The sequence below is a fragment of the Lipotes vexillifer genome, unplaced genomic scaffold (assembly GCF_000442215.2).
Source record: "Lipotes vexillifer unplaced genomic scaffold, Lipotes_vexillifer_v1.1 scaffold1207, whole genome shotgun sequence".
Lineage (NCBI taxonomy): Eukaryota > Metazoa > Chordata > Mammalia > Artiodactyla > Lipotidae > Lipotes > Lipotes vexillifer.
Window position 1 is genome coordinate 249,765 of NW_006772733.1, and position 72,089 is coordinate 321,853.

General features: G+C 39.5%; 1 protein-coding gene across 2 annotated transcripts; it reads right to left on the bottom strand.

The window, feature by feature from the left end:
* Positions 1–7,649: 7,649 nt before the first annotated feature.
* CCNL1 (cyclin L1) lies at positions 7,650–21,169 on the bottom strand. Of its 2 annotated transcripts, XM_007447837.1 has the most exons (11): positions 19,910–21,169; positions 19,543–19,617; positions 18,927–19,036; positions 13,226–13,346; positions 11,918–11,982; positions 10,106–10,205; positions 9,880–9,984; positions 9,642–9,783; positions 9,293–9,404; positions 9,084–9,182; positions 7,650–8,442 (listed from the first exon to the last, which is right to left on the bottom strand). In XM_007447837.1, exons 1-11 carry the CDS (start codon positions 20,213–20,215, stop codon positions 8,094–8,096), a joined length of 1,584 nt encoding a protein of 527 aa, XP_007447899.1. In that variant the 5' UTR covers positions 20,216–21,169; the 3' UTR covers positions 7,650–8,093. The 2 variants fall into 2 exon arrangements, with proteins under 2 accessions (XP_007447899.1, XP_007447900.1); XM_007447838.1 differs by lacking the exons at positions 7,650–8,442; positions 9,084–9,182; positions 9,293–9,404; ... (1 more) ...; positions 9,880–9,984; positions 10,106–10,205 and adding an exon at positions 11,655–11,679 and having other exon boundaries at positions 19,910–20,215.
* Positions 21,170–72,089: the final 50,920 nt, after the last annotated feature.

Here is a 72,089-nt window from a genome sequence, read left to right on the forward strand (position 1 = left end):
CAGCAAAGACCCAACACAGAGGAAAAAAAAAAATTGAAGAGGTGAAGGGAAAGCTCTTCTTTTCAGAAGAATAAATGTTTAAACAAACTAGAATTGGAAAAAAACATTTTCCAGCCAAGGCCATGAATGGATGTTAAAGCCACTGGTAAAAACTCTGAAGGAACAGGAAATTCACTCAGTCTTCATGTATAACCCCAGAGTACAGATAAAAGATACCTTTACAGTGAAGAAATCTGGTAGACACCACCTCGGTCAAGTGATCAAACTTAACATCACCGATAGTGGGCCGAATTGACATGTGCCCTCTGAGTGATACACTGAGAATATGCAATCATCTATGTAGTATGCTTCCCAAAACTGTTTAACATGAATCTAATCACGGGGAATTTTCTAGATTAATGTGGCCTAAGAGATACTCAACTAAATACAATAGATAATCTTTGATTGGATCCTGGATCAAACAACCAACCCACAGTTATACAGGACATTACTACAGTTGTCTGGAGAATTCAAACATAAACTGTGTATTACATAACTATATCAGTGTTTAAATTTCCTAAGCATGAGGACAGTTGTATTGTGGCTATGTAGGCAAATGTCCTTGATCTTGGGTGTTACATGCTAAGGTAGTTAGGGGTGAAGTAACTCAAATCGTTCAGAAAAGAAAAAGAAAAATATGTGTCTACACATAGATACGTAGAGATACGAAGCAAGTGTAGCAAAACATCAACTATTAATGAATCTTAGGTAATAAATATAAGGGTAGTGCTCGTACTACTCTTAGAATTTTCCTTAAAGACTTGAAATTTGTCAAACTATCATATTGGGAAAAATAAAACAAATCTCCCCCAAACAAAAATGTCAAAGTGATGAAAGACAGACTGAGGAACTGCTGCAGATGAAAGGACTAAAGGCATCATGTGATTCTAGATTGGATCCTGGACCAGGAAAAGGACATTGGTAGGAAAATTGGCAATATTTGAAAAATGTCAGTGGTTATAGTTTGGGATCAATTAAGTTAATTTCCTGACTTTGATAATTATATTGTGACTATGTAAGAGAAATGTCCTTGTTTTTAAGGGAGTATGCACTGAGATACTTACAGGTAAAGGGACATCATGACTGTAACAACTTCCTCTCAAAAATATCAGATCCGTTACATACACATACATACACATGTGTGTATGAGGGAGAGGGTGATAAAGCAAGTGTGGTAACATGTTAATATTTGGGAAACCTGGGTGAAGGATATACAGGAATTCTTTGTAGTATTTTTTGCCAACTTTTTTGTCTAAAATTATTTCAAAATGAAAATATTTTTTTAAATGTTTCCAATTTCTTTCAACATTTTTTTTCTTATGTGCCTGTAGTGAGTTGAATAGTGTTCCCCCAAAATTCACATCCACGTAGAACCTTAGAATGTGACCTTATTTGGACATAGTGTCTTTGCAGATATAATTAGTTACGATGAGGTCATGCTGGATTAGGGTGGGCCCTAAATCTAATGACTGGTGTCCTTATAAGAAGAGAAGAGGACACATACAGAGAAAAAGGCCATGTGAAGACGGAGGCAGAGAATGCAGTGACACAGCTACAAGCCAAGGATTGCCAGAAGAATCAAGGAAGGATCTAGAATCTTCAGAGGGAGCATGGTCCTGCCGACACCTTGATTCCAGTCTTCTAGCCTCCAGAACTGTGAGGGGAAAGACACTTGTTTTAAGTCATCAAGTTTGTGGTAATTTGTTAGGGCAATCTTAGAAAAATAATAGCTACCCATCTGCTTAAAACGGCTCTCCGGTCTACAAGGCACCTTATTCTGGTATCCCCAAGCCTCCGATGATGTTAATAATGATAACACCATTATTTATTTAACACTTACAAGCCTAACACTGCACTAAGTGTATTATATGCACAATTCCTTTAATGCTTATCTGAATATAGCAGGTTCAATGACTACTTCACAGCTGGGAAATGGAAGCTTAGAGGGGTTAAGTAGTATGTGCAAAATTAGACAGCAGACCCCAGGCAGTCTGACTCCATAAGCCTCACCATTTCTGCTCCAACGTTAGTTCACTATGCCCTGAATGAGGCCCTCCTGTCAGAGCAAACAAGCCTAGTGTGCCCTCTCGGGGCACACTCCAAGCTGCCCTGAGTCTATAACTCGAATCTTGCCTCAAGGTTACACTGCCTCTTCTTTCTTATGCTTTTAAATCCTTCCCATCCTAGGCCCAGCCCATGCTCCCTATTCTCTATGAACTTTCCAAGGCGCCTAGGCCACAGCGGTCCCTCTTCCTTCTTGAACTCAGCCCTCAGCGTACTGCTTGCTTGGACCTAAAATATACTCAGGATTACTCTGGATGTTACTTGGCTTTTAAAAAACTTATTTGTCTCCACCCATATAGCAAGTATCCTGCAAGCAGGTGTTAATTATATGCAGGTTATCTGCCACATACCTGAACATCAAGACTTTCGCTACCCTTATTTCTCTAGGTAGAAACCTATCATGAAAGCTATCATCAGGTGTATATGCAATTACAGTAGAAACTTGACGTTTGCAATTTGACTGTTTTCAAGTTCGCTGACTCTCACTTTCAATCGTGTATAAAATGTCGTCTGCTACAACAAAAAGACCACAAATAAATGCTGAGGAGGGTGTGGAGAAAAGGGAACCCTTGTACAGTATTGGTAGGAATGGAAATTGGTGCAGCCACTGTAGAAAACATTATAGAGGTTCCTCAAAACCTGAAAATAGGACTACCACATGATCCAGCAATTCCACTCCTGGGCATGTATCTGAAGAAAATGAAAACATTAATTCGAAAAGATATATGCACCCCAGTGTTCACAGCAGCATTATTTACAATAGCCAAGACATGGAAGCAACATGTGCCCATCAACAGATGAATGGCTAAAGAAGATGTGATACACACACAAACACACACACACACACACACACAGGAATACTCCTCAGCCATAAAAAGAGTGAAATCTTGCCATTTACAACAACATGGATGGATTTGGAGGGTATTATGCTAAGTGAAATAAGTCAGACAGAGGAAGACAAATACTGTATATCACTTACATGTGGAATCTAAAAAATAAAACTAGTGAGTATAACAAAAAAGCCTCACAGATGTAGAGAATAAACTAGTGGTTACCAGTGGGGAGAGGGAAGGGGGAAGAGGCAAGATGGGTAGGGGATTAAGAAGTACCAACTATTATGTATAAAATAAATAAGCTACAAGGATATATTGTACAACACAGGGAATACAACCAATATTTTATAACTACAAATGGAACGTAACCTTTAAAAATTGTTAATCACTATGTTGTACACCTGAAATTAATATACATCAACTATACCACCCCCCATATATATGTGTATATACATACGTGTGTGTGTGATATTGTCCAATGAATGAAACTTGGTTTATTTGAAAAAGCCCAAGAAAAGAATATATTTTGAGCGGAAAATTAGTTTTGTAATTTAGGGTGGAATACTAAACCTCAGGGTGGCTTAGTGTTATGATGTGCCTTGTGCTCTGTTCAAAGATCTGATGTGTCATATGCTCCATGTAAAACCAGGAACAATCCACTTGTGGAATTTTTCTCTAAGTGCTCCAGCAATGAAACAGCTGCTCGAGTGAGGAATTCCAGTTTGAAAAGGTAAACCACATTATACTGCAGGTAACTAGTGGAGAGATGTTGGGCAAAGTAAACAATCTGATTTTCAACTGACCCAGGAGCCTATACAAACAATGCCACATTCACAGATGTGGGGATTCATATAGGTCTTGGATATCTTTCAAGATGTCAGGGGTCTACTGCAACGTTCAGGCATGTAACATCAGTGAGCAAAAGGCGTAGGATCCAAGAAAGATACCACCGTCCACACAGTGATAAATGCAAACTAACACCTGCTTCGCTGTTGCAATTAAGAGGGAGTAGACAGAACTATAACACACTGTAGTGTGCACACCCCAACCGGAGGGCTGCTTGGTGCTAGTCAATTGTTGCCTTGAGGGATTGTAGATCTCATGTATTCTAATTTTTATAAAAAAGTTGGAGGTCTAGGTTTTTATGTATTTCCAATTAAAGAATGTTAGCAGCTAGTTCACTAAAACAAACATTGCACAAACCAAATACCTGTGGCAAGCTAAGATTCGGCCCATGGCCCACCAATTGGCTACCCCTGGGCTGTAGTTTATCTGCCCCCTTTTGCCTGTGAGCTCCAGGACCCTAGAACCTGGTAAAAGGAATATACACATTCACTGAAGGGCAGCTGGAATAAGAACATGCACTCAAACTTGAAAGATGAGGGCTTAAAAGCCTCATTCAGCAAATTAGTGTATGTGAAATTCATTCATTCCTCATTATTTATTGCATATCCTAGTACAGGCCAGGCACTGTTGTAGGATTAGGTAAGGGCCGTACAGTAATGAATAAATCACATTTCTGCTGCTCTCTTAAAGCTTATATTCTAATAAGAGAGTCAATGATAAAGTAAAATAAGGTAATTTCAGATAGTGGCAAGCATTATGAAGAAGTTAATGTTAGCAAGGAATAGAACGTTGATGGGGGTTGTCAAGAGGGGCTTATTTCTGGAGAGGGGACCTGAATGATGAAGCCTATCACACAAGATATGGAAGAAAAGCATCCCGAGCAGGGAGGACAGCAAGTGGGAAGGACCAGGAATAGATGTGCACATTTGAGGATGAGGAGGAGAGGTTGGTTGATGGAAGAGGCTGGCAGGGGTCAGATCACATACAGCTGGAGTCAGGGGTTTGTAGAGTGAAATGAGAAACCACTGCAAGTTTTATGTATTAGAACAACATGGGATTAACGTTTCCAATACATCATTCACTACTGTTTGAAGGACTGTGGCAGAGACGTACAGATAGAAATGCTACTACACCTACTATTGAGATGATAGTTGATATAGGAGAGGAATTTGATGACACAGAACCAGGCAGCATAGGAATTTCCTGAGTTAGAATTATCCTGAGCAGAGGTGGCAAAAGCAGAAGGGTCAAGAGGACAGCTGGAATCAAGGAGGATGGTGTTTATTTCATGCTTTAATTATTAAAATCTTGTGCTGTTCAGATTCAGGGCTAATCTCAGTGAGGCAGCATTCTGAAACAGCTGTATTTTGAACTGTGTTTATAGGAAACATAGAATTCAAACTTCTCTAAGTAGTTGGGTGCTTTCTAACATGAATTGTTTGGATTGCAGGGGTAAAAATAGAACCCCCTTATGTCTAACACACATACTGTGCACAATGCTGGGAGGTAAGGGCCAGTTTGCAGACAAGAGGTTAAATAACTTGCCACATCACCTTAGTAGAGGAATGACTTGAATGCAGAGCTGACATGGAAGCCCATGTTCCTTTTATTCCAGAAATGGACAAAATTCAAACGGTTACAAAGTCAAGCTGTGTCTTCCAGCCACAGGAGTGGCTACTCTAAGGGACACGAGGGGATCAAGGCTGGACCTAGAATTGATCATTACTTTTGGAGCCAAGAGGTGGGTACTCGACTTTCCCCAAGAAAGGGCTTGTATTAAGAATCATTAGGATGAATACTAAACATCTTATTTGTAGATTTACAGCTGCAGTGGAAAACAAAGGTGAGCGGACAGACACAAATGGGGCGCATACATACAAGGCTGTTGAGGTACAAGCAGTAATGTATTAACATCAGGAACTTGGTGAGATACCTGGTGGATGAGGCCGCAATTTAGTACGTTTAGCCTGGGTTCCCAGACTTCTGAACTTCAGTAAAAAAAATTAAAGTTACCAAGCCTTGAGATCTACAAGGAACAGAAAAATGTGTTCAGGGACACCATAGGGTTACAATCAGCCAACCCAGAATATGGAAAATTCCAAGACAAATGACCCAATTTCTTTAAATTTCAAGGAAAAAAAAAGATGGACAATCTGTGATTTAAACCAAATATAGACCTTATTTGAACAAACCAATTATAAAAAATTAGAGACAGGGAAATCTGAATACTAAGTTAGACATACTGTTACTTTAAGTATAATAAAAATATTATGGACATTTAAAAAGCCCTTACCTTTTGGACTGAAATACGTGATGAAATCATTTGTCTGGGATTTTCTTCCAAGTAACGGTGGGAGGTGGAATGGTGAGTTGGTGAGGTATAAACAACGTTGCCTGACCTAGAATTGATCGTTACTTTTGGAGCCAAGAGGTGGGTACCCGACTTTCCCCTAATAAAAGTCTGAAAATTAAGTTTTTCAATTTGGGTACAGCAGCATAAGGTTGTCAAGCTCTTGACAACCTAGAAAACTGATTCACTAACAGCACAGGACAAAAATTAGGACACAAGGAAAAGTTATCATCCCAAAGCAACGTCTAACATGCAACCCTCACCTCACATGCAGATGTATCCTCCATACCTTCCATCTTCACAAAACCCCTTCACCCGCGTACTATTTCCAAACAAGGATAGGGTAGGTAAAAATTTCTACACTGTTAAGAATTCAGGATTAATTTGTTAAACAGGGCCTTGACATTTGCCTGTGCTTTTCTTCATGCCAGTCTTGTAAAGAAACTTTGCTATTTAGAGGCAGTTTAAGCTCTGCACAAATACTGTTACGGTTCAGCAATTTTATCATAAAAGCACATGTAGAAAGAACACTCTAAATGAACCGTTTATCCTTCCAGAAGTTGCTCATTCATACTAGGCCATGTTAGTTAGTTTTTATAGTCAGAAATGTAACTGATTAAGTATCATACCCGACATTTCTATATCCAAGTGAATCTTGTCTCCCTGTGAGGCTTTCTACTTTTTCCAGCCCCAATGCCCGCCACTGCTGAAATGTGTTCGGATATCTTTGGAATCCTCTTCAGAAGCTGTAACTATTCTTTTTAAACATCCTTAGTGGCAGTAAATCTTCATCTCTTTGTGGGTGTATTTGATTTTTTGAAACGGCAACAAGTCATTTGGAGCTAAGTCTAGTGGACAAGGTAAGCAATCAAGATGGGTGAAAATTTTAATGGAAAATTTTAACTATAAAGCAATATTTTATTTATTATGGCCTTTACAATCTCTAAATTGACTTCCAAAATATTGGGGAAATAACTCTCCATGTGAATAATTCTAAAAATATTCTTTGGCTATGACTTCTGGCTCTTCTTCTTTGTGGTCAGACTTGACTTTAACAGCCAGCCCAGGGGGGTGGGCGGCTCACCTTATCACTTAGCTCTCCTAGCTTAGATAAAAAGCGTCATTAAATACCTCAAGAAAAATGTTAATGCTCAGTAGTTGTCTCTAATTTGCTGTCATGTTGAAAGTTCTGGTTTGCTCACCCTTGCAATAGTACTTAAACCCCACTTAAAATAACCTTATGGTGCCATTTATGTGCAAATCAAGTTTTGACTTAGTTTCATGCTACAACTAAACATTTAATGTAACATTGTTGGGCCACATCCATTTGCTTTTTCCATATATACAGAGATTTCTATGATAGCTCCCAATGCAGGTAAGAATTACATTTTAATAATCTCCAACTTTATGTAATGGAAGAAAGAACAGGTCTGTCAGAAAATCAGTACAGCCATTTTACTATTAAAATTTTTCTCTTTTTAATAATTTATTTAAATAAGATGTATGAAGCAGTTTAGAAAAACAAGATTTGTATTTTATTTCCTTGTAAAAATCTTTACACATGCAGACGAACCAGTGTTAAGAAAGTATTCACCATCATTTAAACAAATAACCACTTAAATAGAACAGTGTCTGCAGTTTCATCTGTATAAAAATAAGATACATTTTTACAGAATTCACGCTCCAGTTCTTATAGCAATAAACAATACACAAGTATAATAATTACAATTGAACCTGACCATGGTTTTCAATTAAGATACTGCTAGGGCATTTTATGTGCAAAAAAAAAACACAAACAAAAAAAGTTCTTTTCAAAAGAAAATGTCCTCAGTGTTTCTAGAGACCTAGAGAATTTTAAGAAATCAAATCCTAATCAGTTTGCTTTTGTTTCAATTATGAGTCCATACATCACACTGCAGATAGCCAAAATCAGAAGTTGATGAAGGCTCAAAGGAAGAAATTCAGCGCCTGTGCCTGCCATGTCCTGAGCGACTGCCACCATGGTGCTTGCCTTTATGAGACCTCTCAAAGGAGCGAGATCTTTCACGCCTGTCCCTATGGTGTCCCCTTTCATGCCTGTGTTTCTTGACAGCGTCTGAGTGATCCCGAGACTTGCTCTGAGATCGAGAACGAGACTTTTTCCTTTTATGACCATGTCTATTTGAACTTTTTAAATCATCTCTGGTATGCTTGGCTTTAAGGTGAGGAGAACCATGATTATGATGTCTTCTTGGGCTTTCACTGTGACTGCGGGACCTGCTTCTTGATCTCGAGCTGTATGTTCCAGATCGACTCCGCCTATTATTATAACTTAGAATAATAAAAATTTGAGGTTTAGATTCAGTTTCTACTGGGAACAGATTAGTTTTGGTGGTGCTTAGCATAGCAGGTTCAAAACAAAACTAACGAATGGTGTCAGTAACAGGCCAGACTGAAGACTTTTATTGTATTTCCCCACCCCTCGCTACCTCTCTAGCCTGTTCACGTATTAGACAAATCTTGAACAAATTTACTGGATGTCTATATTCCAAGGAGGAGAGTAATTAATTTTTAGGCCCCTAGATAGCTATTTATTGAATTATCTCCCACACGCTCAAAAGAATCACTGAAGAGCCACAAGTAGCTAGCCATCTAATTATAAAGCTAATTAGTGAAGATTCTTTGGCTATGATTGTCCTGATTATTGGTTATTAATTATTAAGTGGTCAGCCAGGCCCTACACTTCAGAAACGTGGACAAAAACAGAATAGGATGCCATACATACACCACCACAAAACAAAAAAGCCACATGCCTACAGAGCGTATTTCCAAACTCATTTCTCACAATTTACCATATTAAAAGACTAAAAAATCTAGCCTAATTTTGAAAACAGTCTATGTGCAATTTTTTTAAAAAAGCCAGAACCTTTACTCCAACTAAGACTGCTTTCCCTAAGAGAGTATTTACTTACTGTCTTCTTGGAGTATGTGATCTAGAACGTGATCGTGTTCTTGACCTTGACCGACTTGCACTTCTGCTATTTCTACTTCTCTTGCTGTCTTTTCTTACACTTTAAAAAAAAAAAAAAACCCACACAATATTTTAGTTGCATACTAAGTATGTTAGAAATCAAACATAAAAAGATTCCTCAGGCCATTTTTCTAACTCAAGTATACTCACCCATTATAAGGGCTTTTGGAAGCCTGTTGTCTATCCTCAGGTTCTTTTTTGACTGTCTTCACATTAACGGAGATCGGTGACTTCTCTTCAGCTTTTACTTCTCTTGGTGATGCTGTTAAAAAAAAAACATAATAAGGCATGTTAACTACTAGATTTTACAGAGGGCCAATTTTGTTTCTAAATGTGACTCCAAATACCATCCAAGTATCAGTCCTCAGTTGGCTGTCACGAGAGAAAACAGTAATAGCTTCTTAACATCTTTGTTTCTATGCAACTGTTAAGTACTAAGGCTTTCTAATAACCATATATCTTCAGTACTCAAGTCATTTCAATCCTGAATTAATCTTACATGGTTTAGAGGCTGGAGAGAATCCACCAAGGGTTGAAAGGGCTGGAGTTCCATCAGGATTCAATCCCTTTGCTTTTAATTTGGCTTCTTGTAAGGCCACTTTTCTTTTCTCTACTTCTTTTTCCAGCAATTCATAGTTTGGCTGTTGAAGAAAGTGCAGTTAGTATTTCTCTTTTACAGAAGTTTAGATTCTTAGCACCGACAAAATATTAACACAAACATAAGTAAACAGAATTACCTTTTTTCTGGTATAAAGCCTGAGCGTTTCTATGCAGATTTCCTGGATCTCCTCTTCGGTAGTACCAAAAAGGAGAAACCAATGGGGACGAGTTGGCAATGGAATCTAAACCATAAAAATAGAATAGTTTACATGAAATTTTCACTGTTTTTATTAGGAGAACTGATACTTCTTGTGATTTACTCTACAGGACTATAGAATATATCAGGCTATATATATAACCTACCTGAAGAGCTCTAGCTGCAAGGTAGATGCAAGCACATGCTATAGTCTCTGGTTGAAATCGAACAAATACATTGGTTCGAAGACTGTCATTCATATAATTCCTGAAAAATATTTCAACCATAAGCTTTGTATGTAAATAAACCAGTTCTTCTGAAGCTTACATAAAATTGGAGACTCAATCTACTTTATTCTTTTTTCTTCTCATTTTTATCTTCAATATTCTAGCATATAACAATTCTTAACTCAAAAATCAGTAAGAGATAAGAATTTAACACTAGAATCATTCTTCATGTCTCCTATATATAAGCAAAGTCCTTTAAAATAATTCCTTATTATTCCAAATAGAACGTAAAGATTTTTAAAAACATTTCTATGAAAAGCAATGAAAGTCAGTTCTGACATGACTAGTTTCAGAAATAAACCACTCCAACAATACTTCAAGCCATTAATTACTGACCATCTCTCTCCTTTATCCACAATGAAAAGCAGTGTCAATCAAGTTCTTTCAAAAACTCAATACTGTGAGAGGGGTAAAAAAGGCATTTTCAGTAAGCACTCACCAAATTATATTAAGAAAGCTAAGTACGCTACTTCAGAAAACCTGGGTTGGGAAGTGAAGAGCAAAAAACACATACAACAGCCTTGTTTACATACCTTTTTGTGACTAAGTATAAATAAAAGCAGTAACTACTTCAGTTAATAAATTACTGGACTTTTATATTAATGAACCCTCCCCACAAAATTCCTAAAGTATTGAAGAAATTTTACAAATAGTTCAAAAGGTTAACTAAAAGACTATTTCTTAAAATTCCTTACCCATGAAAACTGCTAAAAATCTGTTTTATAAAACATATATTAAAAAATGTCATGCATTTTATAAAAGTAATGAGACTTTTCTAGTATTACTAATATTTATTGAGCCCAAAAAGCATGGCAGTCGTAAGTCCAGAACATAAGAATTACATCACTTAAGTACTGCACATCATCAACAGTCTTAAGACAGTAGTTGTGGCTGAACCACGAACTCCTTGTTTTAACTTTAAATAAGTCAGCACTGCAAATCACACAAAGTTCTAAAGTGCTATGTTAATATTAACATCTCTTAAAAATAAGTACTTCTTCCTTCTATTACTATTGCCTCCAATAGCCCAGCAGCTATGAATTCAAGTATGGTAATGGTGCCCACTTTAAGCTGCCGTCTCCTTTGGTAGAATTCATGCTATACATACCAAAAAAAAAAATAGAAATCTAGTCAAACTCCTAACAAAAATCATTTAATTCATAATGGCTGGACAACAAATCTATCAAAAATGAACTATTCATTTTGATAGTTACAGGTATACATTAAATACATAGGCATGTTGAAGAGTTACTTCTAGAAGCAAATATACAAATCCTTTTGACACCCCGACAGAACTAGAAGATGCTGCCAGATGGATATGGACCACTTCAGTGAATCTCGGATGAGAGCTTGCACTGGATTGGCTGGAGAGCAGGGCAGCCAATCAGGCCATCCTGAGGTCATGGGCTGAAGTGCAGAGGGCAGAGTTCTATGACTTACCATCATGGACTACCCTTTAATTAAAGAGTAGAAAAAAGAACAAAGTTAAATTGAGTTCTCCATTAAAAGTAATTAGTCAAGCCAAGAAAACAGGAAGCAGAAATAAGCATTATTTACCTTTTCATTAAAAAACAAAAAAACAAAAAGCACCAAAACAAACTCATCTCATTATTTTGGAAAGGGAAAATGAAACTTACTTTATTTCTGCTTCTGTTTTCCTGGCTAGGAAAGAAATGTAAAAAAGCAACTTACCAGGCAGTTTGAACCAGGGTTTGATTACGTTCACATTCTAAGACTTGTAAATACATAACAATGATCTGAAGGACAAGGGAAAAAAACTCAGTTTAGCATACTGGTGGTTCTTTCAGAGTACAGAGTTCAATGAACATAAGTAACTGAAAATGTTAGGTGCAAGTTTTAATTCTTCTATAAACTGTATAAATAATACAGACCAACTAAAATGTACCCGAGAGTCAATGTAGGTTATTATGCTACTAGAGTTCATACAGAGACGTAATGTTCCAAAATTGTGCAGGAAAAAAAAAGGAAGTTAAATCAGTTAAGAACAGTATCTAAGTTTCATGTGACAGGAACTGATTATTTCATTTAATTTCCCAAGGTACAAAAACCCTAGAAGGGCTTCCCTGGTGGTGCAGTGGTTGAGAGTCCGCCTTCCGATGCAGGGGACACGGGTTCATGCCCCGGTCCGGGAAGATCCCACATGCCGTGGAGCGGCTGGGCCTGTGAGCCATGGCCACTGAGCCTGTGCTCCGCAACAGGAGAGGCCACAACAGTGAGAAGCCCACGTACCGCAAAAAAACAAAACAAAACAAAACCTAGAGACTACTATGTTTTTAAAGTTACACAATGGGTATGATACATATTATGTATGCACAACTCAGAGTGGATAAGTAATCAAACACTAATATTTCTACAGTGAAGCTTATCACACTAAAGTGTGATAAATTAAAAAACTCATATAAATGAGTTTACCTCAGTTCTGATCTTTCTGGACCTGTATTATCATCACTCGCATTTTACAATTTTAGAGATGTGGAATCTGAGAAACATATCTGCCTAGGTCACACAGCTAATGGCAGAAACAAGTTTCTATGTGCAGATGGTCCTGCCCCCAGAGCACCTGTTCTCTTAACCATTGTGCTACAGCTTATGTTGAGCATATGGAAGCCAAGAGACACTGGAGAAACCTAAGAACATTCAATAATGCTAAAAGTGAGCAGCCACACTCAGCATTTCACCATGCCACAGGGTAGCATACTGTCAGATACTTCTGCAGATACACGTATTATTTATTCCTTGGCTAATATCTAAAAGTCTCCGTTTTCTAGGTATGGAAACTGGGTTACCTCAGAAGCAAAAAGAACAAAATAAAGAGTAAAGATTTGAACCCAAGTCTTTTCAACTCCCATTTTACTGAGAAATATCAATATCCAAAAAGTTGCCTTTTACAACCAACTCTCAAATATAAATTCATGTAAAATAGAATTTTAAGAAAATCCCTAATACTTACGAATGTTATTTCTGTGTTCTACAACTCACCTTATGGGGATGCTTGACATGAACACAAAATCCCAACTCCTTTAGCACCCTCCTCTCTGCCTTGATAACTTGATTTTTGGTGTTAATGTAGTTCTGATCAAGGATCAGGGGGCTTGGAGTCCTATAGTTTGTAAGAAATAAAATCAAAACTGTTTTGCACATCCAAAAAATTTTATTTGTGGCATCTCCATTTTCCCTTCCAACCAACTATTGGCAACAGAAACCAGCTTTTTAAACTCCTGCAAACAAGTTAAAAGCATTAATCTTGTGCTGTCCAAGTTATACTAATTAAATATATACTTTCTAGACTCAGTTCCTAGTTTACTAACAAAACCCTGCAATGAAAAAAATTCACTCTAATGCTCTTAGATACATCCTTGTTGATTTTTTTCATCCAGATACTTTAGGTATATATATTAGGTGATAGACAGCCTGATTTATTTCCACAAACCTCGTTAGTCTCCATAGACTCCAGGACCAAAACTAATGTGCTCTTGAAAATACGTACTATAAAGACCTCATAAGATTATAGTGATTTCACTCATTTTATAAAATATCAAATCTTGGCTAGTTTAACGCCAAAATTAAAATTAGGGGATAAAACGGTGGGTAGCTAATTCAGATTCCTCTAAATGGGCAATTTGTTTAAATAAACTGATCTAAGAATCTCTGTTAAAGAAAATAATCTGGAAACTATAGATTCAGCTCAACTACCAAAGAAATGTTTTAAAAGTCAGATTTAAAATTCGAAGTGATCAATAAAAACCAGGCCAAAATTTGGTCAGAGTTGTCATTATTAGGTACTAACTTTAGTATGCAATGGCAAAAGAGATGGGAAGACCAACCATAATGAAGAAACTAGAAGAGTACTCAAGGTCTCTGTGCCAGACTAAATTATGATAGCTTCAAAAGTTACGATGCAAAAGGCGATATATATCAGTGGTTCAATGCTTTGGGAAAAAATGCTTTCAGTTAAAACATCTTTAAGCCTTAAAATTGAAAACTAGTTTCTTAATGAGAAGTCAGTCAGGACTTAGACTTTCACTTTAAAGCCTATAAAATGTCCCAATGTCCTTCATTTGAGACATTCTTAGATCCAACCAACAAAAAATACGTTTTTATTAAGACCCTGATAAGGTATGTACCTGGGTAGAACAATTAAATACTTTTCCCCATACTCAATTCATTTTCAGCCAAAAGATTCATGAGTTTTTGCTCTGGGCAGAACACAACATTTTAAAAAGACAGTCATTCTGAACACTGCCCCCACTTTATAACTCATTTTACCATGCACACCAAATCCAGAAAAATTTAAGCCCATGTTAGCCAAAAACCTAGATATCCATTTGAAGATCAGAAAACAATCTGAAATAAGCTACCTTACCCTGTAGTGATATGCTACCAGAGTAAAAACAATCAGCTACCATATTTATTTTCCATTCTTTCTCCTATTTCAAATTATAAAACTGGAATGCTTAGACTATTTTTAATTATTCTATCCTATACGATTTTTATCAAGTTGGATATAAGACAAAAGTTGGCAAAGCTGACAAGATAGAAAACAGCATGTTAACAACATTTAAAATGGCCTTCACTCAATTCAGTTCTTCTTACAGCTTTGAAAGGTGTGAGAAATGCGGCCACCAATTGGGGAGGGAGCTGATTTCTAACATAAAAACATAATAATGAACCCATTTTTATCAGGACAAATAGGCTACAAGTTCATTGTTCTTTGGGAAAAAAATCAAATTTAACTCAAATGATAACAATGTATATATGAAAACATATTCCAAAGATCTTAAGGTTTATGATTTTTCAGATGTTAAAACAGAAAATTTGGAAAAAAAGTCAAAGCTACTTAAGACTCTTTAACCGATGGACTCTTTAACCTGATGGCCCCTTCATCGGGCATTCATTAGGAGACAGAATACCTCTGGTGTTAATAGTTGCGCATCACCTTAACCCTTAATGTACAACTCAAACAGTAAACTGCACCATTAGAATCCTTATAAAATTATTACAAAAGCAGTTTTGTCTCATTTTTTCCCACTTATGTTGAACAAATTCATTATACCTCTTACTAACTTGCTTTAAGAGTTGATTTCAAATTCTGTTAAAATTCATTTCCTTGCAATCAACCAACTAAACATTTGAATTATGGCTATTAGTCCCAAATCAGGTTTAATCGTTAATTCTGCTTACACGAATTACTTCCCATCCATTCTGCCACAATCTTTACTTTCCCATTTTTCTGTGTCAAAATCCCCAACATTAAACCAATTAAGCAAACCAAACTAGTATCTACTATAATTCCGCTAAGTACGCAGCTTATTGCTTAGGCCTACTACTACCTGTAGTCTTCAAAGTTAACTTTGTAGGTGTATAATCTTCTTTTTGTTCAGAACTGGTTTTACCTCACAAATCAAAGAAGGCTCAATGAATATATAATTTACACTACTTACAAAGACTATTTTGTATCCGAAGTAGAAAAATGTGTCCCCATATAACAGCAGTAATAAGATTCAGACTGCCTAAGCAAATGGTTTCTTTAAAGCATCAATTAGTACCTTACGTGGTAACAAGTACATCAAATTGAATTAAGGCTTACTAGAATTTCTTCCTCCCCAATTAGGTAAACTTTCCTTTCCAATAAAAGTTTGAAGAGGTAACATTTTAAAATCTTTTTAAAAGAAACCATCTGTTCAGAAAACAATTTTCATGATCAAAAAATACCCAAACCTAACTCTACCTACCTCCTCCGCTTTTAAATTTTTCAGATTAATTTATATGAAAAGAACAACTTTCAAATTTTAGTCTTAGTATGAAATTCTGGGTCCTGGTCATTTGACGTTTATTATCTGGTCTCTCAGAATAGCTATTTTTCCTTCAGCATGATCTTGAAATACAACCACAACAACAAATTTAGGAGCAGATCCAAACAAATATGGTTTGTCTCACTCACGTGGTACAAAGGACCAAGAAAATGAAGAACAAGGTCTTTAAGAGACTGTACTTAAACGAGATCAGTTTTCAAGAAGGCAGACTGCTACTCAACCTACAGAAATTTGTAATTCCTACCTCAAAAGAACGTTCTTTCTTTGGCAGTGTTTAAAAAAAGTTTTCGAGCCACCAAAATAAAATGCAGAGGAAGACTGGACTAAATGACAAGATCTCTTCCCTTCCAACTCTAATCTATGATCTATATGCATGTTGAAAATACCACACCATATTCACCAATGAGTGGGTTGCACCAGGCTTCGAATATCTGTCTTCTTTTAGAGAAGCCTTATAGTATGAAGGTAGGTGCCTTAAAACTACATAAAACTCTTAATTTGCTGGGAGTATGCTACATCTCAAAAGCAAATTATAATTGGAAACTACTGAAACAAAAAAGCAATCTTACGTTTTTAAATTCAGCCATTTATTCTGAGCTTAAAAAACCATTCTCAAACTACAAAAAACTGAAGATAGAAAAAAAAAAAAAAATCCAGGATGGGGCATGGGCATTAGTTCTTTCTAAAAGCTCCTCTGGTGATTCTAATATGTAGTCAGGACTTAAATACAGTGATCTAAAGTCTACAAATATGATGCCTCTGTTATTACCAAGGTCACACTTCAATTTAAAGCTATTCATAAACTAAATTAAAATAAATAGCACCAGTAAGACAAACTGATATATACTTTACCTAACTAAAGTGTAATATTGATAGTACTTTCTAATAACGTTAACCTATGCAAAAAATTGCTAAACTATCATTCTAATAACTTGGACAGCAAAGACAAACGCTTATAACAAGAAACAGGAGTTTTTCTAAATGGTTCACCAGTGGCCAACCTGTTAGTCCCCGATTCCAGTGACCTATTCTCAGAGCACTGGCTTCTCCTTGGGGATTTTCGATACTTCACTCACTGTTGCCATGACGACAGCTTCATCGCTATGTACCACTCCACATCACCCAGGCTTTGGTAAATGTAGCTGGTCGCTGTATAGTCGGTTGCAAGGGAAAAAAGAGTTGAAGTTAATAACATATACAAGCTACCTGTCTGAGTAAACTTGTAATATGCATAGAACACTTTTACATCCTGCCTTAAAAAAAAAAAAGACTTCCATGCAATTAACAACTCCTTTTAAATTTCATGCTACAATCAGACTTCTAAGATTGAGACACAATCAATTTCTCTGCAATAATGATGGAAAGAAAAGGGAAAAAAAAACAAACCACAGTTACATCGGACACAACAGTCAAATCAGGTGAGATGTTTTAAATTCCAAGGTTTTTATAGTTAAGAGGACCTACTCTGAAATCAAGGAAGACTATTCGAAGAAAAATTTCAAAATAGATAATACTAAATGATAACAGTAAGCTCAATGGTCCAAATACTAACAAAACTATTTCCTTTAAGCAAACACAGAATCCTTTGACAAAAGATACAAAACCTTTTTATTAGTGTCATTTTGTTTAAACACCCTGAAAAATCACCTAGATCTAAATATAAGTTTTAGCTCAGACCATGCTAAATACCAATTTGAAAACTTCCCAATTTTCAGGGATTCCTAAGAAGCTAAAAGATATTTTTAAATGAAAACTAAAAAAATTAGTCTATCCCTGGAAATGGTTATGGTTAATGAGAAAAGATGGCAGAATAAAGAATGTAGAAAACTGAAAAATGCTGTGAAAACTATCTGGGTAGCAATGTTTCAGATTTTAAGGTTACTACTGGCTTGTCTCTGAATAATTCCATTACTGCCAACTTACAGACTCAGCAAAAAGACCACTCACGTAAGATACTAATTGGGTACTAACCGGTTACCCAACCCCAAAACGACTTAAAATCCTTCTATAACTTCCTTTCAAACTCAGTACAAGTTTATCTAACATCACAACAATTTCTTAAGAAGTGAACACAAGAACTAACCTACACCAAGTATATTCTTTTGTAGCATATACTACAGATCATCTATAGACAACACTGCAACTAAAACTTTTTGGTACTGCCTCACACAAACACATAAAGTGTTAGCAGGTATCCACAACACCTAAAAGACAACACTATTTTGGTCTCTATTTTCTTACAACATCAGATAAATGAGCCTTATCTAAATGTAACCCACTTACTGAGACTGTCACCTGACCAAAACAAAATACCTGTTTAATCCCTTTGACTCCAAACTTTATCATCCTGCAGTCCTTTCAGATCCGGTATTATAGGATATATCGTAGTTCAATGTTGAGAAGTATTCTAACAAAAGCCAACCTCAATTGGTAAGGAATTAACTGGGACTTCCCGGTGGAAAAACAATCTACACAAAATTTTGCCACAGTATTAACTTGAACTGCAGTGTTTACACTTCCAGCCTTCAGTCTTCCAGAGAAGGGAGGGGAAAAATAACTTACAGAATACAATCACACTTGAGTCAAACGTATTCCCTTTCTTGTTTAATCTTAAACCACAGGACTGGCTTCACAGCACTGTTAGGATTGTCCGTAAACGCAACTGCCTCTACAAACTTTAGATAACTGGTTAATTGTGATTTTTCAAATTAAGTATCAGCGTGTTCCTATGTGAATTTTAACACCTAAATTAAAGTCAGTTTTCCCTTGCATCGGTTTTAACTTGAGAGGAAAGAATGTTTTGATCTGATGATTGGTGCACAGCACAGTAGTATCAAGAGATCTGTGTTCAATAATGCCAATCTTACCTTTTTCCTCTTAACTGGCGTAGATGGTGAAATACATTAATCACATCTCTTATTCTTCTAGGTGCTTCTTCGATTTTTGATGCAAGATTAATACATGCCATGGCAACAATCTGAAAGAACCACGAGCCAATAAAAAGTTGTGAGATTATGGCACTACAGAGTACTGCTAGAAAAAAGTGCCCCTCTCAAAGTCTAAGGAACTTATCCTGTTGAAAAAACTTTAGGACACAGCTGAGAACTTTAGGACCTTTGGTGAAATGAAATCGCAGTTGACATTTCTAAGACATAGGCTTACCAACTATGCTAGCGTAATGCTTTCTTCTTATCGCTTAATTCCCCTTAATTGTGAATCCAGAGCCAAGTTCAATCTCACAGAAATTTTGCATTTGGTTGAAAATTCTAATTCTTGATAACAGGGCACCTGGGCTCAGGATCCATCTTCTGGTTCTAAAACACTTTCCTAAAGTCCCTACTTCCCGGTGGGTGAGAGCTAGGTACAAAGGCCTGAAACTAACCACTCCCTTTCTGGAAAAATTGGCTGCTGACACCACCTCCGCCCTCCTTCCCATTTCCGGATGAAAAAAAATCCCCTTTCACCCGCCCCCGCTCTGCTTACCTCGAAACTGTGCTTGACGAAAGATTTGGAATAGAAAAAACGATGAAACAACACCTGCCCCGTTGCCATCGCCACCTGCAGACAAGAGAGAAGAACGGAAGCGCAGGGGTCAGGCGGGCCCGCACCAGGCGCCGCCGCCATTTTGTGCCGCCGCCGCTCGCTCCCCTCCCCCTCCCGGCTGCGAACAGCTCCCGTCCCCGTCCTCTCGTCGCCCGGCGCCCTCCCGCTCTCGACACGCCCGGGCCCCGGCTGCGACCCGCGGCTAGAGAGCCCCAAGGGAACACCCCCAACCCGGCCGGGACCTGGCGGTACCGGGACACAACGGAGAGGGAGGCGCAGCAGGTCGGCCCGGGGCCGGAGCACTGACCTGCGGCAGCCGAAGGAGAATGCCAGCGGCCTGGATGAGCTCGCAGCCCAGGATGCGCAAGTCCGTCTCACTGGGCAGGTCGAGCCCGTCCTGCATGGACGGGGTGGGCGAGAGCCGCTCCTCCGGAATCAGCGAGTGGTCGATGGTGAGCGAAACTTCCGAGTACAGGCGGTCGCCGATTAGGATCCCTCCCGTCGTGGTCGTCGTCGTGGTCGTCGTGCCGGAGCTGGAGCCGCCCGCGCTCGGGGCGGCAGACGAGGCGGCGGCGGCGGCAGCGGTCGCGGTAGGGTGAGGCCCGGACGCCATGGTCTCAGCGAGCTGCACGCACGCCCAACGCAGCCGGAACCCGGAGTGAGACTAACCAGCGTCCTCGGCGCGACGGATATTCCCGTGACCGCCGGGTTCTGGGCCGCTTCACGCAGCGTGCGCTTCCGCCCTGACGTCACCACGCCCCTCCGGCGTGCGCCAACTAGTCCCTTCAGGCCTCGATTCCGCCCGCCGCGCCTCAATCCTGCGCTGGCCCGGGAGCGGCGGGACGCTCGGGTGACCTGGGTTCCCTCTCCGCTGGGCCTCCAGAGTGGTAGAGGAGGTGATCTATTTCCTAAAACAAGCCCAAGCCGCCTCGTTTGTAATATTTTAAACCACAAGTATAATAAAGGAGGCTAACAAAATAGCTTTACAAGATACCTTATCCCCAAGTTCGAGTCTGCAAAATTTACTGTAACCCCTGCGCGTTGACAGCTTGTCTAGAACGTGCGTCCCTGTGCTCCCGTCTCTCTTCCTCTCCTAACTTTTCGCATTTAGGTGGCGCAGTTTCGGCGAGCACAAAGGGTCGACCTTCGCCCACATTGGCGGGTGGAAGTGGCTACTCCGATGTCGTGTATGGACGAACTTGTAATTTAAAGTGACCCGCAAGGAATCTGGAGAAGGGTGCTTTACAGTATTTTTAGAAAACAGGAATGTGAACTACTTCGGCCCAAAAAACAAAAACCTCCCCGATGAGCGTGTGGTTCACAGGGGTTTCGAACTAAGGCGAAGGCTTCGTATTGACTGGGAGGGCAGCTGCTTTAGCAGGTTCGCTTGCGAAACTCAGGCCTGAGCCAGTGACAACGTCACAGCTTTCGCTAATCTGGAAAATCCCTAGTTTCCAAAAATAGTCTTAGGGCGAGATTTTACAGAGGTAATTTGATTATGCCTGGGGTCTATGTATTCCTGCGTGGTTACTCCAATTAGGTAGTATGGGAGAAATAAAATCTCCTTTGTATACATATTTTTCCCTCTGTGATATTAGCAGTTCTCCAAATTTCCTCAAAATTGAAGTAAAAACAATGATACTGATCCAGACTACTAGAAGCTAGAGTGGGAGGAAAAGGAGTAGATCTTGATTTACTCCAGCCATTTTTTGTCCCTTGCCTGAACCTTGGAGAGGTCCAGGGATGAGAAGTCCCATTGCCTTTCTATTATATAGCTCAGTTTTAAGACTTAGTTTAATTATAGAAAATTGAAGCCTGGATCTATAGAACAAAGGGAGCTTGAATACATTGAAATATTTGTCAGTGATGTCACTAAAGCAAAACATATTCAAGGGACTTCCCTGGTGGTCCACTGGTTAAGAATCTGCCTTCCAATGCAGGGGACGCGGGTGAGGAACTAAGATCCCACGTGCTGCAGGGCAACTAAGCCCGTGCGCACTAGAGCCCAAGCGGTAACTACGGAGCCTGTGAGCCTTCACGCTCTGAAGCTTGTGTGCCACAGCTAGAGAGAAGCCTGCGCGCCACAACGAAAGATCCCGCATGCCACAACGAAGATCCCGTGTGCCACTGCTAAGACCCGATGCAGCCAAAAAAAAAAAAAAAGTGCTCCCGTCTCTCTTCCTCTCCTAACTTTTCGCATTTAGGTGGCGCAGTTTCGGCGAGCACAAAGGGTCGACCTTCGCCCACATTGGCGGGTGGAAGTGGCTACTCCGATGTCGTGTATGGACGAACTTGTAATTTAAAGTGACCCGCAAGGAATCTGGAGAAGGGTGCTTTACAGTATTTTTAGAAAACAGGAATGTGAACTACTTCGGCCCAAAAAACAAAAACCTCCCCGATGAGCGTGTGGTTCACAGGGGTTTCGAACTAAGGCGAAGGCTTCGTATTGACTGGGAGGGCAGCTGCTTTAGCAGGTTCGCTTGCGAAACTCAGGCCTGAGCCAGTGACAACGTCACAGCTTTCGCTAATCTGGAAAATCCCTAGTTTCCAAAAATAGTCTTAGGGCGAGATTTTACAGAGGTAATTTGATTATGCCTGGGGTCTATGTATTCCTGCGTGGTTACTCCAATTAGGTAGTATGGGAGAAATAAAATCTCCTTTGTATACATATTTTTCCCTCTGTGATATTAGCAGTTCTCCAAATTTCCTCAAAATTGAAGTAAAAACAATGATACTGATCCAGACTACTAGAAGCTAGAGTGGGAGGAAAAGGAGTAGATCTTGATTTACTCCAGCCATTTTTTGTCCCTTGCCTGAACCTTGGAGAGGTCCAGGGATGAGAAGTCCCATTGCCTTTCTATTATATAGCTCAGTTTTAAGACTTAGTTTAATTATAGAAAATTGAAGCCTGGATCTATAGAACAAAGGGAGCTTGAATACATTGAAATATTTGTCAGTGATGTCACTAAAGCAAAACATATTCAAGGGACTTCCCTGGTGGTCCACTGGTTAAGAATCTGCCTTCCAATGCAGGGGACGCGGGTGAGGAACTAAGATCCCACGTGCTGCAGGGCAACTAAGCCCGTGCGCACTAGAGCCCAAGCGGTAACTACGGAGCCTGTGAGCCTTCACGCTCTGAAGCTTGTGTGCCACAGCTAGAGAGAAGCCTGCGCGCCACAACGAAAGATCCCGCATGCCACAACGAAGATCCCGTGTGCCACTGCTAAGACCCGATGCAGCCAAAAAAAAAAAAAAATTCAAAAACCTCATTTTTAAAAAAGCATTAAATCAACCTTACATCAGTATTTCTGAACTCTGGCTGCACATAAGGATCTTCAGAGGAGCTTTTATTTATTTTTGGTTGAGCCACGGTGGCTTGTGGGATCTTAGTTCCCTGACCAGGGGTTGAACAGAGTCCTAACCACCGGACTGCCAGGGAATTCCCCAGAGGAGCTTTTAAAAACATACTGATGCCTGAGTCTTACTTGTAGGGGTTGATTTTATTGATTTGGGGTGGGCCCAGCCAGTGGTTGAATTTCGCCCATCCTCCAGATATTGGAATGTTCAGCCAGGATTGAGAAACATTGCTCCAATAGAGATACCTGACCTCTCTGCATGTCATGTTCACCTTTCTGACTGGGCTGCTTCCAGGGAAACTTCCTTCTCCAGTATTCAGCAGGGATTTAAAATGCTTTAACAAACTTTGAAATCTTTAAAAATTGATGATATGCTATTTTCCTACTTCTGGTCATCTAGTATGGTTGTGTAAGAAAGTATCAGTGGGGAAAGCTGCTATTATTTCAAAATAAAAAGGGGGAAAAAAAACCTAATTGGTGATATGCTTCATTGAAACATTGAGTTTCAGTGAAATCACCACCTATATTTGTAATGACTTAAGAGTAATATAATTTATTTTTAATTTCTTAATGGAACATTTTTCTAATATTTAGAGGGTCTCCCACCATGCCTCTCCAGTAGGCTGATTTGGTGATGTCTTGATATATTTTATAATTTTTAAAAAATCTCTAGGTCTATGATTAATCTAAAAAAGTTCACAAGCATAGGAGTGAGAAGTTCTGGGAGAAGGAGGGGTTACTTGCTCTACTCCTGATATCTTTTCCCAGTGGACCTCCCTGTTCCCCACACCTCCTGTGTCTGGCAATCATTTCCAGGAGTGCAGAACCACCCAAACTATTCCACAACTTTGTGCCCATTTCCCATTCCCTTCTGACTGTACCCCAAATTATATCCAATAGACACGACTATTTTCACTGTTCCTCCCTTCAGGCTCAACAATGGTGGTAGAGGAAGTGGGCCGATGTTTTATATGCTTAGCATTAACTCATTAAACTGTGATGTTATTGCTACTTATAATTTCAACTTAAAAAAAAAAATCATGATTAATCCAGAAGATGGAAAGTAATGGGTCTAGTGGCTCTGCTCCACAAGGCTGTCTAAGGTCTGGAATTGAAAAAAGCTTTTGACTATCCTTTTAAGAGTCAAATTCCAGAAAAATCATGGTTTGAAAAGGTTGTTACATTATTTCTGAGTTGTTCTGAAGAAAGTTGCTTTTCCATGTACCTACTTCCAAAACATCAACATTAAAATGTGGAAAGACTAAGACCTATTCAGAGTTATAAAGGATCCAGAATTGGGAGGGGTAAAGCATATGTTTTAATTGCATAAAAGCTTTAGTAGCAATGAGTTCAGACAAGTGAGACTGTTCCATTAATAAGGTAAATGAATATGAAAAATATATATATGTATAATTGAATCACTTTGCTGTGCAGCAGAAATTAACACATTGTAAATCAACTACACTTCAATAAAATAAATTTTTTTAAAAAGAAGGTAAATGACTGAGTTGTCATTCGAAATAAAAATAGAATGGTAAGTCTACAATATATTTTGTATATTCTTTCTCAACAGACAGAGGTCCTAGTACTAGTATACCCTGAGTTCACCCATGTCTAAAAGGAAATCAATGATAATTAAAGTTGCATTTTTACTTACCAAGACCTGCAGGCTTCAGATGATGACTGAAGAGAAAAATGGAATTATCTGTGACCTGGGGGCTACTGAAGAATCATATTCCTGATACTTAAATCAGTTCTCATTCCACTAGTCTCTGCAGCCTCTCAGGGGAGCATGTTTTTCATTAATATTTAAACATTCAGGTTCTTTAATCCTAAAATTACAATTGGCATAATTTCATTAATTTCTTCAGCAATTGGTTAGACCAGCAGAATTTAATAACACAACAGTGTAATTTAGGCTAAGGACAAATGAAATGTAAGTCCCCCACCTAGATGGAGGTACACTCTTAATAAAGGGAATAGTACACACACAGACAAATGTCAAGGTGACTAGTAAGTGCAAAAAGCAGTCAGAGAAGGTGTAAGTCATTACGGTTAATGTCAACAGGGATCACTTAGAACCTTAAGAAGTTGCTCATCAAGTTTCTATTTATGGCAGAAATCAGAGACTATCTGACTTTACACATGACTTTATTCATGTAGTTACATGACTTTTTCATTTAGTCCTGTGGCAGTTAATATGACAATGCATTCTGGTCTGGTTTCTCTCATCATTAGAAATAGTCATTCTGGGGGATTCCCTGGTGGTCCAGTGGTTGGGACTGAACATGATTTATATGTAATTAACACTTGGGCATATACTGCTTGGTAAATCTTATAATAGCACTGGCCTGGGCATTCTGCTGCTGGCTCTGCAGAGAACTAGTTCTGACACTTAACCACCGTTTTCTCATTTCTTCAAGTGAGGGAGTCCAATTGGACCCCTTGCAGGTCTAAAATTCTTTGACTCTGGTCATCCAGACATCTTGAACCTCAGACTCATCTTTGGTTATTTCTTCTTTATTGTATTTTAGTCACTAAGTCCTGTTGTTCCTTCCTTCAAAGAAGGGAATTGTTCTTGAATCTGCCTGTTCTATTCTACTATATCTGCTGTTATCTCATGCCTGGACCATCACAGTAGCTTTCTAAATGGTCTTCTTGCCTACAGTCTCTCCCATCCCTTGTTCATCCTGGGACATCTCTAAATTGCTCTTGATATATCAGTTTACTTCTTCCACTTCCTCAAAAAAAAAATGCTGAAGATAAAAGATAGAGATGAAACACCTTTCGGCAATTGAGGCTTTCCACAATCTTAACTTACCTTGTCACTCATTTCCATATCCCATTACCACCTGACCTTTTCCCCTCTATGTCTCAACTTGAACCAAGACCTAGCATTTATGACCTTTAGTATATATTTTGACACGATTCCATACTATCATGCATTGTTGTGACTTGATTAGTTCATGGGTGAATTCATTGACTCCTTAAAAATAGGACCATTTTTGCATTTATTTGCCTTCTCTACAGAACCTGATAGACACTGTGTATATGGTAGCTACATAATCAGAACTTGTGGACTGAACTGCGTGTTTTTCTCCGAGGGCCTTCCACAGGCAACCTGGCCTTGCCTTCTCCTTTCCACCCAGAAGTCAGTTCCATCTTCAAGTGCCTGTCCTATCACCACAGCCCTCTCTCCCTAACGAAGAGCTACAGGTCCCAATTTATCCTGTCATTTTTAAAAAATTTTTTGCGGTACGCAGGCCTCTCACTGCTGTGGCCTCTCCTGTTGCAGAGCACAGGCTCCAGATGCGCAGGCTCAGCGGCCATGGCTCACGGGCCCAGCCGCTCTGCGGCATGTGGGATCTTCCCGGACCGGGGCACGAACCCGTGTCCCCTGCATCAGCAGGCGGACTCTCAACTACTGCACCACCAGGGAAGCCCTATCCTGTCATTTTTGCAGCACTTTGTAGCAGATCAGCCATGTTTCCATTTCTGCTCTATTCTGTGTCCTCACAGTGGGCTACTTAAATAGCCCACAACCTCTGTTCTGTATAGGCCTGGACTGCAGAACAGAAGGCCTGTTGGAATTGCTATACCCGGAGAGTTGCAATGGGGGGACAGGAGCTCACAGAAACAATATAGTGAAGTCGTTTGGTGACTGAGTATGGACCAAAGCTGAGACAGTTTTTGGAGGTGTTTCCAGAAACTGGGCATGTGTGACCAAGAGTTAAGGCCAGTGCCAATTTGACAAACTGAACTGTAAAGCTAACAAAACCACAGGTTTGCTTTTGGAGCTAGATTAAAGTTAGTATCTACTCTCATCTCTTTTATTCAAGCAAGGAAATTAAGGTCCAAAGATGAGGCTGCAAACAGCTACTCAATAAATATCTGCTGATTGCAAATAATCCAGTCAAGCTGGTCCTTGGATGGATTTATTCTTTATGGTACTTCATGTCAAAAATTGGCCAACCACTCTTAGTTTTAGTCAGCAGTTCAAGAGTAAGAAGAGCTTATTGGCATGACTCCCAAACAGACCACATCAAAGGAGTGTGACCCTGCCAACACCTGGGTTTTGGCCCATTAAAACTGATTTAGGGCTTCTAACTTGCAGAACTGTAAGATAATATAAATTTGTGTTGCTTTAAGTCACTAAATTTGTTGTAATTTTAAACAGCAGTTATAGAAAACCAGTGCAGTGAGAGTTGCCATTTCCTGATATTCTTTAAGAAGTGCTTCTCAAACTTTAAGATGTATACAAATTACCTGGGTGGAGACTGAGAGCCCCATTTCCAAAAAAACTCCCAAGTGATGCTGATACTGCTAGTCTAAGAGCTACACTGAGTGGCAAGGTTTTAAAGCACATTACATGATTTTATCTCTTTTAATAATCTCAGTATGGAGGAAGTGGAACCCAATGGCTGAAAGTATTGGAGGCTCTGTAGTTGACTTACTGGGGAAAAAAAAATCCTGTCACTCAATTGCCACACAAATATAGGCAAATTATTATTATTATTAATTAATTAATTTATTTTTTGGCTGCACTGGGTCTTCATTGCTGCGCGTGGGCTTTCTCTAGTTGCAGAGAGCGGGGGCTACTCTTCATTGTGGTGCACGGGCTTCTCATTGCGGTGGCTTATCTTGCTGTGGAGCTGGGCTCTAGGCGCACGGGGCTTCAGTAGTTGTGGTGTGTGGGCTTCAGTAGTTGTGGCACACAGGCTCAGTAGTTGTGGCTTGCGGGCTCCAGAGCACAGGCTCAGTAGTTGTACAGCATGGGCTTAGTTGCTCCGCGGCATGTGGAATCTTCCTGGACCAGGGCTCAAACCCATGTCCTCTGCATTGGCAGGCGGATTCTTAACCACTGCACCACCAGGAAGTCCCGTGAATTGTTTATTGTTAGATTCAACAGACATAAAGTTCTGTCAAATTGCCAAAACAAGTTTTAGACTCACTCTCAATTTCTGTACTTATTGAGGACTGTAACAAACAGTTCAGAGTTTGGTGACAGTCCATGGGCCACTCTTTGAGTGATATTACTCTTTGAATTTTTTAATAATGAATATATATTACTTGTATAATTGCAATTAATTGTTCTAAAAAATCCAATTCAGTCTGATAATAATAGAAATAGGTATGAGGTACAGAAACAGTTCCAAGGATGGAGTAATTTTACAAAGAAGGCAGCAAAAAGGAGGTGACATGTGATCTGGCTTTTAAAGGCTACACAGGCATTTGTCAGAAGGATAACTGTGGAAGAGCATTTTAGGCAGAGGAAAAACAGGGGCCAGGGCAGGGAGGTACGAGATTGCTGGGTGTGTTGAGAAATACAATGGACACCTGTTGTTTCAGCCTGCCCAGCGTTCAGTCTCCCTTCTTTCATTTTCCCTGGGAGACCCACAACTTCTCCATTCTCACTGTAGGTGGCTGAGGTGGGGCTGACCCCTTCCCCACTTCCTCCCGGTGACTGGTTCAGGACAACAGCCAAGTCCAGGGCTTTGGCTGTACTCCTGGCCAGGGGAGGGGAGAGAGGTGCTTGTTGCTGCTGGGACTGCTGAAAGGAGGAGGTAAGCCTGGAGCTGCAGCAGAGAACCAGTTTGAGAATGAAGTCAGCAGAGAAAAAGAGCAGAGACCAGAGATGGAAACCCAACCCAAGACTTCATATGGGCCCCTCCCTGTAGTCATAGCCTATATGCTACCCCTGGGATTTTCAGTTACGTGAACAGATAACTTCCTTTTTATTCATTTCATCTTAAACCTACCTTAATTGAAGAAGACTTACACAAGGAATATTCTGGTGTGTGAGAATACAGTGTGTGTGTACACCAGGGATTGATGAGTCTGCAGAGGTAGGCAGGGGCTGGAAGGTGAAGGACTCAGGAACAGGCCCTCATTGCTAGAGGCTCTCAGGACCTCTGGAGGGTGTAAAGCAGTGATTACCTCAAGAAAATCAAGAGCTATAATATTAAGAATAATAAAATAAAAGAATAATATTAAGAACATTTACTTCCTCAAGCTTTTCTAGTAGTTTCATTTTTTTTTTTACATCTTTATTGGAGTATAACTTTACAATGGTGTGTTAGTTTCTGCTTTATAACAAAGTGAATCAGTTATACATATACATATGTTCCCACATCTCTTCGCTCTTGCTGTCTCCCTCCCTCCCACCCTCCCTATCCCACTCCTCCAGGCAGTCACAAAGCACCGAGCTGATCTCCCTGTGCTATGCGGCTGCTTCCCACTAGCTATCTACCTTATGTTTGGTAGTGTATATATGTGCATGCCTCTCTCGTGCTTTGTCCCAGCTTACCCTTCCCCCTCCCCATATCCTCAAGTCCATTCTCTAGTAGGTCTGTGTCTTTATTCCTGTCTTACCCCTAGGTAGTAGTTTCATTTTTATTATTCTTTGTCTGTTTCCCTCTAATTGGGCTAGGCAATTAAAAATAGAAAGGGCCAGCAAGTCCCTAAAAATGACATTTTAAAAATGTTTCCATTTTCCTTTTAAGGATTGAGTTATAATTTTGAGCAGTGAAGTAGCTGACCTCATTTAGTACTGTTTTCTGTTTCCAATAAGTGTTTAACACAAGCGGTCTTTCACGGGAGAAACTTTTAGGAATAATAAGAATCAGCTTTTCTGAAGCTCCCTACACATTTAATTAGTTTTCTCAGAGGGAACAGGAGGTAACTTCTGGGAATCTGAGGACCACATTAGCTATTTTGAACATTATGAAACAAAAATAAATAAGCCTCATTTAAAAAATAATAAATAAATGAGCCTCATATCAAGTTCCCTGCATACAGTTGTCACATTTCTTTAATTTAGAACAATTCCCTAGGGTTTTTGTCTTTTATAATATTTTTCATGATTCCAAGTCAACTATTTTGCAGCATGTTCCTTAATTTGGAGTTGTCAGTGATTAGATTATGATTAGATTCAGGTTAAATATTTTCCCAGGAATACTCCATAGATGATGTTGAATCTTTCTCTAAGCTTCTCAGCGAGGGGCACATGATGTCCAATTATTGTCCAATTTTTGGTTAATTTTGATTATTTGATTAAGGTGGTGTCCACAAGATTTATCCTCTGTAAAGGCACCTGTACACCTCTGTAATAAGTCATCTATGGAGTGATTCTTTGACAATAAATAGCATTCTTAATAACAGATCTTACATGTATTGTTTCAAACAATAAAAATGGCTCAACATCAAACTTGGTAGAGTTGGAATTATTTCAACAAACCTCTAGTGAGTACTCACTAAATTATGTTATGCTAAAGAGCTAAGACCAAAGAGGGAAAGCCTGACCAGCAAACAGAATTCAGGAGAGTGACAAACCCACGTTAAATGTGAGGAAAGGGAAATCCAGAGAAACGAAAGATTTTAGACGATTTTAGATTGAGTGGCAGGGTTAGATTAGAACTCTGGTTTTTCTGATGCCTAATCAAGTGTTCTTTCCATGACAGCATCCAAAGGCTCTATTGTAACACTGTTTCTCCCTGGACCGGTGTAACATTGGTTGCTACAGTGAAAATAATTCATCTTACTATGTAACTAAAAGAACAAGCTTTCTCCAGGCCCACCATAAGATGCTTTAGAGGAATTGTTATTTGGATTGATTTAAATTATGTACACTGTGACATTAAACTCACTGGAGCCCTAGTCTAGTTTTGCCTCAGGGAAATGTTTCCTCATAGTGACAGTGACACATGCACACTACCGAACTGGATATTGCGCCTCTGCCACACCTTAAAACTACCACAGATTTCTCTATTCACAAATCACGAAACAATTCAGAGGTATCTAAATCCTACATCCTGAGAGCAAATACTTAGAGCTGACATATAATTGCTTTAGAGTGTACAGTGTTTTCATACATATCACTGGAATCTCAAAAGCAGTCCAGTTACTACTTAAAGTGGGAAGCATGAATCAGTGGTAGATGTCTGCTGGGTTACTAATTGTTTTGCTTTTAGGTTTAAAATTACCTAGTGCGTACCTAATTTTCAGAATAGAAACATAACGGACAAAGTCTTATACATACGTTTAATCACTAGCGTATATTTATTCATTCAGTCCCAGCAGGACTATCTCAGCTTAAAATTTAAAAAAGGATCTGGAGGTGGGCTGTTTTAGGCATTGTTCATGTGATTCCTTCTAGGCTGCTTTGGATCTGTAGACCCGGAAATCCCAACCTGGTCTGTCTCTTCCCTGGGCTGAGGGAGTTCAGGGAGAAATAGGTAGCTGCCGGGAAGAGACAAGCTGGAAAAGCTCCACTGTATCCCCTCAATAGTTTCAGGAACTGTTTTTAAAACACTTGCCCTTTGCTCGCCCTTCTCAATAAAGAACCTCACAACATTCTGCCTGCTTTGCGGAAGTAAATTTAATTAGATAGTTATTACAGCATTTACAATTTTTACGGAAGGACTCTGGCGGTAACTCCCTTCTCCAGCTGCTAAAGGGCCATCCCAGATCTAGAGGCGGGTTTCCCGGAGGGCTCTACCGTGGGGTAAGTGAACGAAGGTGGTGGTCTGTTGGAAAGCCCTTCAACTAACTAGGCGTCAGCCTGGGGCCCACAGCCCGCGAGACAAGTGCTCGGAGTGCAGACCCCACCCCCGCCCCGCCCCGCCCCGCCCCAGGCCCCGCTACCCCAGCAAAGTTTGACCGCACTCGGCCCGGGGACAGTGAACACGTGCAAGACCTGGCTGGGCTGCCGTGGACTCCGGGGGCGTAATGATTTCACAACGGTCATGAGGAGGAGAGCGCCAACCCCATCATTTCTAGGAAGGCCTGAGCCCGCCAGGCCGCGAGTACGGCCGGGAAGAGACACTCACATGCCGGAAAAACCGCAGAACTACAGCCACGCCCCGCGCACGCGCAGCGCGCCCTGCGCTCGCTTGGCCGCGGTCGTGCGGCTCCCTCCGCCAGCTGCCGGATCTAGCTCGCCTGCCTTCTCCGTCCGCCCGCCTTCCGCCCCTGCGCAGTCGCGTCGTCGCCAGCCCTTCCCTCCGCCCCTCGCAGCAGCCGGCCTCTTTTGACGTCATCGGCAGAATCCTGCCGCTTAGTCCTAATCAGATGCCGAGTGCTGGGCGGGGTGGGTAGGAAGGTCGCCTGCTCCTCCCCTGGCCTGAACCTCTCTTGGAAAGGAAACCTCTTTTGTAATTTCCTAAGACTTCGAATTAAGCCTTTAAACTGTGCCCGTTTCCTAATAAGGGTGAACACGACCTCTCACCCTAGTTGATCTTCCAACCTGGGAGTTAAAAGGGAACTGTAAAATGTGTTGTTATTTGGGTTTATTTGAAGGCTTTCGCTTGTCGTTTTTATGTGTGCCCTTAGCGTGTAAAGTGGAAGAGTGACATCTATAAAATGACGACTTCGTGTATGGAGGCTGGGATAAGCAGTACCTAGTCCGGCTTGATGAGATTAATGTGATTTTAACTCAGTTTCCGTTTGAATAATCCAGGGGTGGCATTTTGAAAAGCTGGGTATAAAACGCTGTTAAAGAACTTGAAGCCGTGGTTAATCATTTTGTAAGCTGCTTAAAGACAACGTGAAAAGGTATCAGAAATAAAATGAGAATTTAAACTTATAAGGGGCAAAGGTTTTGTCTACCTTTTACAGGCAATGAAATTGACCCAAAGATTGCTGTGATTTGCCTGAGAGGGGTGGAATTCAGGCCACTGCTTTCACCATGCCAGTACTCTGGCCAGCGTGACTAAGGCTGTCTTTAGAACCCTCTGAGCTTGATCTTTTATTGCCTCTTTTCTTGTCTTCCTACCTCACTTGTCTTTTTCCACTTTCCATGATTTTTGCTTTCTTCCTGAGTTCTCTTTCTCCCCGCCCTCCCTTTGCTTTCTCTATTTCTTTAACTTCCTCTGTTTTTTTTTTTTTTTGTGATAGTTGAGCCAGCCTTTCCTTCCTCCTTTAAATGACTCTCCCTTAAATGACCATAAAAGGAAATAGAAGAATTTTTAAAGTTTATTTTCTTGTTTTAAGGGTGTTTTGTTTGGGGGGAGGATAGTTAGATATACAGTATGTATATAGTTAGATATAAAATTTCCTCTTCTAAAAGCTGCCTCCTACTTCTTTCCATAGATGTTCAGTGAAAGAAGTGTGTAAGAGAGAGAGTAGTGAAGGAAAGAAAAGAGAGGGAGAGATAGGAGAGAGGACGGAGTGTGTGGTGAGCTGTTTAGAATCAGAAAGAGGAGAAAAACATATAAACAGAGACATGCTCTAAATTATACAAAACTCAACGTAAAATAACATAGCTGTAGGTAGGTTCTATAAAACTCAAGAAACATCACTTTCTTTTTTTTTTTGTTTGTTTTTTGTTTTTTTGTTTTTGGGGGTTTTTTTTGCAGTACGCGGGCCTCTCACTGTTGTGGCCTCTCCCGTTGCGGAGCACAGGCTCCGGACACGCAGGCTCAGCGGCCATGGCTCACGGGCCCAGCCGCTCCGCGGCATGTGGGATCTTCCCAGACCGGGGCACGAACACCTTGTCCCCTGCATCGGCAGGCGGACTCTCAACCACTGCGCCACCAGGGAAGCCCAAGAAACATCACTTTCAATCAATCCCTGCACATGCCTCTGTGAGGCATTGCCTCAGATGAGTTGTGTCTTTCACAGAATAAACCTGTAGCTTTAGCTGCCCCAGAAGAAACAATCACAGGGGTTCTACCTGTGAAATAATAATATACCAGTGATTGCAGACTACATGCCACCCCATAGGCTTCTAAACGTGTTGGCCCCTGTGCCCAGTCCTGCCAGTGGTTTTTGTTATCCTTGTTCTACACTTGGGGAACCTAAAGCCCAGAGAATCCCTTGCGCAGTGTTATAGGAGGCAGAACCTCTGCTGCTATTTCCAATTCCATAGTCTCTGAGTGAATATGTATAATAATTAGGAATTAACATCTAATTTAAAATGAATAATAGAGTTCATTAAAGTACACTATTGCCAACTGACTGAAGTATGCTCTCTTATTATCAATTTCTCTCTTTGGTGTCTGTCTTATTCTGCTTGGTTAGCAATAACTTGCAGAAGTTGGTTGGAAACATATTTTGTATTTTGCTGAAACTTTCAAAGGTACTCCTGAAGTGTGGTCTATGTCTTAGTTCCCTTCATGAAAGAAAATACACTGCTCTGTATTCCACCATTTAAAAATAATCGGAAGCTTGAGGGCATTATGCTAAGTGAAATAAGTCAAATAAAGAGGGACAAATACTGTATGATCTCACTTGTGTAATCTTAAAAAGTCAAACTCAGAAACAGACAGTAGAATGGTGTTTACCAGGGGCTGGTAGAAGAAATGTGGAGATATTAGTCATAGGGTACAAACTACAATTGTAAGAGGAATGCATTCTGGGCATGTAATGTACAGGATGGTGATTATAGTTAACAATACTGTATTATATACTTGAAAGTTGCTTAGAGAGTAGATTTTTTTATTCCCCCAGCTTTATTGAGGTATAATTGACAACATTGTATAAGGTGTGCAATGTGCTGATTTGATACATCCATATATTGCAAAATTATTACCACCATAGTTAGCTAACACCTCCCTCCTGTTACATAATTACCATTTCTTTTTTTGTGGTGAGAATATTTAGTATCTACTCTCTTAGTAACATTCAAATATAATACAGTATTATTAGTTATAGTCACCATGCTGTGCATTAAATCCCCAGAACTTGTTAATCTTCTAACTGGAAGTTTGTACCCTTTCACCAGTACTTTCCCATTTCCCCCACCCCCTAGCTCCTGGTGACTCTGCTTTCTGAGTTTGGCTTTTTTAGATTCCACATATAAGTAAGATCATACAGTATTTGTTTTACTCTGTCTGACTTATTTCACTTAGCACACTGCCCTCAAGTTTCATCTTAAGTTGTCTCAAACAGCAGAATTTCCTTCTTTCTCATGTCTGAATAGTATTCCATTATATATACACCACATTTTCTTCATCCATTCATCAATTAATGGATGCTTAGGTTGTTTCCAGATCTTGGCTATTGTGAAATAATACAGCAATAAACATGGGAGTGTGTATATCGTGATGAGATCCTGATTTCAGTTGCTTTGAATATATATCCAGAAGTGGGACTGCTGGATCATATGGTAGTTCTATTTTTTTTTTTTTTTTTTTTTGCGGTAAGCGGTCCTCTCACGGTTGTGGCCTCTCCCGTTGTGGAGCACAGGCTCCAGACGCACAGGCTCAGCGGCCATGGCTCACGGGCCCAGCCGCTCCGCGGCAGGTGGGATCTTCCCGGACCGGGGCACGAACCCTTGTCCCCTGCATCAGCAGGTGGACTCTCAACCACTGTGCCACCAGGGAAGCCCGGTAGTTTTACTTTTTAATTGTTTGAAGAAACTCCATACTGTTTTCCATAGTGGCTGCACCAGTTTGCATTCCCACCAAAAGTGCAAAAGGATTCCCTTTTCTTCACACCTTTTGCTAACACTTGTTATCACTTGTCTTTTTAACTATGGCCATTCTGACAGGAATGAGGTGATATCTTGTGGTTCCGATTTGCATTTCCCTGATGATTAGTGGTGTGGAGCACCTTTTCATGTGCCTGTTGACCATGTGTATGTTGTTTTTGAAAACTCTATTCAATTCCTCTGCCTACTTTTTAATAAGGTTTTTTGTTGTTTTTGCTGAGTTGTATGAATTCTTTAAGTACTTTGGAACCACTTATCAGATATATGGTTTGCAAATATTTTCTTCCATTCTGTAGGTTGCTTTTTCATTTTGCTGGTTGTTCCTTTTGCTGTGTAAAAGCTTTTTAATTTGATGTAGTCCCACCTATTGATTTTTGCTTTTGTTGCTTGTGCCTTTGGTGTCATATCCAGGAAATGCTGCCAAGACCAATGACAAGGAACTTTTCAGCTATGTTTTCTTCTAGGAGTTTTAGGGTTTCAGGTCTTATGTTTAAGTCTTTAATCCATTTTGAGTTAATTTTTTTGAGTGGTGTTAGATAAGCATCAAATTCTTCTGCATGTGCTTATCCAGTTTTCCCAGTAAGAGTAGATCTTAAATGTTCTCTACATAATAACAACAACAAAAAATGGTAATGACTGTATGTGAGGTGAAGGATGTGTTAACTACTCTTATTATGGTAAACATTTAGCAATATATATTTGTATCAAGTCATCACATTGTGCAACTTAAACTTATGTAATATTATATGCCAATTATATCTCGATAGAGTTGGAGGAAAAATAAAAACAATTATTCATTTCAATGACATTTGGTAGCTGAATAGTAAAAATAGGAAAAATGATAAATTCTATTATTCCCATAATATCTGTGTAATACTATATGTCTACCTTGAATTCAACAATTCACAGAAGCACTGTTCTACATTTTTTTCCACATCTTTCTGAATTTTATCTTATTTGTTTTTTTATACAGTTCACATCTTTATTGGAGTATAGATGCTTTACAGTGTTGTGTTAGTTTCTGCTGTACAACAAAGTACAACAAAGTGAATCAGCTATATGTATACATATATCCCCATATCCCTTCCCTGTTGAGCCTCCCTCCCACCCTCCCTATCCCATCGCTCTAGGTGGTCACAAAGCACTGAGCTGATCTCCCTGTGCTTTGCAGCAGCTTCCCACTAGCCATCCATTTTACATTTGGTTGTGTATATATGTCAGTGCTACTCTCTCACTTTGTCCCAGCTTCCCCTTTCCTCCCTGTGCCCTCAAGTCCATTCTTTACATCTGCATCTTTATTCCTGCTCTGCCACTAGGTTCATCAGTACCGCTTTTTTAGATTCTATATATATGTGTTAGCACACGGTATTTGTTTTTCTCTTTCTGACTTACTTCACTCTGTATGACAGATTCTATGTCCATCCACCTCACTACAGTTTTTTTTTAATTCTACATTCCAGGGTGGTGATTCTTCAACTTGTATATCTTGTACCTTTACCATAAGTTGAGAACCTGGATTCCAGGATGGTAGAAACACAAAGCTTGCTTATTCTAATGAGCATTTTATACACTTATAGGACTTTATCATTATCCTTATCATATACTGTGTTTTAAGGACAAAAAAAAAGCAGGAGCATTGTTGGAGGTTAGTTTTATTTTTTGTGGCTTTAAAATACAAACAAAAATAAGGATCATATTAGTTTCTAAAATGTCAGCAATAGTATTAGCATTTTTACTGCTAGAACTGTGAAACATAGAGACATGAAATAGCATTATCACCTGAGAAGTTATGCTAATCCATTCTGTTATTAGGAAGCTTGAGGATGCAGTACTCACATCTGCATTCATGGGATAAAATTTGAAATGGGGGTACAAACAGCAAGGTTGACTAACTTTATCCTTCTGTCTTATGGCTAAGATAGAGGTTTTCACAATTAAGAAGCAATTTGAACATAGAGCATGAGCAAGCGATAGGCTTTATATGTTTCATTGCTTTGAAGCTATAATAGAAAACAAGTGCAAAGATTATTCCAGATTATTTTGGAAAAACTTTTATTCCAAAGTATTGTAAACTTCCATTCTGCAGATGACTGGAAGATTTTTAGATAATGAATCTACCCATTCATATTAATATGTCTTCGACCCTCATACTCTCTTGCAGTTACTTCTGCTGCATAACGAATTGACCCAAATTCAGCATCTTGAAACAACCATTTGATTATGTTCACAGGTTTTGTGGGTCAGGAATCAGACTGGGCACAGCAGCGATGGTGGACCTCTCCTCCTTGAGATTTCAGGTCTCGTCCCTTGGGCTGGGCTGCCTCAGGGCCTGGGACTGCCAACAGAAGTATCTGCACTTGTCTTCTTTATGTGGCTTGACTTCCCTACAGCTAATGTTCTCAGGGTAGTTAGACTTTTACATGGCAGCTCAGGGCTCCAAGCTTGAGTGTTCTAGTGTGTAAGGCTGATGCTGCATTACCTTTTATGACCCAGCCTCAGTATTGTGTCCACTGTAGTCTCTTGGTTGAAGGAGTCATAAGCCTGCCCAGATTCAAGAAGTGTGCCCAGTGCTCGCTTCAGCAGCACATACACTAAAATTGGAACAATACAGAGAAGATTAGCATGGCTGCTGCCCAAGGATGACATGCAAATTTGTGAAGCATTCCATATTTTTGGCAACTAGAGATTATCATACTAAGTGAAATAAGAGAAAAACAAATACCATATGATATCACTTATATGTGGAATCTAAAATACAGCACAAATGAACCTATGGACGAAACAGAAACAGAGTCACAGATATAGAGAACAGACTTGTGGTTGCCAAGGGGGAGGGGGGTGGGGGGTATGGACTGGGAGTCTGGGGTTAGTAGATGCAAACTATTGCATTTAGAATGCATGGACAACAAGGTCCTACTGTATAGCACAGGGAACTATAACCAATCTCCTGGGATAAACCATAATGGAAAAGAATATAAGAATGAATATATGTGTATAACGAAGTCATTTTGCTGTATAGCAGAAATTAACACAACACTGTAAATCAAGTATACTTCAATTAAAAAAAAAAAAGAAGTGTGCCCATAGGACCCCCACCCACCATCACCTCTCCATGAAAGGAGTGTCAAAAGACTTGGGGCCATGTTCTAAAAGTGCCACTTACTCCGATACCCAACTCTCCCCCATTCAACTCTAAAAGAATTTTCCTTCAGATGTTTTCTCAAAGTGAATACAATGTATTAATAAAATTCCCTACATGGGATCCAAGGCCACTGAAACTGCCACGTAATTATTTTTCTTTCTCAGGGGAAGCAGATGGAATTATCAGGCTGTGATTACTGTTTTGAAACACGGATGCCAATATCTGATATGTCCCTCCTGAGACATGGGCTGCATTTCTGCAATGAGGGAGGAAAACATATAATCATCTCTTGTTGAAGAAATCAACGTTTTATTTAAAAACCATGCTTGCTTGAGCAGACGCAAGAAGAACTACAACTCTGCAGCCTGTGGAAGGAAAACCACATTCACAGAAAGATAGACAAAATGAAAAGGCAGAGGACTTTGTACCAGATGAAGGAACAACATAACCCCAGAAAAACAACTAAATGAAGTGGTGATAGGCAACCTTCCAGAAAAAGAATTCACAATAATGATAGTGAAGATGATCCAGGACCTCAGAAAAAGAATGGAGGCAAAGATCGAGAAAATGCAAGAAATGTTTAACAAAGACCTAGAAGAATTAAAGAACAAACAAACAGAGATGAACAATATAATAACTGAAATGAAAAATACACTAGAGGGAATCAATAGCAGAATAACTGAGGCAGAAGAACGGATAAGTGACCTGAAAGACAGAATGGTGGAATTCACTGCTGCGGAACAGAATAAAGAAAAAAGAATGAAAAGAAATGAAGACAGCCTAAGAGACATCTGGGACAACATTAAATGCAACAACATTTGCATTATAGGGGTCCCAGAGGAGAAGAGAGAGAGAAAGGACCTGAGAAAATATTTGAAGAGATGAGAGTCGAAAACTTCCTTAACATGGGAAAGGAAACAGCCACCCAAGTCCAGGAAGCGCAGAGAGTCTCAGGAAGGATAAACCCAAGAAGAAACATGCCAAGACACATAGTAATCAAATTGACAAAAATTAAAGACAAAGAAAAATTATTAAAAGCAACAAGGGGGGGCTTCCCTGGTGGCGCAGCGATTGAGCGTCCGCCTGACGATGCAGGGCACACGGGTTCGTGCCACGGTCCAGGAGGATCCCACATGCCTCGGAGCGGCTGGGCCCGTGAGCCATGGCCGCTGAGCCTGCACGTCCGGAGCCTGTGCTCCGCAATGGGAGAGGCCACAACAGTGAGAGGCCCGCGTACCGCAAAGAAAAAAAAAAAATTCCCAATACAAAACTAGATATTCCCATAAGGTTAATAGCTGATTTCTCAGCAGAAACTCTACAAGCCAGAAAGCAGTGGCACAATATATTTAAAGTGATGAAAGGGAAGAACCTACAACAAGATTACTCTACCCGGCAAGGATCTTATTCAGATTCAATGGAGAAATCAAAGCCTTTACAGACAAGCAAAAGCTAAGAGAATTCAGCACCACCAAACCAGCTCTACAACGAATGCTAAAGGAACTTCTCTAAGTGGGAAACATAAGAGAAGAAAAGGACCTACAAAAACAAACCCATAACAATTAAGAAAATGGTAATAGGAAGATACATATCGATAATTACCTTAAACGTGAATGGATTAAATGCTCCAACCAAAAGACACAGGCTCACTGAATGGATACAAAAACAAGACCCGTATATATGCTGTCTACAAAAGACCCACTTCAGACCTAGGGACACATACAGACTGAAAGTGAGGGGATGGAAAAAGATATTCCATGCAAATGGAAATCAAAAGAAAGCTGGAGTAGCAATACTCATATCAGATAAAATAGACTTTAAAATAAAGAATGTTACAAGAGACAAGGAAGGACACTACATAATGATCAAGGGATCAATCCAAGAAGAAGATACAACAATTATAAATATATATGCACCCAACATAGAAGAAAACAATAGCAAAGATCAATAAAACTAAAAGCTGGTTCTTTGAGAAGATAAACAAAATTGATAAACCATTAGCCAGACTCATCAAGAAAAAGAGGGAGAGGACTCAAATCAATAAAATTACAAATGAAAAAGGAGAAGTTACAAGAGACACCGCAGAAATACAAAGCATCCTAAGAGACTACTACAAGCAACTCTATGCCAATAAAATGGACAACCTGGAAGAAATGGACAAATTCTTAGAAAGGTATAACCTTCCAAGACTGAACCAGGGAGAAATAGAAAATATGAACAGACCAATCACAAGCACTGAAATTGAAACTGTGATTAAAAATCTTCCAACAAACAAAAGTCTAGGACCAGATGGCTTCACAGGTGAATTCTATCAAACATTTAGAGAAGGGCATCCCTGGTGGCGCAGTGGTTGAGAGTCCGCCTGCCAATGCAGGGGACGTGGGTTCGTGCCCCAGTCCGGGAAGATCCCACATGCCGTGGAGTGGCTAGGCCCGTGAGCCATGGCTGCTGAGCCTGCGCATCCGGAGCCTGTGCCCCACAACGGGAGAGGCCACAACATGAGAGGCCCGCGTACCGCAAAAACAACAACAACAACAAAAAACATTTAGAGAAGAGCTAACACCCATCCTTCTCAAACTCTTCCAGAAAATATCAGAGGAAGGAACACTCCCAAACTGATTCTATGAGGCTACCATCACCCTGATACCAAAACCAGACAAAGATACTACAAAAAAAGAAAATTACAGACCAATATCACTGATGAATATAGATGCAAAAATCCTCAACAAAATACTAGCAAACAGAATCCAACAACACATTAAAAGGATCATACACCATGATAAAGTGGGATTTATCCCAGGGATGCAAGGATTCTTCAATATATGCAAATCAATCAATGTGATACACCATATTAACAAACTGAAGAAGAAAAACCATATGATCATCTCAATAGATGCAGAAAAGCTTTTGACAAAATTCAACACCCATTTATGATAAAAACTCTCCAGAAATTGGGCATAGAGGGAACCTATCGGAACATAATAAAGACCATATATGACAAACCCACAGCAAACATTCTCAATGGTGAAAAACTGAAAGCATTTCCTCTAAGATCAGGAACAAGACAAGGATGTCCATTCTTACCACTATTATTCAACATAGTTTTGGAAATCCTAGCCATGGCAATCAGAGAAGAAAAAGAAATAAAAGGAATAGAAATTGGAAAAGAAGATGTAAAACAGTCACTGTTTGCAGATGACATGATACTATACACAGAGAATCCTAAAGATGCCACCAGAAAACTACTAGAGCTAATCAATGAATTTGGTAAAGTTGCAGGATACAAAATTATTGCACAGAAATCTCTTGCATTCCTATACACTAATGATGAAAAATCTGAAAGAGAAATTAAGGAAATACTCCCATTTAACCATTGCAACAAAAAGAATAAAATACCTAGGAATAAACCTACCTAGGGAGACAAAAGACCTGTATTCAGAAAACTATAAGACACTAATGAAAGAAATTAAAGATGATACAAACAGATGGAGAGATATACCATGTTCTTGGATTGGAAGAATCAATATTGTGAAAATGATTGTACTACCCAAAGCAATTTACAGATTCAATGCAATCCCTATCAAATTACCAATGGCATTTTTTTTTTTTACAGAACAAGAAATCGTAAAATTTGTATAAAGACACAAAAGACCCCGAATAGCCAAAGCAGTCTTGAGGGAAAAAAGCAGAGCTGGAGGAATCAGACTCCCTGACTTCAGACTATACTACAAAGTTACAGTAATCAAGACAATATGGTACTGGCACAAAAACAGAAATATAAGTCAATGGAACAGGATAGAAAGCCCAGAGATAAACCCACGCACATATGGTCAACTAATCTATGACAAAGGAGGCAAGGATATACAATGGAGAAAAGATAGCCTCTTCAATAAGTGGTGCTGGGAAAACTGGACAGCTACATTTAAAAGAATGAAATTAGAACACTCCCTAACACCATACATAAAAATAAACTCAAAATGGATTAGAAACCTAAATGTAAGGCCAGACACTATAAATATCTTAGAGGAAAACAAGGGAAGAACACTTTTTGACATAAATCACAGCGAGATCTTTTTTGATCCACCTCCTAGAGTAATGGAAACAAAAACAAAAAGAAACAAATGGGACCTAATGCAACTTAAAAGCTTTTGCACAGCAAAGGAAACCACAAATAAGACAAAAAGACAACCCTCAGAATGGGAGAAAATATTTGCAAACGAATCAACGGACAAAGGATTAATCTCCAAAATATATAAACAGCTCATGCAGCTCAATAGTAAAAAAACAAACAATCCAATCCAAAAATAGGCAGAAGACCTAAATAGACATTTCTCCAAAGAAGACATACAGGTGGCCAAAAAGCACATGAAAAGATGCTCAGCATCAGTAATTATTAGAGAAATGCAAATCAAAACTACAATGAGGTATCACCTCACACCAGTTAGAATGGGCATCTTCAGAAGATCTACAAAAAACAAATGCTGGAGAGGGTGTGGAGAAAAGGGAAGCCTCTTGCACTGTTGGTGGGAATGTTAGTTGATACAGCCACTATGGAGAACAGTATGGAGGTTCCTTAAAAAACTAGAAATAAAATTACCATATGACCCAGCAATCACACTACTGGCCAGATACCCAGGGAAAACCATAATTCAAAAAGACACATGCACACCAATGTTCATTGCAGCACTATTTACAATAGCCAGGTCATGGAAGCAACCTAAATGCCCATCGACAGACGAATGGATAAAGAAGATGTGGTACATATATACAATGGAATATTACTCAGCCATAAAAACGAATGAAATTGGGTCATTTGTAGAGGTGTGGATGGATCTAGATTCTGTCACACAGAGTGAAGTAAGAGAAAAACAAATATCATGTATTAACGCATATATGTGGAGCCAGGAAAAATGGTACCGACGAACCAGTTTGCAGGGTGGAAATAGAGACACAGAGGTACAGAACAAACGTACGGACACCAAGGGGGGAAAATGGTGGGGGGTGGTGGTGTGATGAATTGGGAGATTGGGATTGACATATATCCACTAATGTGTATAAAATAGATAACTAATAAGAACCTGCTGTATAAAAAAATAAATAAAATAAAATTCAAAAATTCAAAAAAAAATATCATGCTTGCTTGCTTTTACTCTTTGTTCTTTGGCTATACAGTATATGTCTCTGCAAAATGACTGAATGAGAAGGCTATGTGTTAGCAATTCAATAAAAGTAGTTAAAACATGCCCCAGGGCCTGGATTTCAGGGGCAAAATTTAAGGGGGTGCCAAAAAACTCACTTATCAAGATATTTTAAGGTAGTATTTTAAAAAATCAAAATTAATGCCAAGCAATCCATAATAAAATGTCAAAATTTTAAATAAAGCCATATCAGTGTCCTAGGGCTGCTGTAACAAAGCACCATAAACTGGATGGCTTAACAGAAATGTATTGTCTCCCTGTGCTGGAGGCTGGCCACTTGCAGGGAGAAACCTCCTGCCTCTCCCCTAGCTTCTGGTGATTGCTGAAGTCTTTGGACTTTCTTGGCTTGTAGCTGCAATCTGTGCTTCCGTCTCCCCCGACCTTCTTCCCCGTGTGTCTCTCCTTATCTTCTAAGGATGCCAGTCACTGGATTTAGAGCCCACTCTAATCCAGTATGATCTCATCTCATCTTAATCTAATTATATTTGCAAAGAACCTATTTCCAAATAAGGTCACATTCTGAGGCTCCGGTGGACATAAATTTTTGGGAGACACTATTTAACACTGTAGACAGGATCAGTATTACTGATTTTCCCTTTTGCCTCAGGATCTAATATGACTCAGCGTGGTCTCCCCCATCTTAGTAGCAAGCATAGGCTGGCCACTGCCAAGTGAGCTGCTATTACATCATCTTTGTGGTCCAAGACTTAGAAGGCGGCTGTGTGTGTTCTTCCTGAGAACTTTCACCTACCCACCTGCCTCAGCTTCCACATACTTGTATGATGACTCTGAAATCTATTTCTCCAGCCTTGTTACTTTCCTGAGTTCTGGTTTCCAGTATGTTCTTTTTTATATTATTTATTAATTCTTTTATAGATAAGATTTTTAAAAATATTTATTTTATTTATTATCATTTATTTTTGGCTGCGTTGGGTCTTCATTGCTGCGCGGGCTTTCTCTAGTTGCAGTGAGCGGGGGCTACTCTTTGTTGTGGTGCACGGGCTTAGTGTGGTGGCTTCTCTTGTTGTGTAGTACGAGCTCTAGGCACGCGGGCTTCGGTAGTTGTGCAGCCTCAGTAGTTGTACAGCACGGGCTTAGTTGCTCCGCAGCATGTGGGATCTTTCTGGACCAGGGCTCGAACCCGTGTCCCCTGCATTGGCAGGTGGGTTCTTAACCACTGCACCACCAGGGAAGCCCCTCCAGTATGTTCTGATTACCTGTTCTATGCATATAACTATACTATACCCCCCTTCTCCAAGGCTTTTAGGATCATTTCTTTATCCCAAATGTTCTGAAATTGTACAGTGATGTAACTTAGATTTTTGTTTTTTAATTCAGTAAGCTGGGTATTAAGTAGATGCTTTCAATCTGGAAACTCATTTCTTTAAGTTTGAGGGAATGTTCTTTTATTATTTATTCAATAATTCTTTCCCTTTGCTTTATTCTCATTTCTTTCCAGAACTTCTATTAGTCTAATGTTGGGGAGCCTGGATTTTCTCCTAATGTTCCCATCCTTCTTCCCCCTTTTTTTTTTTAATTTTATGGGAAGTTTCCTTAAAATTCTCTTCTAACCTTTATTTCGAAATAGTTTTCATTCTGGTTATTATACTATACCCTAATTAGGGGTAGGGTTAGTTTTCAAAAGCCCTTTCTTTTTCTCTGATTGCTTCTTTCTTTTTTAAAAAAACTTTAAAGTAGCACTTTATTCTTGCGTCATGGATCCAAAAGGTTTTCTTCTTTTTCAGAGGACACTAGTTACTTTGAAATTTTCTTCTGTTGTCTGCATTGTCTGTTTCTTCAATTTTTTTTTTTCCTTTTTGCCTTGCTCTGTGTCTCTTATGTTGGAGATTTCCATGAAATGTTTGGTGATCCTTAGCTGTCTGTTTGTACGTAAGAGTGAGGATGGAAAAAGCTGATTTTGGTGGGAAGGGGAAGCCTGATGCATGGAAGATTAAGGCGGGAGTGAGCCAATCTCAAGAAGCCTTGCCCTCTGTCAGAGCACAGGAGGATCTATGGCTCTCTAGTTTTGGAGGGGGTAACTCGGCCTGGTCAGAAAGCTTTCAGGGAAATGAGTGGGCAGAGGCTGGGAAGTCTTGCAGACCAGTATGTAGTTTCCCCCCAAATTATTCTATTTTCAATTTATTTCTGGCCCCTGCCTTTCCACTGGCAAGGGGGAGTGGCACTTTTGACCTCTGAGTCTCCAGAATCCTGGGATGGGATGGGCTTGCTAATCACTGCTCTCTGCTCTGCTGGTGCTTTGGTTTCAGCTTTTTCCTAGGTTAGTCACATTCAGCTATTGGGTTGCCAGCTTCCTAAAAATGTGAGTTGGTCTGCTGTTTATATTTTTCTTTATTTCCTTGTGGATTTATAACTTTTACTTTCCTTTTCTGTCTTTTGAGGGGAGTTTGAGAGAGGAGATAAAAAGCATATATTCAATTCTCTATCTTTTAGGTAATTAATAATTCATTATTAAACTTTGTAGATGATCACTGCATGGTTTTCCCTTAGAAGAGGACTTTTTCAATCACAAATATAATTAAATACGTCTACTTTATTTTATCATGGGATTAAATGTTCCACCGGTTAAAGGAACTCATATGTATTAGGGCCATCTAGTGGACAACTTGAATTTAGCACCAAAGGCTTTAAATGCAGCAGGGCACTTTCTGAAACCTAGGAAAAGAGCTAGAAAGCATCACTTACTACCATCACTTACCTTGGTGTCTGTATGCAAAATCTCCCCAAATAGAAGTGTTTCCTCTATAATATGGAAAGAACATACACACATTTATTTTGTAGTTTATTTTAGTACATATTTTATTTCATATTTATGGCTATCTTAAAATCTAATTGTTGAAATTTAAAATGTTTCTCTACTAATATCCTTGTGGGAGATGAAAAACTAACTGACCTGACTGTCCTCCTTTCTTTATAACAGGCTTTTTATTCAATGAGGATTAGATTCTATTTCTTTCTCCTCTGGGATATTTCACTAGTCTATGGCTGGCCTTTCCTAGGAATTAATTGAAAAGGAAATGGCAGATAGGATTAAGCTGCTGGACCCAGTAGAACATTAGAGGCCAGGCTTGGAGGTACCTGTGGCCAGCTGAGACAAGCTGCCTGTGAACTATACTGCTCTGTGGTTACTAAGACTTCATGTTACACCAGTGAATTGAAAAGACGTAAGTTATCCAGTCTCAATCTTACCCTCAATAATTTACTTAAAAAAAACACAAAACTCTGTTCTGGAGATTTCAGGCGAAAATTTTAAATTACTTCTCTTTTTTCATAACTCAAAAGGATTTTATGATTTTATGTCCATAGCTGCAGGACCTGTTGTAGATATTCCTAAGCCTCCATTCAGCCAAATCATGAGAGTTCCCACAGTGTCAAAATATATGAATAGCCAGTGCTTGAGCCAAGTGCAAACCAATTAGGATTTTAAATAGATCATGTATGAGCTGAAACTTGCTACATAATTTAAATGCCATCTAGTGGCCAAATGTCATTTTTAGTCCTCAATCAAAACAGTTTTGGTGCCTTCTAGTATTTTTCTTAGAGTGATTTACCAGATAGTTTTGAATTAGGGATATTATAGCTGCTTCTGCTCTTTGAGTAAAATGGAATTGGAATATTTCCTGACCATAAAAAATGTTTAACAGCTTGAAATGTGCCTAAGTCCTAGCTCTTATTCCAAATGCATCTGCTTGTATGGCTGCAAAACAAAGAATTGTCGCTTGGTTTGGCTACTAGGTCATTAAATAGCACCAGTAGTTATAATTTATTACTTTGTAACTGATAAGTAAAAAGAAGTATTATATGTATTGTGAGGTAACTAGTATAGGAACAAAATTCTAAATGACGATGGCCAAAGGGTTTAAAGGATCAACAATTTTCAGTCTCAGAAAATTGAAGAGCTATGAGAGAGACATATCATTTGCCCATAAATGAGTGCCATGGGCAAGCAAATTAGTGTGATATAATAATGGTGGTGGTAGTAGCAGCAGCTAACATATTAAATGCTTAAGTGCCAGACGCTATTCTGAATGCTCTGCTTGTATTAACTCACAACAACCTAATTAAATAGGTACTATTGTTATACCCATTTTATAGACAAAACGGAGGCACAGAATGCCCGCTAGTGAAAGGCTGAGTAGGGATCAGAATATTTAGAGTGTCCTTTGGTCTCTTAGCTGCTTTGGATTTTGGTTAGTACTACTTTGGTTGAAGGAGTTTTGGAGAATCATGAAAGTCCCTTTAATAGAACCAGGGCACAGTCAGCCTTGATCATCCTGGGCTGGGGCTCCACGTAGGGTTGGAGATGTTGGCTCAGGGATGAGGTGGAGCAAACAGGGTTCGCTCTGGTCCCTGAACTACCTGCTGGTTCCTTGATCTACCTTGGCTAGACCTACCTGCTCTCTTGGCTCTGTGGGGGTAAACTGCCCCTGGAGAATTGAAGTAAATTTGACTTTTGTATGATTGTGGTCTGAGGTTATTTATAACCTCCTCTTCAGCTTTTTACTCCAGATAGTAGAGAGTTGATTGAGTGTAACCAAACTAGCTGTCTGTGTTTATGTAATAAATAGGACATCATTAAGCATTCTTCTTGTTGGTCACAAATCTGGTTCTATTCTTTCACTTCTGGCATATGACCAGTTAAAACCTAAATGATAATAAATAAGTCAATACCTCACACAGTGCTTTGTTGATTTCAGTGAGCTTCACAAAGTATTTTTGAGGTCGATAACAATGGTTCCATTATCCTCTAGTATACAGATAAGGAAACCGGGACTCAGAGAGATTAAGTGGCTTGCCAAAATACACATGACTGCTGGCATAAAATTAAGACTAGGACACCTAGGCATTTCATTGCATTTATTAACACACACACACACACACACACACACACACACACATTTTTCCAGGCACGCAGATGAATATGTGTGCATGAATAAATGACGATGCCAGCTGCATGTTAAGTAAGGTAGCCTCATATAAAAGTGAAACCATGCTAACTGCAATTTTATTTGCTATCTCCTACTTTCTCAGTTACTGTTAGAGATCTTTGAAAGGAAGTCAGACAATTAAATCAGCGCTATAGGTTAGACAATTTAGATGTTTTATACTCTCTCTCATAGGCAGAATCTAGGTAATCTTTCAAGGCTTACTCTAGTCCTCTAATTTTATTTTTTAATGAAAAAAAGTAGAATTATAATTCTTTAAAAAATGTTTGACTTGTATAAAATAAGCAGTTTTACAAGCTTATCATGCCTAATACGATTTATCCAGAAGGAGGCAGCATTTTACTATTAAACTGATGCTTCTGCAAAGATTCTAACAAGTTGTTTTTTCTCCTTTTCTTTAAAGTTGTAGACTACCTAATCACACACATCCAAAAATCTTTCAGGGCAAAGATTCTTGGATATCACCAGAGCTTTGCATATTGAACAGTTATAAAATCCAAATCCTGCTCAGATTAAACACATCTAAAATTACAAGTAGCAAATCCATTGATATGAACTGTTTTTCAGTAAAGATAATAATCAAAATATAGAGTTGAACAGAAGTTGGAGTAGAAGAAAGGGAAAATGAATGGTTCGATTATTGTAGAAACTTGTAGAAAATAGGTATTTGATCAATAAAATATAAAATTTAGATTATAAAACACTTTAATTCATTCAGAAATAAGGATAATGAATTAGTTTTAATCATCTACCTAGTTTCATAAATGTAACTTGCTTTCTTTCTTTCCTTGTTTTCATAGAATCACAGGATCTTTAGAAGGGACCTTGAAATTTCACGTGACATATTTCAGTGATTGCTGGTTAGAACTCATTTCACCCATCTGGGGAAGCGCGTCTATCTGTTTTCAAAGAATTAGGAAGAAAGGGATTCCAATGTGATAGGGGAAGTGCAATTGTGAGAATGACAGGATGGCAAGGGGGACTTTTTCTATTGCCCTGTGTTTGACAAAAAGGGTCCAGAGCTCAAAACACTAACTGGGGTCTGCCACTTTCTCCAAAGTTTTCCTAAGGGTCTGAAGAACTGGGCATCAGTCCCCACCTACAACCCCTGCCCCTTAATACTCAGCCCCTGGTCTATAAAAGATGAGGGGAGTAGGTGATTCCTCCCCTTCGTATTGGGAAGGGATTTCTCCTGACTCTCATTGCCAAATGAAGAAAGAGGCTCCAAGACAATTGCTTTTAGGGTCTCTACCCCTGGTGACCTCTGCTTGGATAGCAGAGTTGCTGGGCTATCCATTCATACCAGAGCAGAGAAGATGGAAGCCAGGGAGAGCTGGCTGGCCATGTGGAAGAGGTGACAGTGGAAGAGTGATCTTGCCCACCCTTGTGTGGCATGGCCAGGGTGTGAGAAATTCCTTGGAACAAGGGAACATATGGAAGGCAAATATTCTTGAGCCACCCTGCTGTACAACTCCCCCCGGCCCAGGACTATGCACCATGACTTGGGTTATATTACTGAGATAACTGAGGGTGTGGGTGGGAGAGGTCCAGCTAGAGCTGAACCTTCCAATGGGAAGATCCCTCTGGATAATTTTCACCTGTGCTCCCAGAGAGGTGGACTTTGGATACTGACATGCACACTCAGGGCTCACTGGAGAAGCAGAGCAGCCAACAGAGAGACGGCTACGGCTGCCCCTTTCCTTCCCCTTCTTCCTGATTCCAACACTTGAGAGAGAGAAGCCTGGCCTGGGACAGATAGGAGAGGGTGTTTTGCAGCCAGGACTCCCTCTAACTCCATCTCACGCCAAGCAGTCAAGATTCCAATTCATGCCTTCTCTGGAGTGGTGCACTACGAGGAGACAGAATTTACATAGAGTTTGAAATTGAAATTTTATACATTTTTGAATAACCGAAAGTGAATAGAAAGTGATGCAATCTGGCCAGGATGTCATGGAGTGATAGGAAAGGGAAATGTGGAGTATAGATGAAGGCAGGTACAGTTCTGATCACCAGTTCCAGTGGGTCTAGTTTCCCTAGAAACAGACTGGGAAAACTTCAATACTTCTAAGAGAATCACCATATCCAATATGGAACCACCCAATCAGCAACGTAGAAATGGCTGAAGGTAGCATTTAAACATAGACAGGGTTAAATACAGAGTCCCAAGAATCCCTTGGCCTCTATATGATGTGGAAGGATCCAGAAGTTCCTACTTGACCTGATGAAGGGAGAAACCAGAAGCCTGCTTGGGCTGTGGTAGCAATGGGTGGGACCCCAGTGCAGGCTTCTCTTAGGCGCTGCTGGAAGATGAGGTGGAGATAGACTCAGAGGATTTACAGAGCCAGCCTGGGATAAGGTGGAGCCAGTTAAGAGGAAAAGACCCTCAAGACCCCCAGCTTTGCCAAAAGATCTGACCACAAATGTCTCCAGCAGGGTGTGAGCAGGTGGTTCAGGGGACATCTCTGAGGACTCCAGTCCTGGAGTCAACCACCCCCTTCAGCTGCCCCCAAGGATATGCAAACTCTGCCCTACCTGTAAGTCCCCATCTTGGGAGGAGGGAGGAACAAGAGAGGAGAGAAAAGTCTTAGAGGGAGTTTGAACTTCAACTGACTGCATATTTATCTGGGACTGTTTAAACCAAAGTAACTGATTGATTCTTAACTGGTAAGTTTGCATCTCCCTTCATCCCATCCCATCCCACCACCTCAAAAAGTGGGAGTGGGGATATATTAGACTTTGGGGCTGCCATAACAAAACACCACAGACTGGGTGGCTTAAACAACCCAAATTTATTTTCTCACTGTTCTGAAGGCTGGAAGTCCAAGATCAAGGTGCCAACAGATTTGGCTCCTGGTGAGAATCCTCTTCCTGGATTGCAGATGGCTACCTTCTCACTATGTCCTCACATGGCAGAGAAAGCGGGCTCTCGTGTCTCTCCCTCTTCTTAACAAGGGCACTAGTCCCATCATGAGAGCCCCACTCTCATGATTTCATCTGAACCCAACCATCTCCCAAAGGCTCCATCTCCAAACACCATCACATTGGGAGTTAGGGCTTCAACATCTGAATTTGGAGGAGGGACACAATTCAGCCCATAGCAGTGGGCTTGTGAGGAAGTTTATATCATTTATAGAAAAAGCATGACACCACCATCTTTTGGTGTGCCTAAATGATAGTGTGTCATTAAAAAACAAATACCTTGTAAACCTCCTGAGGGCAGAGACTTGATTTAGCTCACTGCTGTGAGCTAAATCAAGAGCCTACCACCATGACTGCCAGTGAGTAGCAGTCAATAAATATTCATTAAAGAAGTAAATAAATAACAGTTTTCTTTTCATTTAACTGTTGAATAAATTCAATAAAGCTAGAGATTTCTGATTAAAAAAGAAAAAGAAATTCTACCACAAGTGCTTTTAGTTCCCCACCTTCCTACTGTGGGAAAGGTGTTTGTGTGGGGTGGGTAGAGAAAAAGAGGGAGGGGTGGGGGGAAGGAGAGAGGAGGAAGTACAAAGAGGCTGGGAAGGAAACAAAGAAAATTAGAGGGAGACCAGGAGGAAGAGAGGGAGTGACCTGAGGAAGGGGGAGAGAGACAGTGGGAAGGAAGGAGAGACCCGAGGGGGGACAGGGACTCAGAGATGATTGGAGTAGTGGAATTTGCCAGAAGGATTGAAATTTGGGGGGAAACAGGAATTAGAGAGGATTTGCAGGGAGTCTTGCTCTATAATGTGTGGTGTGACACCCTCCTGATCTCCTCGAGACCTTTGGTCTAGAAACACATTCCTCCTCCCCTCTTTTTCAGTTGCTTTCCTGTTTCCATCATGATACTTGGGTGTGTTGGAGGATTCAGTGTTACACACTCTTCACACAGTGGTGATCCAGGCTAAAGTTTAACAGTCAGATGGAGTCTGTCTTATGTCTAATTCCTTGTGTTGACATTCATGACATCCTTTCCTGTTTTGTCCTATTGGAGAGCAGTCTTTCCCTGACCTGTTTAACAGCCATTTTAAACTGAAGGCTTATTGGAAATCAGCCTCCCAATTTTTCTTTCCTTACTGGAATATCTCAATTTCTTTTCTTTCCCTTCTTTTTAGGCTGCACTGTGCGGCATGAGGGATCTTGGTTCTCCGACCAGGGATCAAACCTGTGCCGCCTACATTGGGAGAGTGTAGTCTTAACCACTGGACTGCCAGGGAAGCCCCTCAGTTTCTTTATTCTTTCCTCCTAGGTTGCTGTAGGCTTTCCTTCTGAGTCCTTTAATCATCTTTAGCCTTCTTTGGATTTGCCACGGACTTCTTCTAGCCTGGAGGAGGATTAGCAAACACCACAAAGAGTGCTTGGCTTGTATATTTCTGAGCCATGCCCTATCTCTTTCAATGACTTTATATTTCTTCAGACTATTTGCTTAATTAAATAAAAGGCCAAGTTTTAGTTACAACGGTCCCAGTGATTTCAACTATCAGCTGAGTTATTCTAACTCCTTCATACTTAGATCTCACTGCCTTTTGCAACAACATTGGCTGGAGTGTGGAGATTGGTGTTATGAGGTTTTTTTCCGGTAGTCTATTTTCAATGTAAAACTCTTAGTGAATATTTAGAAGTGTGATTTATTAAAACGTTTAGAGTACATGTTTACTTAAAACTAGAGAACTTTAAGTCTATCATAAATGTCTGTTTTGGTTGATTACTTGCCTAATGAGGCATATTACTTTAAAAATGCTGAACATTCCATTCAACCATGTGGGACAAACTGGGAATTCTGAAGGATTAAATTTCAGTCCAAGAAAATGGGAAAATTCCATATAATTAAGAGGAGACAGGAAGAAGGAAATGGTAAGTTTGTAATTTTCTGGGAAGAAAATTAAAGAAGTTTTTTCTGTATAGAAAAGTAGGGGAAGGGGTTATAGAATTTTAAAATATATTGACTTTGCGTCCCAGGGTAAATTTTGTGGTCCACTTTAAGGTTTGAAAATAATGTTTGCAATAGCCAATTGGATTAGTTATACTGAGAGCATCTTTCACAGTAAAAGACTATGTGGAGATAGTCCTGCGACGTTCGAGAATATTAACAAATACTTCAGTACACGTGATCCCAGGCATGAAGTAATAGATGTGGTTTTAAAGGCTTTCTGGAGGCTCTGTTGAAATTTTTTGGATAAGGTCAAAGGTATTTTGAAATGTCAAGTACTTTATTTTGTTTTTGACCAAAAGAATAGAAAAATAAAGCTATGCTTAAGTCAGTGTTATAGGTGCAAAGCAAAGTGAAAATTTGAGCTGATTTTCTAGGTAAGAAATAAGAAAGTCTGAAATATTCATTTAAAGGCAAAAGTGAGTTCAAGTTGAATCCTTCATTGAATTGACTTTGTTCTATGGAGAATCAGCCTCAAAACTGGGAAGTCATAAGATTAGAAATGATTTTGTTCATTTTCTGTTTGCATCCTTTTGGAGGCAGATTATTTGAGCCTTAGTTGAAGGGTACCCAGCCATTAGGGTATATTTTATCAAAGTACCTACTTTGGTTATTTCAATTTCTTTGACTTTTCCCTTATTTGTTTCCATTAATTCTTTTGTTCAAAATGGAAAGAGAATGGTCAGCGATGTGCATTAGTTGTCAAGTTTGCCTATTTATTTTCTCAGACTCAGTGAACTCATTAATCATAATGCAGTCCTTGGTGAAAGAGGACCAGAGATGCATTGTGAAAGAAAATAAAAAGATGAGGGCACAGAGGGAAGATGGGGCAGATTCAGTTTCCAGTGCCCCGTGGTTATATTAGACTCAGAAAGTAAAATTAACATGCCTGTGTCCAGATCACACATATCTAGTGGCATCCACTTACCAACATCCACTTACCAATCATTAAATCACCTAAAGGATACATTACATCTTAAAAAGTGTGACACAGGTGCAGTTCACCTACCCTGAGTCCCCCTGTCTCTTCTGGCATTGATTGTGTGTTTTCCATCACTGTAGGCAGACCAGAGGTGACATCACATTTGAGGTGCAATCAACACAATTAGCAATTAGGTGGGATGTAGGCAGTTCTGGAGAGCTGGACCTGATGTCAGGGGAGGGCAATCTTGTAAGCTCAGAAGAAAGGACTATCAAACAGTGCACATATTTTGGGGATCTTGACCTAATAAAGCACACCACAGCACACCCACCACTACAATATTTTACATTTGCATAACAATTTTGGTCTAAATATCTTGGACATTTTTCAAGAAAAAGCATTGTTATTATAGTTCTGTTTTTATGTAAGTGGGAATAGTGGATGGCAGGAATTAAAGTAACTTTTAAAGGCAGCGTTCAGTGCTAGGTGAGGCCAGGAGTGGGTAAGAAGTACACAAATTAAGGAGAAATGTATATAAAAACATTAGCCAAAATAAATCTGGAAATGTAATTCTAACAAGTCTTCACCTTATTTCATTTTTTGCCTCTTTCCTTCCCAACAGCTCAACATTTTTATATTTAATTAAACCTGATCTTAAGAATGTTCTAGAATCCAGTTTGTGAATTTCAGCCAGTATATTACCTCCTTTAGAGATACATTATATTTTAAGTCTTTTCTTTCTTTCTGAAAGATAAGCTTTGTCCTCGGTAAAAGGAATTTCAAAGTCAACGGAGGGTGACGAAGAACTTTTTTTTTTGAAGTAGAGAGTCCTTGCTAGTACAGTTCTGCTTGCCTCATCTGTATGTATTGATGATTTTTGTCTATAAATATTTCTTCACGTAAGTAAGGTACAAAAAGTCAGAGAGTCCCAGTTGATTAAGTGGAAACTCATCAAGTAACTTTGAGATGGTCATACTATTAATAGAATTTTTTGGCCGTTCCCTGACATCAGCCAAGAAGTCTTCACTGGTGTGTTTTCTGGCAATATTGCAACAGCATATGTTACCAAGTTAGTAACAGTTCTTCCCCAATACATCTATCCCAAGAGTATTGGGAGAGACTTTTTTTTCTGAGAGACTTTTAATTAAAGAAAAAAAATAGCAAATTTGTAAAATAGAATATATTAAAAGTCTGGACTATTTAAGCACAATGTTTTAAAAGAATGACTCTATTATACATGTGAAACATCACCCATATTCTGCCTGGTAAAATAAAAAAGGAAATACTTGGTTGAAGACAAGAGCAGAGTTCATGTCTTCATGATCACATATCTCAAAATCAAAATATAAATTCATTAAGTTCATTCCAAAGATTTGTCAGTTTGCATATGATTTATTCTTGTTAACAAGGGCCAATATATTGGATTAAAGCTTTATATCAAACTCCTGTCCTATAGGACTTAAAGTAAACCAGTCTGGATGACACATGGGTATGATGCAGAAAATCACTAATGAAAATAAGGCAGGATTCCAAGTATATCAGATATCTATGTTTGTGTATGCAATATATTAAATAATGGATTTGTGATTTCGTAAATCTAAGGTCTTGTCTTGGTTTTAAGATTTTGATATTTCAATGACCATCCAGACCCTTTCACCATCATTCCTTGACTATCCCTAAGCCTCTACTTCTCCACTTCTGCCAACCCTTGGTATGTTCATACCCTAGACCTCATCATCACATGGAAGTACTTTACCACTGAATTTTTTTTTCCCTTTGACCACAACTTTTTCTTCAACTTCCCCCATTTCTCAACCCTCCTGAAATGGTTGTTCTTTCAGTCTCACCCTTGGCACTCCTCCATGTAGCCTGCAACAGGCCCATTCTAGCCTCTTGTCTCTCTCTGTTCACTTGGGTCCTGGAATGTCATCTAGACTAGACTTGGTTCTTGAGAATGTGTATTTAGGAAGGAGAACAGCCTTGATCTCATTGTGATGTCCTTCCCCTTAACACCTCCCTCCCTCTTCTTCCCGTCTGTTGGCCCACCATACCCTTTGCTCCCAGCTTCATGTTTGGGAAAGAGAGAGCCTGGGGAAACCACATCAGATACATAACTACCTCTGCTCAGAAGGGACCCACATCAATCACATCTGCTTACATTCTATTGTCCAGTAGAGCTGCAAGGGAAGCAGGAAAATGTAGATGTACACAGAGCTATCCACGGGCATTAATAGTTTCTCTGACAACTACCTTGTAAGATTGTTTTGAGAATTATATACAATAACATTTGTAAAGTATTTAGGTCAGTGCTTGGTAGATAGTTTTCTCAATAATTATCTGGTATTTTTTACTTTGATGCAAGTTGTTTTACTCACTGTAAGTGGATGAATTAGCATCCCACTTTATATATTTCTGTGAGTTTCGTTAATACGAGCCAAAGTCAGAGAGGCTGCTTCATACTCAGAGTGTTGATAAAACCATATTTCTGGGTCTGAATATACAAAGACTACCTAGAAACCACATAGAAACACCACCTTGTGAAGTCACATCTTGGGGACAGTCGTCTCTGAGGTGAAATTGCTCAGTCACATTTTTCCTTCTGATCTTAGCTGGGCTTTCAATATTAAGAGCCCTGGGCAGAGTATATATGTATCTATCTATCTGGATGTTTGGGGTTGTCCTTAGTTATCTCTAGCAGGCTCCCTGTCCTATTCCCCACAGCAGTTCCTGAGGTTTTTGTAGGATACTTGCTATGGAGTTTCCTCCTGGCATAGCCTGGTGTGGGGTTTGCCTGGAGACCCTGCTGCTCATTCCATAACCACCAATACTCCAGCTGTTTTACCTGCTAATACTGACCCTGAATATGTTACCCTTTCTAATAATTTCATGCCTTTATATCTTCTAATGCTTCAGGTCACCCCCTGACCTGATCTGGGAAGCAAGGAGGGGCATGGCACATCTGCCCTAACATCACTTTTACTCAATGGTGAGAAATAAAAACTATTATTTTTTATTTTGGAACAAACATAAATACATTAGGGAATAGAATGTAAATCCTCTCGAATTTTAAATCTAGAACTGCAAGAAAATTTCTTCTATAAAAGGGGTGGAACTCTGACTCTGTTTCTAGTTTGATTTCCTTTGCTGTGAGGATACACTGAGGGGAGAGGTAAGGAGCACATCTTTTCTCAATTGCCCCTCTGGTTAACTTGGACTTGTTCTTGCTGAGTCTCATATAGAACCTGTTCCAGCATGGTATCTTCTGATAGGCCATTCCTGATGTTCTCTGGCTAGCAGAGATGCCTCTTTTTCATTCTCAGAGTCATGCAGGGTTCTCTTATGGACTCTGTTTATAATTTTATTATTTAGTTATTTAATAAACACATGCAGCACTTACTAAGGGCAAGGCAATCTTCTAAGTGATGAATATATGTTAACTCTTTGCTTTGCTCTTAACTTAACTGCTTTGTGTGTGTGTGTGTGTGTGTGTGTGTGTGTGTGTGTGTGTGTATGTAGGTACAGTTGACCCTTGAACAACACAGGGGTTAGGGGCGCTGATCTTCCACATAGTTGAAAATCCACGTGTAATTTATAGTCTGCCATTCATATCCCCAGTTTCTCTGGATCTGAGGAGTCATCAGCCAATCACAGATTGGGTAGTACTGGGGTATTTACTATTGAAAAAAATCCCCGTTTAAGTGTATTTAAGTGGAGATCTGTGCAGTTCAAACCTGTGTTGTTCAAGGGTATCTGTAGTTATGTGTGTATGTGTGTGCACATGTGTGCAGGTGTGTATGAAACACCGAGGCACAGAAGTCAAATAACTTTCTCAAAGTCACACAGCCACTTATAGGCTACAAGCCAGAGCCAGAATTCAAACTCAGATATCTGACTTCTAAATTACTATGTTTTCTGCCTCTTGCATTAATTGTTGGGTAACTTCTCTTCTTCTCTAGACTATTAGGGCCTTGAGGACAGAGTTTTATTGATCCCTGTGTCCCTCCAGCCTAGAATGGGGCCAGGCACACAATAACGGTGTAGCAAATGTTGGTTAACCCTCTTTACAGAGAGGGTGGAAGTCGCTAGGACTGCATGCCTGGGCCGAGTTTTACCCACTTAATCACCCTGTCACTTTCTCTATGTAAATAGCCCATGACCTCTAATTGCTAGAGGAATCTTAAACTCATTTCATCCTGGGGCTTCCCTGGTGGCACAGTGGTTAAGAATCCGCCTGCCAATGCAGGGGACCGGGTTCGAGCCCTGGGCCGGGAAGATCCCACATGTCGCGGAGCAACTAAGCCCGTGCGCCACAACTACTCAGCCTGTGCTCTAGAGCCCGAGAGCCACAACTACTGAAGCCCGCGTGCCTAGAGCCTGTGCTCTGCAACAAGAGAAGCCACCGCAGTGAGAAGCCCGAGCACTGCAAGGAAGAGTAGCCCCCGCTAGCTGCAACTACAGAAAGCCCGCAAGCAGCAACGTGGAAGACCCAATGAAGCCAAAAATTTAAAAAATTAAAAAGAACCCCCAAACTCATTTCATCCTGTGCTTAGTGGAACAAGATGTGAAATTTTTGTATAAAATAACTTTGGACATTTTTCTGGAATATTTCAATAATATCTTTGACTGGGAATTGTAGGATCCCAATTTCCCTCTCCACCCTGTTGTTTATGATTCTAGGATGTTTGGTTTGGTTGTGCCTGTTCAAGGTTTGTGGAAGTTCGGGAATCTGCATGCCAAGCTCTGAGATTTCAGTCTGTATAACCTGCCCTAGAGCCATGATGTCACGGGCGGACTCCACCAAAAAAAGCAACAACAACACCCAAAACAACACCAACACCACCACCAAAAAAATGACAGCTTTAAAGGATTTGGAAGTAGAAGAAAATGTCACTACCTGCAGCTTCCCTTGAAATCCTTCCTAAGCCACAGCTCGAGAGGGTGTTTTGGAACCACAACTTTATATTTCCTGTAAGCTAAAGCATTTTGAAAACATACTTGTTGCAAGTGATGACTGGTTAGAAAGAAATTCACCAACTGTGAGCTCCACAGAGAAATAATCATCAGAGCTGAAGAAATCAAAACCACATTTTTCTTAGAAAATATGTTTTTCATGAGTATCAAGCTGGGGATCTTCCTCATTTTGTTTATAATCAAAGGGAGGGCTTTGCATTGAAGCACATTTTGACTCTCCTGTGGTCCTGGTTTTCTCTGGCTGGCTTCACCTTCTCTCTCTCTCTTTCTCACACACACACTTTTTTGTTTGTTTGTTTCTACTTGGAATATTTTGAGAAAATGTGGTCTCCCTGCCATCAGCCCCCATGTCAACATTTATTGATTCACTAATATGGTAAACCGCTGTATAACTTTTACCATTACCTAATGTGCATCTGATTTTCTTTTTCAAAAACTGGAAGTAGTTACACATGTCTTTCTATGAGCATATAGTTAAAATTATGTCAAAATTATTCTCTCTCCCTGTTTCCCTCCTACTCTTGCCCCTCTTCTCCCATCTCCAACTCTAGAAACAGGTCATGGATGTTTTTACAGTCAAAGAGTACCTTGAGGGAGGAAATCCTTCTATTTCCCCTTGAGGGCAATCTAGAAAATTCTGCTAACACTCTAAGAGGTGTGAATCACTACAGCAAGGCCAAGGGGATCATATAGTTGAATTCAGATCCTGAAGCAGTTACTTTGGATAGAAATGGCTTTGCCACTAATTGCTCATGACATATTAAGGGCTATGGGCTGCAAAGATTATAAATAACAAGAATTTAAGGTAGTACACTTTAAGTTATTTGTTGAGTATTACCTGTGGTAGGTAGACAGGGTATGAAAAATACAACTGATAGTCAAAAATCAACGCTTCACATATTCACAACAAGAAGGTATATGTTTGTATATATAAATAAATACATACATATATTTATTTATGGCCTTGCTTATCCCCCAAAGGATTTAAGATTATTTACCAAAATATACATGATATAAAGAGATAAATAAAATAGAAAGCAAGTGGATGAGGGGACCTAAAGCCCTAAGAGGGTAGGAAAGATGCAGATGAAGCTAGGAGTCATATTAGTACCTGCAGTGTGTGCTGTAAGGATGGGTCTCTGCTCATGTTGGGCTACACATGGGCTCTTTGCTACATGTCTCTTTGCTACATGTTGGGTTATATTTGCTCAGCAGCTAATATAAAAAGAGACATAGGCCCAAAACTGACTTAGCAGGAGAAAAGCCATTTCTGATACTAAGAAGAACAGGAGAACTTCTCATAGAGGGTATAGTAAAATAATAAACAAAGTCCTCAGCAATATCCCCCAAGTAAGTACAGTGATGAGTTTTATTTGGTTGTTCCACGATCCAGAGTGCCCTGAGGCTGGCTGATACTCACTTCTCAAGAAATAGTTGTTTTTCATTTGTGAGCTGCGTATAGTTTACTATGGCTCAGGAATCTTTGAGGAAGGGAAGATGGCAAAATGTTATTGTTTTTCTAGATTAAAATAGGCAACAATACTTTGGCAGCTGATGTATAGCCAATGTAGAACCAAAAAACTTACATATATATATTTAATCCCAGAGATAAATACAATTTTTCTTAATTTCACTGAGTAGTTATTATTATTATTGCTTACTGTCATTCGATGCTATTTATTTGAATATTCCTCCTATACCTTCTAGCATGTGTATAGAGGAAAGAGGGCAGAGGTTAAGAGATTTAAATAAAATTTCTTACATGTTTCCTGTGTTTGCATTAGACTCAAATTTTTTCATGAAAGTGATACATGTTCATTGTAGAAGATTTAGAAAATACAAGACAGACAAATGGTCTAAAATCTCACCATCTAGAAATACCTTTGAGGTGTTATATAGTGTATGTCTTTATGTATGTGGTATATGCATTGGCTTAGTTTCCTAATTTTATGAGGGTTACCTAACCACAGCCATAGAAACTAAACACCATAGTTTCTCTACTTATGACTAAGCAAGGCTACTGATTTTCTATTTACTTTGAACACACAAGTAATGTGGAATGGGAAGAAAAACACAAAAACAGAGCTTTGAGTATAAGGCCAAAACCTGAGATAAAGTCTGACATTCACAACTGGCACCTACCCCTTTCTTAAAAAAAATAAATCCTTTTAGGTCTCAGCTTCCACAAAGCAAAAATGTTACCAAAGTGCTGGTGCTTCAGAAAGTGGGATGCATACTCTCACCACTTCTATTCAACATAATGTTGGAAGTCCTAGCCACAGCAATCAGACAAGAAATAAAAGATGTCTAAATTGGAGGGGGAGAGGTAAAATTGTCACTACAGTAAGTCCTCAACATATGAACGAGTTCTGTTCCAAGAGTGCATTCGTAAGTCCAATTTGTTTGTTAAGTCCAACAAAGTTAGCCTAGGTACCCAGATAACACAATTGGCTATATGGTACTATAATGTAATAGGTTTATAATACTTTTCACACAAATAATACATAAAAACCAAACACACAAAAAAGAAAACATTTTTAATCTTACAGTGCAGTAGCTTGAAAAGTACAGTAGTACAGTACAACAGCTGGCATACAGGGGCTGGCAACGAGTGAACAGGCAAGAAGAGTTACTGACTGGAGGAGGAAGACGGGGTGGGACATGGCAGAGCTGAAGGATCGTCAGCAACAGGAGACGGAGGGCAAGTTGCAATTTCATTCACACCTGATGTTGTTGGCACAGATTCTGGTTCCTTGCTGGATTCAATTCTATCTACCCTCTTGAAAAAAAGATCCAGTGATGCCTGGGTAGTAGCTCTTTTTATCTCATCATAGATGACACAGTAGCACTGGATTGCATTCTGAATGGCTGCTGCAACCTTTGTGTACTGTTCTATGTTCAGGTCCTGTGCCTCAAAAACTAACAGTCCTCCTCAAATAAAGAAAATCCCCTTGCCATTTACTGCATCATGAATCTCTTCAGTTCTTCAGTTACTTCTTCCTCTTGTCTCTCTTCATCCTTTCTCTGGGCCTCCAATTCCATCAGGCCTTCATTAGTAATCTCCTCATGTTGCACAGCAAGGAGTTCAATGAAGTCGTCCTCTTGCAGATCTAGCTCCAGCTTCTCGATGAGGGTCAGTAAGTTGTTGAAGACCTATTTGGACTCCTCATCCACCTTCTCAAATCCACAAAAATTGTGAACAAACTGCGGGCAAAGGTTCTTCCAAACCCCATTCATGGTGATGGCTGTAACCTCAGTCCAAGCAAAGTCAATGATTTTTATGGCCTTGTAGATGTTATAGTCCACCCAAAATTGTCGCAAGTTTACTCCTGATTTGTCATCTGCCTTTACTGATGAAAAGTGTGACGTAAATAATATTTCCTGAAAGTCGCTATAACTCCCTGGTCCATAAGTTGGATGAACGATGCACAGTCACATCTTTGAAAGTTTGCAACTTGAAGGTTCATATGTAGGGGACTGACTGTGTATAAGCAGATGACATGTACTATATATAGAAAACCCTAAGGACTCCACACAAAAACTACTAAAACTATAAATGAATTCAGCAAAGTAGCAGGATACAAGATTAACATTCAGAAATCGGTTGCACTTCTTTATGCTAACAATGAAATATCAGAAAGGGAATGTAAAAAACCAGTACCTTTTAAAATTGCACCAAAAAAAAAAAAAAAAAAAAAAACCTAGGAATAAACCTGACCAAGGAGATGAAAGACCTATATGCTGAGAACTATAAAACATTAATAAAGGAAATTAAAGAGTACTCAAAGAAATGGAAAGCTATCCCACAGTCTTGGACTGGAAGAATTAATATTGTTAAAATGGCAATACTACCCAAAGCAATCTACAGATTTTTAAAAAATATTTATTTATTTATTCATTTATTTATTTATTTATTTTGGCTGCACCAGGTCTCAGTTATTGCATGTGGGATGCTTGTTGCAGCATGTTTAGTTGCGGCACACAGGACCTGTAGTTGCGGTACGCGAACTCTTAGTTGTAGCATGCGTGCGGGATCCAGCTCCTTGACCAGGGATCGAACCCAGGCCCCCTGCATTGGGAGCGTGGAGTCCTACCCACTGGACATGAGGGAAGTCCCCAATCTACAGATTTAATGTGAACCCTATCAAATTACCCATGACATTTTTCACAGAACTAGAACAAATAATCCAAAAATTTATATGGAACCATAAAAGACCCAGAACTGCCAAAGCAATCTTGGGGAAAAGGAACAAAGCAGGAGGCATAACCCTCCCAGACCTCAGACAATACTGCAAAGCTACAGTAATCAAAACAGTGTGGTATTGGTACAAAAACAGACATACGGATCAATGGAACAGAATAGACAGCCCAGAAACAAACCCATACACTGATGGTCAATTAATCTTCGACAAAGGAGGCAAGAATATAAAATGGGAAAAAGACCATCTCCCCAGCAAGTGGTGCTGGGAAAGTTGGACAGCTGCCTGTAAATCAGTGAAGTTAGAACACACCCTCTCACCATACACAAAAATAAACTCCAAATGGAGTTCTGAGTTTTGGAGTTAAACATAAGACATGACTCCATAAACCTCCTAGAAGAGATCATAGGCAAAACATTCTTGGACATAAACAGTACCAATGTTTTCTTAGGTCAGTCTCCCAAGGCAATAGAAATAAAAACAAAAATAAACAAATGAGACCTAATCAAACTTACAAGCTTTTGCACAGCAAAGGAAACCATAAACGAAACGAAAAGACAGACTACAGAATGGGAGAAAATATTTGCAAATGATGCGACTGACAAGGGCTTATGTACGTATGTATATTTCCAAAATATACATACAGCTCATACAACTCAACAACAAAAAAACAAATAACCCAATCGAAAAATGGGCAGAAGACCTAAATAGACATTTCTCCAAAGAAAAAATACAGATGGCCAATAGGCACATGAAAAGATGCTCAACATTGCTAATTATTAGAGAAATGTAAATCAAAACTATAATAAGGTACCAACTCACACCAGTCAGAATGGCCACCATTAAAAAGTCTACAAATAACAGATGCTAGAGAGAGTGTGGAGAAAAGGGAACCCTCCTACACTGTTGGTGGGAATGTAGGTTGGTGCAGCCACTATGGAAAACAGTATGGAGGTTCCTCAGAAAACTAAAAATAGAATTACCATATGATCCAGCAGTTCCACTTCTGGGCATATATCTGGACAAAACTATAATTCAAAAAGATACATGCACTCCTATGTTCATGGCAGCACTATTCACAAGATCCAAGACATGAAAATAACCTAAATGTCCATCAACAGATGAATGTATAAAGAAGATGTGGTACATATATACAATGGAATATTACTCAGACATAAAAAGAAGGAAATAATGCCATTTGCAGCAACATGGATGCAACTAGACATTATCACAGTAAGTGAGATACGTCAGAAAGAGAACAAAATTCCATATGATATCTCATATGTGGAATCTAAAATATGGCACAAATGATCCTGCCTACAAAACAGAAACAGACTCACAGACATAGAGAGCAGACTTGTGGTTGCCAAGGAGGAGGGGGTTGGGGAAGGCATGGACTGGGAGTTTGGGGTTAGTAGATGCAAACTATTACATTTAGAATGGATAGACAACAAGGTCCTACTGTATAGCACAGGAAACTATATCCAGTTTCCCGGGATAAACCATAATGCAAAAGAATATAATAAAAGAATGTATATATGTGTATAACTGAGTAACTTTGCTGTACAGCATAAATTACCACAACACTGTAAATCAACTATACTCAATTTAAAAAAAAACACAGAAAGTGGGATGCAAATGTTATTGTCCTTGTTAACTAACCTGGTGGCTTGGAAGTTGTATAAGACCCCCCGTGACGGGGGTCCTGACCACGTGCTCTTGACAATAATGAGGAAAAAGAGAAGTCAGAAGGAACACTCTGAATCTAGCGTCCATGATTTATGGACACCAGAGATCATGAAGTCAAATCTGAACCCCTCCGAGCTAGTCTTGTTTTCTTTGTTGTCCTTCTTATCAGCATTTCCTTCTTTTCTCTGCTTAATTTCCACTTTCCTTTTCTCTTGTTCCCTTTTCTTTCTTTTCTTCTTTCTCTTCCTTCCTCATCTCCTTCCACTCCTCTCGTCTCCCTTCTCTATCTTTAATTGACCTGCATTCTAGACATTTTCTGTCAAAATAGGAAAAGAACAGTAGGACAGAGCCCTTAGAATTGAGTTTGAATTTTGAATCCCAGTGAAAAACTTATGTAAAGTCTATGACAATCTTGGCTTTAACCAAGCCTACAGCTTAAAAAAAGATGAACATTTCTCCTGGACACTCATATATGAGATTTATGGGTGGGTGGGGGAATCTATAATTCCAGCGTCACTGCTGAGGGTGGAGGTGATCATCTTGGCCACCAACATGATTGCTCTCAACCAACCCTCCATTCTCAGTCACAGCTGCTGGAAATTAAAACCCTGGAAAAGATATCTGAATTTTAGGAGAGGAGTGGACTTTTTCTCTCATGAACCCTATAGGAAGTCTGCTACTTTCGTATATAAAGCCTTCTTGAAAGCATAAATGAAAATTGAATATCAAACAAATAAGGTAAGTCTAATTATACCAACTAAAAACAATCTTTAAAGATGTATTTCTAACATATCATATGATATGTGCTGTAATTTTGATCTTTTTTTCCCCCTGTAATAGAACACTCTGTCACCTGGGTTAAGTTCAATGAAAACATTTGAATAGGAATGCAATCTATAGCTTTTGGCATGTCCACTGATTTTCATCTTTGTCTCAATAGTATTACTTTTATGAAACCTATATTTTCACCAATATCAACCATTTCATTTTCCTATTTTCCACTACATTTTATAAAATGCTAATGGCAAAATATAATAAAGCGGTCAAATTCTTTCTACAGCACTGCCCTGTCATAAAGATGGCTGTGCTGGACAAAGTAAGTGGCTGACTGGCCTTAGGTAGCTCCCCATATCATGGCTCGAATTGTTTGTTTGGAAGCCAAGAAAAAATTCAGAATGTGGCCAACAAATGTCAGTTAAAGGGCCCTAATGTATGATGTGTGTAAAAAAAAAATGTGGGTTATGCGGAATTTGTATTGAGGGAAATATAGGACCTGTATATTAAAAAGTGGATAAGGTAGGAAAAAAATAGCCTAAAGGTAAAATCTAAACAACAACATCATCATCATCAACAATAACAATGATATGACTAAGTTGTAAGCATAATAAAGACTTCGATTTTTTAAGATATACATTTCTATTATTTTATTTTATTTTATTTGGGGGGTGGGATGGGGTTAAATGAGATATGTGTTGAGGCAAAAAGAGACAAGTGAGAAATATTTATCAGAGGCATTGCCATTTTAATATATTTTTCCTGAAGCATCATTAAAGTTGACAGGAAAAAGTAACAATTGCAACTATAAATAAGGAAGGTGACAGAGATGTATCCATTTTCATTTCAGCAACACTATTGTGTTCCAGGTACTTTGGCAGTACAAAGCTGATCAAGATGCAGTCTTTACCTTTGAGGAGCTCCAGATGCATTTTGGGTAATACTGAGAATACAAAATAAAAGGTGGGAACAATCCAAATTGAATAATGAGATTTATTTCATTTTTTAAATAAATATTATATTTTATAAATATAATATTTTATTTTAAAATTTAGAACAGTAGTAAATATTTAGAAAAGTTGTAAGCACAGTGCAGGACAGAAAACTTTTTGTTTTCCTGAACAACTGGAGAGCACATTGCTCACCCGATGTTTTATCATTCTTAAATACTTCAGTGTTTACTTCCCTACAAGCACATTCTCCTACATGACCACAGAATAACTATCAAAATCAGGAAATTAACACTGAATCATTGCTAACTTCTAATCCTCAGCCCCCACTTCAGTTTTGCCAATATCCTAATTATGTACTTTATAGTAAAAGGATCCGGTTCAGAATCACACATGGTATTTAGCAGTCATGTTCATCTCCTTCAGTCTTGAAGTCGGTCTTTGACTTTCACAACCTTGACACTTAATAATCACATGGTAGCTGTTTTGTGCAATATCCTATAATATGGGCTCCTCTGACATTTCTTCGTGATTATATTCAGGCCATGAATCTTTGGTAGGACTGCCACAACATTCTCTTTGCTACACCTATCAGGTGATGTACAATTTAGATTTGTCCCATTGCTAATGAAGTTCACTTTGATCACCTAGTTAAGGTGGCATCTGCTTTTCCATTGAAAGTTACTCTTACTTTCTTTGGTACTTTGAAACTGTTTCTCACGAAACTTTTAATTCATGCATAATTTAAATCTGTTTGGAGTCACGGTTTCCTGTTTTATTCAATAGGTTATAATTATTATTTTTATTTTGATGCTCAAATTATCCCTGATTTGGCCAGTGACAGCCCCCTCCAGCTGGCTTCTCTGTCCTTTTGACATTTCCCCATCAGTCTTTTTTTTTTTTTAATGCTAAATTTTTAAAAAGTTTATTTATTTAATTTATTTACTTTTGGCTGTGTTGGATCTTCGTTGCTGCGCAGGGGCTTTAGTTGCAGAGAGCGGAGGCTACTCTTCATTGAGGCGCGAGGGCTTCTCATTGCGGTGGCTTCTGTTGTTGCAGAGCACGGGCTCTAGGCACACGGGCTTCAATAGTTGTGGCTTGCGGGCTCTAGAGCTCAGGCTCAGTAGCTGCGGCGCTCGGACTGAGTTGCTCCGCGGCATGTGGGATCTTCCTGGACCAGGGCTCGAACCCTTGTCCCCTGCATTGGCAGGCGGATTCTTTTTTTGTTTGTTTGTTTTTTGTTTTTGGGCCCAGCCGCTCCGCGGCATGTGGGATCTTCCTGGACCGGGGCACGAACCTGTGTCCCCTGAATCGGCAGGGGGGGTCTTAACCACTGCGCCACCAGGGAAGCCCTCCCATCATTCTTGAAGCAATTCCTTGCTTCCTGATATAATAAGATGTTATAGACTCATCTTATACTCTCTCTGACCCAGTTCCAGAATCATCCATTTCTCCAAGAAATCTAGGTTGCTGTTAGTGGAAAATCATATTTATAACTCAAGATCTGGGTGTTAGGTGCTCATTGCTATGAGTGTGGCTGTTCCCAAGCCCTGTCAGTGGAAAGAGATAGACATCCATATCTATATCTATATCCATATCTATATCCATATCCATATCCATATCTATATGCATGTCTATATCTATATATATATCCATATCTATATCCATACCCATATCTATATCTATATCCATATCCATACCTATATCTATATCCATAGCCATACCTATATCTATATCTATGTATATCTATATCTATATCATCTATATCTATATCGGCATCTATATCTATATCTCAAACATAGATGCAAATGAATCTTTAACCAATATGGTTTTATTTACATGCATGTATAAAGACATATTTGCATTTATATGCTTTTCTATGTCTCTATACCCATTTATATCGAAAATCATGAGTTTACACTGATATCTCCAATTCCAATCCAACACCATGGGGTCCACTCTAGTTTTCTTCCTTCTCATATCTGTACCTTCCTTCGCCAACCATGGGGAACCTGACTCTTAATGTCCTTAATTTATTTACTTATTTCATCAGTCCCCTAGTAGGTAACCCACCTCTGTTGCCACCCTCTTGCCCACATGGACACTCACTTCACTCGAGTTGAGATGCCCTGTCCTGGGCTGTCCTCACCTCAGGGACACCTGATTACCCTGCTTGGGCTTCAGCATTCTGTGCTGGGCAGCCCAATGCCTGGATGTCTTCCTCATCCTGTCTGGGCTCTGACAGGCTACATACAGTGTAGGGCAGCCATCCTGGGTGGTCACTGTCTTGCTGGATTTGAGCTCTGACACCCTGCTCTGGGCCACTGTGGCCCTCTCCTTCGAGGGCAGATGCTGCCACACTTCGTGGCTTCGGGACTATGTTTTCGAGGAGGGAAAGCGAGGGAAAAGGGGAGGGAGGAAATGGAAAAGAAGAGTAAGGTCTATTTGAAATTCTAAAATTTAAAAGAAATGAAACAATGTACACTACATATTTGTTTTCCATACCAATGAGAAGTGAGGCTTTCTCTAGGTCTTCTAAAAAGATGAAAAGATTAAACATGTTTTTTCTTCTGGGGACTAATATAATGCTGGATAATTAGACTCAGATTCCTTATTTAGATTCTTATTTGGGGCCAGAAGGGAAGTCTCTTTTAATATACAATCTTTCCCTTTTTAATATGCCCAGAAGGATTGGAAAATAGTGGGAATTAACAATTATTGGTGAAGAGACTAGATTGTAAAGCTATTATAGTGTAAAATAAGGGTCAGCATTGCTCCCTCTAATCACTTCATGAAATTTCACCCCAAAGGCATTTATTCTTGTCTTTAACCAGTGAAAGGCATGGTAAATACTATTAATTTAAACCAGATGAAGTCAAACAATTATTTATGACTCCATTTTGCTATTCTCTTGAGGTAATTATTACCAAGTGATCAGTGATTGAGTCTGAAGAAATGCTTTTAATTATTATTAACTGAATAACCACCGGCTTAATAAAACTGTCTTAGGATATTATACTGGGAATTAATTGAACATAATGTATCTATCTACCTTCAAGAAATTATTTCCTGAGGGAGATAATAGAGAAGGAACAATTCTTTTTCACTTAAATAGAAAGACACTTAATAAATCCTCATTAAATGAAACATTTTTCTAATATTTGGGAGATGAGGTGGCTTAGGGTAGTAAAATAATTTTATTTATGCAAATTCTTAATATGGCAAACATCTCAAATTAATCAACAAAGGTGGACAATCCAGTGCCTTGACTGAGAATTTTAATACCTAGTTAATAAACTGGATTAAAAAATGTGTCTATATAGTCAGTTGTCTATTTTCTTATGTAAAAAGTAGTAACAGGGCTTCCCTGGTGGTGCAGTGGTTGGGAGTCCGCCTGCCGATGCAGGGGACACGGGTTTGTGCCCCGGTCCTGGAAGATCCCACATGCTGCGGAGCGGCTGGGCCCGTGAGCCATGGCCGCTGGGCCTGCGCGTCCGGAGCCTGTGCTCCGCAACGGGAGAGGCCACGACAGTGAGAGGCCCGCGTACTGCAAAAAAAAAAAAAAAAAAAAAAAGTAGTAACAAGATCAAATTAGGGTAAATAACTTAAAGGTAAAAGACCTAAACATGGCCACAAGACTATCCTTTTCTTTTTCTTTTAAAACTCAAGAAGCCAGGCAATTTGCTTAAATAATGATAGAGCATAAAATACAGGTTTTCTGTCCCTGACTGGCCTAACATTGCATTGTTCCATGATTCTGCCTCAGGATTCGTACTAGCTATAACATGGAAGAATTTGGGGGCCTCAATGCAAGGCATGATTCTGGAACTGTTGTGTCATAAATTCAGACCAAAAAAGAAGTGAGATGTTTTGCACTTGGTAATGCACTGAGGGGTTTGAAGAGGTTATTGCGAGTAAGTTAAGTGCCTCTGCAGAATACATGGAAGCTAAAATTTCTCACTGAAAAGGAAAGATGACCAAAATACCCAACAATATGTTTAGTGATTCATCATGATCTTCAAACTACATTTCACTTTTCTTTAAATGAATGTGTGTGTGTGTGTTTAAAAACATTAAAGAGAGTTGGAATATGGCTTCAAGGATTCAACAATCTTTGAAGAGCATCAAATAACAGAATCAAAAGAAACAAACTGAAGGAAATTGTGGACAAAGATGAAAGGATCTAAGTCTCTGGAAATAGTTAAGTAAAAAGATTCCTGAGCACTGAACAGGACCCCCATGCAAGTCCTGAGAAGACAGAAAAGCAATGAAGTGTTGAATCAGTAGGAAAAGTACTTTGCTAAGAGGCAAGAACAACACTTCTGTTTGCAGAGGCAAACAACTCTGAGACTTCAAAGAAAACCTTTTTTTTTCTGTCTTCCTTTTCCATTTCTTTTTGTTTAAATCTTTAAGAACTCAGTGGTAGAACTGTATCTGATAATGGCTTAGTGGACTTTGGGCACTACTGTCTTATGCCCAGTATTTTAAGTCAGTCATTTGCAATAGCCCTTATCAGTCCCCCTTCTCCCACCATTTCCAGACAGACCCCATTCTGAAACTCTATCTGTATTAAAAAATGCTTGCCTGAGAAAACAGTTCTTTTAAATTTACAGACCTTAAGGTTCTTAAAGCAGGAAATTTTCCAAGCACAAACCAGATTAGGATGGGAAGGGCTGTTTTTCTGAGGGCTAGCTTGTGTTCAATTCATAAATATAAAATTATTGGGACCCATCTGACAACAATTTCAATACCAGTTTTGGAGATTAAGAAAGGGATAGATGGGGATTCAGACCACTGACTAATCATTCTGAACCCAGAAGTCCAGAGAGCTTCTGAGGTTTCAAATAGATTGTATTGTGTATAATATCAAATTCTTATACATATGAAACTCCAGTCATCTGTCTTTGAAGATCTCAATGATAAGAAGTCTGATCCTACCAGCAGAAATCAGGATTATGATTCCCAGTTCTCTCCTATAATAAAAAGATA

Excerpts from the sequence above, each read along its gene's own strand:
- CCNL1 (XM_007447837.1), bottom strand. The coding sequence starts at position 20,215 with ATGGCGTCCGGGCCTCACCCTACCGCGACCGCTGCCGCCGCCGCCGCC. Across the intron at positions 11,983-13,225 it reads ATGTCAAGCATCCCCATAAG|ATCATTGTTATGTATTTACA; the intron begins GTGAGTTGTAGA and ends CTTGTCCTTCAG. Across the intron at positions 10,206-11,917 it reads ACCCTGGTTCAAACTGCCTG|GAATTATATGAATGACAGTC; the intron begins GTAAGTTGCTTT and ends AATATTTTTCAG.